This window comes from Bos indicus, chromosome 14 (assembly GCF_029378745.1).
Source record: "Bos indicus isolate NIAB-ARS_2022 breed Sahiwal x Tharparkar chromosome 14, NIAB-ARS_B.indTharparkar_mat_pri_1.0, whole genome shotgun sequence".
NCBI lineage: Eukaryota > Metazoa > Chordata > Mammalia > Artiodactyla > Bovidae > Bos > Bos indicus.
In genome coordinates, this window is record NC_091773.1 from 73,081,723 (window position 1) to 73,153,811 (window position 72,089).

General features: G+C 40.7%; 1 pseudogene; it reads right to left on the minus strand.

The window, feature by feature from the left end:
- Positions 1-21,120: 21,120 nt before the first annotated feature.
- Positions 21,121-40,228, minus strand: LOC109568264 (heterogeneous nuclear ribonucleoprotein U-like protein 1 pseudogene; annotated as a pseudogene).
- Positions 40,229-72,089: the final 31,861 nt, after the last annotated feature.

The following is a 72,089-nucleotide window of genomic DNA, read 5'->3' on the forward strand; positions in this document are numbered from 1 at the left end:
AGCATGCATGCACAGAGAAATTATTAATGAAAAAGACCTGAAACCATCAGAAAACATCTTCTACAACTAAAGATATAAAGAAAGAACCACAATGAGATGTGTAGCATTTGAAGAGACACAGTGTAATTCAAGACCATACACCAGGGAGGGCAACATGCAAAACAGGAAGATAATTACAATTGCAGAAGTTCTCCTTAAGAATCAGGGATCTAAGCCCCACACTGGGTTCCCCAAACTGAGAGTCTTGCACTGGAAAGATGAACACCCAGAACCTGGTTTTAAAGACCATTGGGACTTAAGTTTGGGAGAGCAAGAAGACTATAGGAAATAAAGGTTCCACTCCTAAAAGGTGCACACAAAAATCTTTGGGTACCAACCCTGCCCATTAGTGAGCTGGCACTAACATTGGGGCCAGTCTCACCACCAGTGGACAGGAGCTGGACCCAGGACACCCCGGATCCCACTGTGTCCACAGTGGCTAATACCAGTTCTAAGACCACCAGGACCCTGGAACTAGAGACCTTGGACCAGGATCTTCCCAACAGTGAGCCAGCACTAGACACTGGATGCCATGGACACTGGTCCCACACACCAACAGGCCAAAACCAACTCTGAATCCCTGAGGTCACGAAGGCAGGAACTCTAGGCTCTGGCTCCATCCCATAGTAACTTGCATTAACCCCGGGAAACCCTGGACCAAGAACCTGCCCTCTGATGGATGGATGGCAGCTCTGGAACCCTAGGCTCTACATTCAGAGACCTCAGTATCCAGCTCGGCACACCACTGGGCAGGCTCCAGCCCTAGTCCTGGCCCCAAAACCAGTAGGGGCACACCAGCCCCAGGACCACCCCAGCCCTGTAGCCAGCCATGGCAGGCTTCAGCTGTCCCACCACCAGGCTGACACCAGCTTCAAGACACCTCAGCAAGCCACCCCAGGGTCTGGCCACACTCACTGTTAGAACGATACCAGCTTTGGGACACATTGGACCAATGGGTAGTAACTAGAACAGGAATCACCCCCACCCCAGGGCTCCATAGCCAATCACCTCATAGCCCAGCCCTACCCACCAGAACTTGGTGACCTCTTCACAAGAAGAGGCCTTGCAACCAATCAGAACAGGGATGAGCCATACCTCTAAGACAGTCCATCACAGTAAAAACCCACCACAACAGAGGGTTCATGCAGTACACATCGAGGGCACCCCTAGAGCATCTAGGTCTGATGATTGGAGGGGAGTACACTGCTCAGATGCATAGGACATCTCCTACAAATGGTCATTTTTCCAGGGTCAGGAAACATAACCAACCAACACAATACATAGAAATGAAAACACCAAAATTGGGTGACAGGAAAATGCTCTAAATGAAGGAACAAGATAAAATCTTGGAAGATTTAAGTGAAACGGAGATAAGCAATGTGCAAAGAATTCAAGATAATGATTACAAAGATGCTCAAAGACTCAGAAGAAAATGGAATGAACAGAAGTTAGAAGTTTTTAACAGAGATTTAGAAAATATAAAGAAGAGCCAAGCAGAGATGAAGAATACAATAAATTAAATTTTTAAATGCACTAGAAGAAACCCACAGTAGATTAAATAATACAGAGAAAAAGATCAGCAATCTGGATGACAGAGTAGTAGAAATCACTGAAACTGAATAGAAAAATGAATACAGTTAAAAAGAAGTGAACAGTTTTAAGAAACGTCTTGGGCAACATCAAGTGTACTAACATTTCCATTATAGGGGTCCAGAAGGAGGAAAGAGAGGTAAAGGGGAAGAGAACAGCCTCAGAGATTGAAAACAAAGAAGAAATTTTAAAATATCTTGAGACAAATGGAAACAAAAATACAACAATCCAAAATCTATGGGACATAGCTAAAGCAGTTCTAAGAGGAAAGTATATAGTGATACAAGCTTACATCAGGAAACAAACAAAAAAAATTCTCAGATAACCTAACCTCTTCCCTAAAGGAAATAGAAAAAGAAAAAAATCAACAGTTAGTGGAAGGAAGAAGCAAAAAGGACCAGAGCAGAAATAAATGAAATAGACACTAAGAAAAGATCAATGAAACTAAGCTGGTTGTTAGAAAAGATAAAATTGACAAACCTTTTGCCAGATTCATCAAGAAAGAAGAGAGGAATCAAATCAATAAAATCAGAAATGAAAAAGCATTTGCAACTCACAACATATAAATACAAAATACTGAAACCATATACAAGCTCCTGTTGTCCTTGTCTTTTGAAGTAAAATGCTGACTCAAGAGTTAATGATTGGGAAATGTGAAGACGGAGAAACAAAGAAGAGCTGTTGGGCTAGGGAACTGGTAACAATTTAGACTATAATTCTGCCACACAACAGAATCACCAAACTCCCAGTTTCCTGAAAGGTACAGATAAAAGCCCGACACACATTCCAAAGCAGATTTTACAGGAAGCCGACCACACTCCAGATGAAAACTGCTGCCCACAAGATCATAGACCCTAAACTAGTTGAAACCAGAAGGTTGATGATGCTTGAAACTTCACCTTGATGCCAACCAATCCAAGAACTCTCAGTGAGCTGATCACACCCTGCTCCTTGAACACTAAAACTCCTCTCTCTTCCCTCCAGGGTGGGTCACCCAGTCTTCAGGGCCTTAGCCCACTGTGCTCCCCTTTGCCTGTCAAAGCAATTAAAGCTTCTCTTTACTACTTCACCCAAAACTCTGTTTGCCACCAGTGAACAGAAGCTGAGTTTCTGCAACAGTATCATAAAAGTTTACTCTGAACAACTATTTGCCAGTAAAATGAACAACCTAGAAGTAATGGACAGATTCCTAGGAATCAACAATCTTCACAAAAAAGAAAATACAGACCAAAATCCATGGGTGAAAATAGATTCAAAAATTCCCAACAAAATGTTATTAAACTAAACATACAGTAAAGGGCTCACACATTATGATCAAGTGGGATTTGTTTTAGGGATTCAAAGGTGGTTCAACATCCACAAACCAGTACAGGTTATGCACATTAACAAATCAAAGAATAAAAATCATATGGTTAGCTCAACAGATGCAGAAAAAGCTCTTAAGAAAATTCAGTATACTTTTGTGACAAAACTCTCAACAAACTGGATACAGAGGGAACATACCTCAATATAATAAAGGCCATATATGATAAGCCTTTCCATGATAAGGTCCATGGAAAAATTGTCTTCTGCAAAATAGTCCTCGGCATCACAAAGGTTGGGGACCAGTGCTCTACAGCATAATGCGTACGGTCAACAATATCATAACTCTGCATGGGGACAGGCGTTTATTAGATATATCATGTTGTTCATTTCATAAAGAACTGTATGTAAATGTCAAATCATCATGTGGTGCATCTAAAACTAACAATATTATACATCAACTCCATCTCAATAAAAATTACACACAGCAGAGGACTCCCAACAGTATTATCAGATCAATTCTCCTTTATATTTGAGGGTAAGGTAAAAATGAGAAGCCTATTATTTCTCAATACCACCCGCCTCTACTGGGACTATACCTCTTTGGAGGAAAAAAACACACGGCCTTGCCCTTCACAGCTTTGTGAGCACAGAAAAGCCGCCTGAATCCAAGGGCAGGATGAGGTCTGGGAAGGTATATGGATTCTATTTGTTCAGCCCAGCCCCAATCTCTCTGTATCCAAGTGTCGAAACAGTTACCTCTTAAGTGCAAAGATTAGGATCATGGAAGTGTTTTTTTTTTTTTAGGCATGCAGAGTTCCTGGCCCAATTTCTACATATTAAAAATAGATGCATGGTCTTGAGCAGTTACCGAATTTTTCTATAATTCAGTATCCCCATCTGAAAAATTAAGGTAATGATAGTTTCTGTTATTGGGTTGTTTGAGGATTATAAAGAGTTTTTTTCTTTCACTTCTTCAAATTATTGTTTTCATATAAAGCTACTTATGAGCTATTAATGTTTAATAATGGATTTAAATTTTTTATGATCATTTATTTCATTTAAATTTTGAAAAGACTTTCCTATTTCATCATTTGCTCACATATATCATTGAGACTGTTGGTTTTCCTCTTCGGTCTCGGACTCTAAATTTTAAATACAAATCACGGGGCCATCTTTGAAAGCTGTTTTAAGATAATTCATGGTCAAGTGGAGGTTCCCTCAGGACTGGCTGTCTTTCTCACTGCTGGACCTCAGATCTGTGCTATTTTTCCAGCAAAACCTGCTTCTGGGTGATCACGAGTCGGGCAGTGCAATTTGACCTGGTCACGGCTGAAATGCACTGCTAAGAAGTAATAGGTAATTCGACTTAATTTGGCCTGAGCCTCTCATCAGCTGAGATGAGATTACCAATTGAGGACAATTATGGAGGGTGATTCGGTGCTTCTGACCTACAGTCAGCTGGAGGCTGGAGTTGGATCATCTCACCTATGAAATTTCCCGAAGGACTTCCAGATAATGATTTTAAATGCTAATTACTACATGTAGTCAATGCTCTGATAAAATTGAAAGCATTTTGATTTATGATGGATATTAAGTAAGAGCAAGAATTAAACCCAGTAGATTTAAAGGATTGAAACATACTCAGAAGGCTTGGGCACAAAAACTGCAAAGCCCCTCCTTTTCAATAGTCGTATTTATTTCAGCTCAAAAACATTTTCTACATATTACTGTCAGTAATATCACTGTAGAAATGGACCTGATTCTATCCAAATCTGCAGTTTTTTCTTTTTTGTTAAATATACATAAATATCTTCTCCAACTTGGCAGCAATTCTGGCACAGTCAGAAATAGGATGAGCTCCTCTGTAGGAAATTTGAGTGTTTAGGGAGGCCCAGTTCTGAGCTAAATAGAATTTGAAAGGCAAGGCCAGTCTTTGGAAAGTTCTTCCTGAATCTACCTAGCTGAAAGCACACCAAAGGATCCACAGATGGAGACCAAGACTTTCTAGCCTCAGATTCACCCTACCCTAAGCTGGCCCTTTATATCACATATTCACATATCAGAGCTGTGAGATGAGCCTGGGCATGGTGTCAAGACAAATGGAATTCAATGAAATTCTGACCACTTTTGCCCTGTTAAAGTGCTCGATTTCTTAACATCTATAAATTCCAGCTTCTGTAAAAATGAGGATTATAGTACTAATTCTTTTTTTTTTATTTTATTTTTAAGCTTTACATAATTGTATTAGTTTTGCCAAATATCAAAATGAATCCGCCACAGGTATACATGTGTTACCCATCCTGAACCCTCCTCCCTCCTCCCTCCCCATACCATCCCTCTGGGTCGTCCCAGTGCACTAGCCCCAAGCATCCAGTATAGTGCATCGAACCTGGACTGGCAACTCGTTTCATACATGAGGAAACCAGAAGGGAAAGAGACACGTGTACCCCAATGTTCATCGCAGCACTGTTTATAATAGCCAGGACATGGAAGCAACCTAGATGTCCATCAGCAGATGAATGGATAAGAAAGCTGTGGTACATATACACAATGGAGTATTACTAAGCCATTAAAAAGAATACATTTGAATCAGTTCTAATGAGGTGGATGAAACTGGGGCCTATTATACAGAGTGAAGTAAGCCAGAAGGAAAAACATAAATACATATACTAATGCATATATATGGAATTTAGAAAGATGGTAACAATAACCCTGTGTACGAGACAGCAAAAGAGACACTGATGTATAGAACAGTACTAATTCTTCATACAGTTGTTACAAACACTACATGAGTTAAGTACCTAACACAGAATGAATATTCAATGTATACAAACAAAACCATTCTTCCTTCAGGAAGAGCCAGGATACCTGAGTTTGAGTTTTGGTTTTGCCGTTATATATTCTCACATAGTAATATTTCAACCTCTAGGTTTCACTTTCTTCATCTTTAAAATGATATGGTAAAGCTACATGAGAGCTTTTCAAACTGTTTGAAGGAACTGTTATATTTCACACACACACAAATGCCTCAGAGTGTATGACTCAGGTTTTTCTTTCAAAAAAAATTTTTAAAACTATAATAGAGAAATATGTATGTGGAATATGTACACATATTTTACCATATTGATGGAACCTAATATTGTGTAAACATTCTGCTTTGAACTCGTAAAATTTATTTACCTGATGTCCATTTCAAACAGTGGTGGCCCCCATCAGGCTGCATTTGAAATAAAGGATTCATGACACTACTAAAACATTTTGAATGCCACAGAGCTAATGATCTCAGAGGATCCATTTAGCCTATGATTCCAAGTAACTGGTTTTCTTAAGTTCAACCAAATAAAAATAAATACAAATGTTCCTTACCACTCCCTTGGTACACTAGATGTTTCAGTATACTGAATATTTGAAAGTCAGAATCTTCCGCATCTCTCCCAGATGTAAAAGAAATGCTCCCTTAGATCACATTGGATGTTTGTTTAGCTGTTTAGTCACAAAGAATATATTTAACATGGCAATTAATGCAGCAGTACTACCCCAGTTAGAAATCGGAGACAACTAAAAGGTGCAGATGTTTCTTCCTGCATTATTTAAAAATAACAATAACCAGGTAATGACAGTCATCACTGCTCTATGGAAACTGCAGTCTGAGTTTCAGTGTAGGATTTGTTTTAAAGGACACTCTGGCCCAGGGTTTCTGCATGATATGAATTATTCTTATTTCCATATACACATGAAAAACAAAGACTATAGAACAATAACTATAAACTCTGAGAAGAATTTACATGTATCCAGCCTGTTGCTTAACTAGTACAAAAGAGAATTGTCATTGTCTTTTAGTGGACATTCTTTAAAAATGAAGTTAGTCTGTCTTTTAGGGACTATTTTCATAAACCAGTCTCTGGTTAAGTCCCTATGGAAAACATATTTCTTTCTATGCCTCTCTGTTTGAATACAAAGGTAATTGATTTTATAAGACCAATTATTTAACAGATTAGTTTATTGAATTAATCTTTAAGATTACCATGTTTTATTTGTTTTCCATGAAGTCTTTCCTTATAAAGTATGAGTATGGAAAAACTGCATATTGCTTTTAAATTAGGGAACTCATTACCCACTTTACACATTTCACTTTCTTGAACACACACCAGTACATAATACAATTCATCTTGTTTCTATCTGTCTCTGACTTTAAAAAATTGTATTATTAGATATGCATTGTCAGCAGGGTTTTGACAATGGAAAAAGAGAATTCTATCTGTTTGAAAATGAAAGGAAAAGGTTTCTATTGATATGTCCAGGAGAGTGAGACCAGTTCAGTTTTGAAGTTTCATGACACAAAATGTACTAGAAAATCAGAAAACTTAAAATATCATGGAAACATCGCTACTTGGAAAGCCTTCTGGGAATGGTGAAGACTATCATCTATGAAGTATTGTGTTGCTGCTTATCCTAAAATTTTGGAAGACTGAAGAAAGCATGTTAGCATACAAGTCAACATTTAATTATGACTTTGGGTAAAGCCATATAAATTATATGAGAAAGACACAATTTTTTGTTATTGTTCAGTCATGAAGTTGTGTCCAACTCTTTGTGACTCCGTGGACTGAAACACACCAGGGTTTCCTGTCCTTCACCAATTCCTGGACTTTGTTCAAACTCATATCCATTGAGCTGGTAATGCCATCCAGCCATCTTATCCTCTGTTCCTCCCTGCCGTCAAACTTTCCCAGCATTAGGGTCCTTTCCAATGAGTTGGCTCTTTACATGAGGTGGCCAAAGTATTGGAGCTTCAGCTTCAGCATCATCCTTCCAATGAATATTCAGGGTTGACTCTCTTTTGGACTGACTGGTTTGATTTCCTTGCTGATCAAAGGACTCTCAATAGTCTTCTCCAGCACCACAGTTTGAAAGCATCAATTCTTTGGTGCTCAGCCTTGTTTATTATGGTACAACTCTCACATCCATATATGATTACTGAAAAAAAACATAGCTTTGACTATATGCACCTTTGTCAGCAAAATGATGTCTCTGTTTTTTAATATTCTCTCTAGGATTTTCATAGCTTTTCTTCCAAGGAGCAAGCGTTTTTTAATTTCATGGCTGCAGTGACTGTCCACAGTGATTTTGGAGCCCAAGAAAATAAAATCTCTCACTGTTCCCATTGTTTCCCCATCTATTTGCCATGAAGTGATGGGACCTGATGCCATAGTCTTAGTTTTTTTAATGTTTAGTTTTAACCCAACTTTTTCATTCTCCTCTTTCCCTTCATCAAGAGACTCTTTAGTTCCTCTTTGTTTTCTGCCTTAAGGGTGGCATCATCTGCATATGTGAGGTTATTGATATTTCTCCTGGCAATCTGAATTCCAGCTTTTGAGTCACCCAGCCCAGTGTTTCTCATGGTGTACTTTGCAGAGGGGCTTCCCAGGTGGCACAGTGGTAAAGAATCCAATTGTCAATGCAGGAGACGCAAGAGACCCAGATTCTATTTGCATAGAAGTTAAATAAGCAGGATGACAATATATAGCCTTAAGATATTCCTTTCCCAATTTTGAACTAGTCCATTGTTCCATGTCTGGTTCTAACTGTTGTTTCTTGACATGCATACAAGTTTTTCAGGAGGCAGGTGAGGTGGTATGATATTCCCCTCTCTTTAAGAATTTTCCACATTTTTTGTGATCTACACAGTTAATTACCTTAGTTAAATACTGCTGCTAAGTCACTTCAGTCGTGTCCGACTCTTAGCGACCCCATGGACTGCAGCCTACCGGGCTCCTCCGTCCATGGGATTTTCCAGGCAAGAGTACTGGAGTGGGGTGCCATTGCCTTCTCGGAGTTAAATACTAGATACTTCTAATCCACAAACTTTCAAGTTTTCCTATGATATGAGGATCATTTGCAACAGTTGTACAAGCCAATAAAGGTTTCCAAAGATATATTGAACACACTATGTATCAAAATATGTAAACAAACTCACAAATCTTGAAAGCACTTATGGTGAAAGTGAAGGAAAGTGAAAGTGAAGTTCGCTCAGTTGTGTCTGACTCTTTGTGACCCCATGGACTATACAGTGCATGGAATTCTCCGGCCAGAATACTGGCGTGGGTAACCATACCCTTCTCCAGGGGGTCTTCCCAACCCAGGGATCAAACCCAGGTCTCCCACATTGCAGGAGGATTCTTTATCAGCTGAGCCACCAGGGGAGTCCATCATGAAGGCTCAATTAATAGTCATGTGACTTAAGTCTGCTCAACTGTAGATCCAATACTAGCTGTTCTCTGCCTCTGAGAATATGGTAAATTTTGGAATGGAACAGGGGAAGAATTGGAGGACAGGCATATTCTGGGGGAAAATGAGGTAGAAGAATTCATTCCACAAAAGATACTGAAGATACTGCCATTCTATCCCTAGTTTCTCCTACCCTGCTCCTTGCCAGGAATTTCCTCTCTGAGACACATGAGATCACAGTAGCCCCAGCTTTTTGATTGTTTGTTGGTTCATTTGTTTATTCTGTGGGGCTTACAGGATCGTGGTTCTCTGACCAGGGGTTGAACCTGGGCTAACACAGTGAAAGCACTGAGTCTTAACCTCTGGACCTTCAGGGAATTCCCTGCGACAGCCCCAGGTATTGAGAAGACTTCCAAGGGTGATGACCAAAACAAGTATCAGAGTCTCCAACTGTGGCCCCATGAAGAAAGCAACATTATTTTAAAGACACCAGTCCATCTTAAAGGTAATCAGTCCTGAATATTCTTTGGAAGGACTGATGCTGAAGCTGAAGCTCCAATACTTTGGTTATCTGATGCAAAGAACTGACTCATTTGAAAAGACCCTGATGCTGGGAAAGATTGAAGGCGGGAGGAGAATGGGGTGACAGGATGAGATGGTTGGTTGGCATCACCAACTCAATGGACATGAGTTTGAGCAAGCTCCAGGAGTTGGTGATGGACAAGGAAGCCTGGCGTGCTGCGGTCCATGGGGTTGCAAAGAGTCGGACATGACTGAGCAACCAAACTGAACTGAACTGAACCTACTTGGGGTGACCATCCATCTCAGTTTACCCAAAACCATCATGGCAGTAGCACTCAAAGTTCCACATCCATGGAACCCCTCATTCCTGAAGCAGACCAGAACTGTCACTGCCCGCCATGTTTCTGACCAGGCCTGCCTTTCAATATGACCACAAAGTATGGCCAACCTCTTTTTAACCATGTCTGCTCTTGGGCTGATACTTTCACAAGCAAAAGATATATACTCACAAGAGTGTGTATTTGTGATTGTGATAGCATGATGAATAAAAGGAATGCATTTGGTATTTTAGAAAAGCAGACTCTTGCAGACTCAAAATACAGGTAGTGAAATGATCTGAACTGAGCCACATTTTCTACTTACAGGAAGTATACTCAGGATACACTGAAGCACCACAGATGCACACATGTGTGTGTGTGTAGGCCCATGTGACCCTTTACCTGAAATGTTCTTTTTTTTTTTTTTTTACATTATAGGTACATAATAACTATATCATAGCACAAATGTGATATTGAAAGTACATTACTGTACTAACCTTGAGCTCAGGGTCAAATTTCCTGACTAAACATGTTACTTATTGCCACTTAAATAACTAAGTGGCAAAGCCTTTGTTTTCTTGGATTAAATCTGTGTACAGTTTCCTGACAAAGAGGATAGAATTAGCTTGAAGGTGAATCTTTGATCAGAAAACATCTGGAGAAAATACACAGACTAGTGAGTAAACAAGTAAGGCTACTCGTAGATGTGGAGTCAAGAAACTAACAAATTGCATTTCTCAGTTGCATAATGATCAGACCTCATCCTGTGAAGGAGGCTAGGTGGATGCTGGGCCTGCTGTTAACAAACTGGACCCGATTTTAGTTTCACACTGTCCTTTTCTGAAGATTATCTTCATTCTCATATGCTTGCAATTTTGTGGTATATAATACCACTGGAGAATGTTAATAGACCCTCATTACTAGAACCACATGTTGGAGATTTGATTTTAACATGTAACACTGGGCTGAATAAATCTGATTATAAGGTAGCCTATTTAAAATTTAAAATCCTAAAAGCTATTTAAAATCCTAAAAGAGGATGCTATTAAAGTGCTGCACTCAATATAGCAACAAATATGGAAAACACAGTAGTGGCCACAGGACTGGAAAAGGTCAGTTTTCATTCCAATCCTAAAGAAGGACAATGCCAAAAAATGTTCAAACTACCATACAATTGCACTCATTTCATATGATAGCAAGGATACGCTCAAAATCTTTCAAGCTAGGCTTCAGCAGTGTGTGAACTGAGAACTTCTAAACATACAAGCTAGATTTTGAAGAGGCAGAGGAACCAGAGATCAAATTGCCAGCATTCATTGGATCATGGAAAAAGCAAGGGAGTTCCAGACAAATATCTGCTTCATTGACTACACTAAAGCCTTTGACTCTATGGATCACAACAAACTGTGGAAAATTCTTAAAGAGTTTTGTCTCCTGAGAAACCTGTATGCCAGTCAAGAAGCAACAGTTAATAACTAGAGATAGAACAACTGACTGGTTCCCAACTGGAAAAGAAGCACAGCAAAGCTGTATATTATCACCCTGCTTATTTAACTTCAGTGTAGAGTACATCATGAGAAATGCCAGGCTGCCTGACTCGCAAGCTGGATCAAGATTGCTGGAAGAAATAGCAACAGTCTTAGATATGCAGATGATACGATTCTAATGACAGAAAATGAAGAGGAACTAAAGAGCCTCTTGATGAAAGTGAAAGAGGAGAGTGAAAAAGCAAGCTTAAAACTCAGCATTCAAAAAACTAAGATCATGGCATCTAGTCTCATCACTTCATGGCAAATAGATGGGGGAAAAGTGGAAACAGTAAGAGATTTTATTTTCTTGGGCTCCAAAACCACTGTGAATGGTAAGCACAGGAACAAAATTAAAAGACACTTGCTCCAGAATAAAAACTATGATAAACCTAGACAATATATTAAAAAGCAGAGACATCACTTTGCTGAGAAAGGTCCCTATAGTCAAAGCTGTGGTTTTTCCAATAGTCATGTATGGATGTGAGAGTTGGACCATGAAGAAGGCTGAGCACCAAAGAATTGATGCTTTTGAACTGTGGTGCTGGAAAAGACTCTTGAGAGTCCCTTGAACAGCAAGGAAATCAAACCAGTCAATCCTAAAGGAAATCAGCCTTGAATATTCATTGGAAAGATTGATACTGATGCTAAAGCTACAATACACTTTGGCCACCTGATGCAAAGAGCCGACTTATTGGAAAGAACTCTGATGCTGGAAAGATTGAAAGCAAAAGGGAAAGGGGGCAACTTAGGATGAGATGGCTAAATAGCATCACCAACTCAATGGACAAGAATTTGAACAAACTATGGGAGATAGTGGAGGACACAGTAGCCTGGCTTGCTATAGTCCATGGGGTTGCAGATAGTCAGATAGGACTTAGGGACTGAACAACAGAAATATTCAGTCAATCAGTTATGCCTAAATTGTGTGCAGTAAAAATCTCCACGTTTACACACAGTTCACACCAATCATTTCCAGTAAGCTTATTAATATTAATGATTTGGTGGAAAAGTTACTCACTTTCATATGGTTGGGACCCCCTTGAAGGATACACAAATTTGTATATGCCATGGTTTTTAGTGGTGCTGTCTTTCTGAATGAGGAGAATTTATACAAAATAGAAGGGCTCTTGGACATTTCTGACTCAAATGGCAGTGGTATAAAGCTCCCTTTGGATAAGAAAATGTTAGCTACCATGCAAAATTCATTGTGCACTTTCCAAAATTCTGGAAAATCTGTGTAACATACTAGAAGACAGGAGGTAACAGGTGGCAAATTTCACAAAGCAAAAAAGACCATACATGAAATGCACTAGGAGATAAGCTTCACTTGTTTATTTTAAAGGTGTATATAAAACATCTACTAAATCCTTGGCATAGTACAAAACACTAAAAATTACCAGGAAATATTTTTGCCTAAATACCTTGTGTTCTAGTAGAGAAGATGGAATATTCTTGATGATAAACAAATTAAAAAAGCATAGATTAGTTGCTATGAGAGTTGAGATGTTAGACTTTCCTTCCTTCCTTTTTTCTTTATTTCTTCCTCTCTCTCTCTCCCTCTCTCTTTCTTTCTTTTATTCTTCCCTTTCTTCTTCCATTTTTCCTGTTCAGGGTTTCAGGGAAAATTTACTAAAAACTATTTCTGTTTTGTGATGATAAGATAATGTTATATATATGTTTAAAAATCCAGAATAGAAAACCTATTTAATGAAAAAATAAGTCTCAAATTTCTCTCCCTAGAAGCACCTCATTTTTGCCAGTTATTCTGTGTATCTTCAGATAATCAATTTATGGGCAAACATTTGTACATATTTCATCTTTTTCTTTTTATATAAATAGAAGCATCATTTATACACAGTTTTGCCCCTGGTTTTTTTTTAATTAATATATTTAAAAACTGTAAGTATATTTAATTAGTATAATTTTAGTATAGAGAAATATCTTTTTGCCATATGTGCTGCAAATATTTTTTCCCAGTTTATCATCTGTCTATTGACTTTGTTTAAGTATTTTTGCCACAAAGAATTTAAAATATTTTATTGGATCAAATTTATCAGTTTTTAAATAACTTCTATTTTAGGGTTTTTTTTATATAAAGCTTTCTCAAAAAAAAATAGTAACACCAATTTTGAAATATCTGATCTCTCTTTCCCCACTGATACAAGGTGTCAACAATGTTAGTTTTGGAATTTTCAGGGAAAGAAACGATAAAAGTTTAGGCAAGTGGAATAATATGAAGCAAGGAAGTCTATACCAGCCTTCTGACCCTTCAACCTGCTTCCAATGTTGTATTCCAACTGTTCAGAGAAATTTCCTCTGAAAACAGCCACCAGTCCTGCCACTATAGCACTGAATCAGTCCTATCGGCCAGATGGGGTGGAAACGTCTCCCAGACGTTGTCACAGTCCGTTCTCACAGCAGCTCCAGAGGGCAACTGACTCCAGTGTGGAGGGGAGGAACCTGAGGGAGTGAAGGGCTAAGTAACTTTACTAAGACAGCGTGGTCAGCAGACAGTACAACACAGGCCTGAGCTACTAAGGCAGATTCTGGTTGTGTATCTGCAACATAATGAATAAAATTGATAACTTGGTTCATGTTATATAAGGGAAAAGATGAGCAACAGGGCTAATACCCTGAAAGGAAATAAAAATATCGAGGAATTTGATATCTTTTAATGTAACAGTTACATCCTAAAGGAGATCAGTCCTGGGTGGTTTATTGGAAGGACTGACGCTGAAGCTAAAACTCCAGTCTTTGGGCCACCTCATGTGAAGAGTTGACTCATTGGAAAAGACCCTGATGCTGGGAGGGATTGGAGGCAGGAGGAGAAGGGGGTGACAGAGGATGAGATGGCTGGATGGCATCACCAACTCGATGGACTGGCATGCTGCAGTCCATGGGGTGACAAAGAGTCAGACGCAACTGAGCGACTGAACTGAACTGAACTGAATGTAACGGTGATACAGTAAAAGTTGAAGATGAGAGTTACAGTCAGAATGTGAGGCGGAGTAATCCCAGTGCTGACAGGACTCGGGGTTTGGTAACAGGCATAGGTGAACCTCAATAAAGGTGAAAGTGAAACTTGCTCAGTCCTGTCTGAGCGACTCTGTGACTTCTTTGTGACCCCACAGACTGTACAGTCCATGAAATTCTCCAGGTCAGAATACTGGAGTGGGTAGCCTTTCTCTTCTCTGGGGCATCTTTCCAACCCAGGGATTGAACCCAGATCTCCTGCATTGCAGATGGATTCTTTACCAACTGAGCTATCAGGGAATAATGTCATTTGGATAAGATAAATTCAGGAGGCTTCTTTGAATGATGGAACATTAAAAGAAACTGTGAAGCTTCATAGATTGCCACTGTAAAGGGGGGAGGCTCTGAGTCAGAGAACTTCTGACTGCGGCAGTGAGGTGAAAATGAGGGTATAGCCTGATGATATAAGCCTTGAAAGTGAATACATAGATACACCTTGGGATAAAGGGAGAATGTTCAAGATGAATTCTTTAACGAAATAAGTACTTCATTGGAGAAAATTATGTATAAAAAGATATAGATACATACCACAAGGACTACTGCAATTTTAATAAACATATCTAAACATTTTTCAGTGTCAACAATGATCATTTATTCATCCTAATAACTTTTCCTCTCAAGAGCAGAGTTTGAGTATGTTTTTGCTTCTTTTCTGTTGCTCATCACTAGATTATTATTAATCCTTTCTTGTATTGTGACAGTCCTTAAACTACCCTTCCTCACTGTGATGGTTTTAAAACACGTACAGGTCTAATACCTCTTCGTGTGAATTTGACCTGGTGTTAACGACTCACTGCTAAAGAAGATAAGGTTTTGTATGACTTCTGAGGCCAGGTTGTAGGAGACACGGCTTCTAGCTGGTTTGCTTTCTTGGGATAATTGCTCTTGGAACCTAACTTCTGTGCTTTGAGCTCAGGCCACGCAGAGAGCTTATATCAAGGTGTTTCAGCTGACAGTCTCAGCTGAGGCCCCAGCTGTTACCCAGCGCCAAGTCCTTAAGATGAGTGAAGAAACCATTTAGATGCCTCTACCTCCATTAATCACATGACTGCTTCCCTGGTGGCCCAGAGGTTAAAGCGTCTGTCTGCAATGTGGGAGACCTGGGTTTGATCCCTGGGTCGGGAAGATCCCCTGGAGAAGGAAATGGCAACCCACTCCAGTATTCTTGCCTGGAGAATCCCATGGATGGAGGAGCCTTGTGGGCTACAGTCCACGGGGTCGCAAAGAGTTGGACACGACTGAGTGACTTCACTTTCACCTCCATTAATCACCTGACTGCAACCATATTAGAGACCGTAAATGAGAAGCTGAGCTGAGTCAATCTGATAACTGTTATATAAATTAATAATAAATGATTATTGCTGTTTTATACCACTAAAGTTTGGGGTGTTTTTTTTTCTGTAGCTATAGTCAGAACAATCAAACATTGAACTAAACTTCAAAGCTACACTATCAATAATTATTTAGACATAGCAAGCTTTGTTGATTTATTTGACTGATTCTATACCCCATGTCATACTTTTCTCATTTTGTTGGAATACATACTCAAGTTTGTTTGTTTTTTTTACTCCCAGAATGAGATCTATGTCCTTGCATGTCTGAAAAATACTTGAATGACAGTTTGACCTTTTATAAAATCCTAGATGCAAATTTTTTTTTTTTTCTTTTACTAGCCTAATTCTTGCCTGGCAAATCCCAGGGATGGGGGAGCCTGGTGGGCTACTGTCTACAGGGTCACACAGAGTCGGACATGACTGAAGCGATGCAGCAGCAGCAGCATAGTTTTATAGACAAGAGTTCTGATTCCAGTGTTATTCCCACTCCAAGGTTGCTGATAGGTTCCTTTTTTTTCTTAAGCCTTGGCATTTGGAAAATTCTCCGGGACATTTAAAGATCTTCCTTCTGCTGGGCACGCTCTTCTCTCAGAATGTTCATGGCTGGCACTTTCTTGCCATTCAGATCTTATAGCAAATATTGCTTCCTCAGAGACACCTTTGCTGACATCCTGTGTAAAGTGGCTTTGTACAGTTATCACCTCATTTTCCATATGACTTTCTTCAGAGAGTTTATTGGTTTTTAATTTTGGCTATATTTGTTAATTCACTAATTCTATCTCTTTTCTTTAGGGTAGATGACCCTTAAAAGCTGAATTTGGCCTTTTTGCTTTATGGCTATATCTCTAACATATCCAACATATAATAAAATATTGAATAAAATATTTGATAAAGAATGAGTGAGTGGATTTCCTTTGTTTCATTTTACTACTAGATACTCAGTTATCTTTTCAATATGAAGACTCCTAATTTCAACCTCATCCTTTTAAAAAAACTATTTCTCAATTGTTTATATTTCTCATTCCTCTTCTCTCCTAGATCAGAAATATTAGACACCCTGGAACTGCCCTCAATATCTCCTAAAAGTTTTTCTTCATAGTTTTAATTTATTTTACCCTGACATATGTGCTGAAATATTTTCCTGTTTTTATTTTTTTAATTTTTTTTCTTTGTGGGAAGTTTTATTTTATTTTTTATTTATTTATTTTTTATTATTTATTTTATTTTTAAACTTTACAATATTGTATTGGTTTTACCAAATATTGAAATGAATCTGCCACAGGTATACATGTGTTCCCCATCCTGAACCCTCCTCCCTCCTCCCTCTCCATACCCTCCCTCTGGGTCGTCCCAATGCACCAGCCCCAAGCATCCACTATCGTGCATCGAACCTGGACTGGAGACTCGTTTCATACATGATAGTATACATGTTTCAATGCCATTCTCCCAAATCATCCCACCCTCTCCCTCTCCCACAGAGTCCAAAAGACTGTTCTATACATCAGTGTCTCTTTTGCTGTCTCATATACAGGGTTATTGTTACCATCTTTCTAAATTCCATATAGATGCATTAGTATACTCTATTGGTATTTTTCTTTCTGGCTTACTTCACTCTGTATAATAGGCTCCAGTTTCATCCACCTCATTAGAACTGATTCAAATGTATCCTAGAGGAGAACATAGGCAAAACACTCTCCGACATACATCACAGCAGGATCCTCTATGACCCACCTCCCAGAATATTGGAAATAAAAGCAAAAATAAACAAATGGGACCTAATTAAACTTAAAAGTTTCTGCACAACAAAGGAAACTATTAGCAGGGTGAAAAGACAGCCTTCAGAATGGGAGAAAATAATAGCAAATGAAGCAACTGACAAACAACTAATCTCAAAAATAAACAAGCAACTCCTACAGCTCAACTCCAGAAAAATAAATGACCCAATCAAAAAATGGGCCAAAGAACTAAAGAGACATTTCTCCAAAGAAGACATACAGATGGCTAACAAACACATGAAAAGATGCTCAACATCACTCATTATCAGAGAAATGCAAATCAAAACCACTATGAGGTACCATTTCACACCAGTCAGAATGGCTGCGATCCAAAAGTCTACAAGCAATAAATGCTGGAGAGGGTGTGGAGAAAAGGGAACCCTCTTACACTGTTGGTGGGAATGCAAACTAATACAGCCACTATGGAGAACAGTGTGGAGATTCCTTAAAAAACTGGAAATAGAACTGCCTTATGATCCAGCAATCCCACTGCTGGGCATACACACTGAGGAAACCAGAAGGGAAAGAGACACGTGTACCCCAATGTTCATCGCAGCACTGTTTATAATAGCCAGGACATGGAAGCAACCTAGATGTCCATCAGCAGATGAATGGATAAGAAAGCAGTGGTACATATACACAAGGGAGTATTACTCAGCCATTAAAAAGAATATATTTTCCTGTTTTTATTTCACTCAAGAGGAGTTCCTTTTTTATTGAAATATAGTGATGCACATTATCTTCATTTCAAATATCAAATCATAGTAGTGACTTGACATTTGCATATATTCTGAAATGTTCACTGTAAGACTAGTAACCATCTGTCCCCATGCAAAGTTATTACACTATGGTTGACCACATTCCTTTTACTGTATATTTCATTCCATGTCTTATTTATTTTATAACTAAAATACTTTAGTTTACATTCTTTAGCAATGTCCATTCACTTACTCAGTTCTTTTATTAATTTTTTAAAATTTTAGCAAATATGTTTAATTTTCAGGAATCCTTCTGATTGCTATTTTTACTTGAATTTTGTTTCACTTTATGAATTCAATGTCTTTTTGACTCTCTCTGAAATAACTAAAATTTTAAAGATATCTTTCTTTTCTGTACATCTGTTTCCTAGAAATATTTGTCTTTAGTTCCCTCTTTCATATGGTCTTCCTTAGCTCTCTGGTGGTCTCTGTTTTCTGGGACTTGGTAAGCAAAGGAATACATTGATTAGTTTAAGGAACTAGGTTATGTTTCCTCCAAAGTTGTGTCAGCCCAATTCACCTATTTTCCCACATATACTTTAAATTCTATTTGTCTGAGAATGATACTCAGTGATCTATATTAACAGATATGGATGCAGGTATAGACACCTAATAAGATGACCATTAAAATTTCAATAAACACTTTAACTTGTTTTTTTTCTGTGAACATCAATCAATTTATTAACCCCTATAACTTTTCTTCTAAATAAGAATTGGAGTCATGTTTTAATATTTTGCAGCACTGCTATAAATGTACTCTTTTAAGCACCTTTCAAGTAACTTAAATGGAACGTTGGAAGGGAAAGGAAATAAAAAAATAAAGTGTGCCAAGTGATTTACTTCATCTAGAAAATACAGCTTCCAGAATTGCACTATTATCATTAGTTTAGTCAGGCTTCATCCATCCTAAATTTATTTCAATCCAGTTTCTATCACCAACAGTCTATGGAGATTACTCTTCTTACCATCTCCACTGACCAACTAATCATCAAAATTTTGATTTTCTCTTCTCCAATTGGTGCTTAATTGGAAAAATCTTTCCTACTTCTAAATAACTCTTCTCACTCAAAGATTATGTGGAAGTATTTTCTTTTAATTTTTCTGTTTTTATTTTATTGACTCCTTCTGCCCATTGGTGGCTCAGGGGTAAAGAATAAACCTGCCAATGTAGGGGGCGAGGGCTTGATCCCTGGGTGAGGAAAATCCCCTGAAGAAAGAAATGGCAACTCATTCCAGTTTTCTTATCTGGGAAATCCCATGGACAGAGGAGTCTGGTGGGCTACAGGCCATGGGGTCCCGAAAGAGTCAGACACGACTTGGCAACTAAGAAGCAACAACCTGCCCATCACTTAGTTCTAAGATGCGGCCATGCAATGGGTCCAAATCCGTGTGCTGATGAGTCACTGGACCTCTTCAGCTCTCTTTGCTACTGCTGCTACTAAGTCGCTTCAGTCGTGTCCGACTCTGTGCGACCCCATAGACGACAGCCCACCAGGCTTCCCCGTCCCTGGGTTTCTGCAGGTAAAAACACCAGAGTGAGTTGCCATTTCCTTCTCCAATGCATGAAAGTGAAACTGAAGTCGATCAGTCGTGTCCGACTCTTAGCAACCCCATGGGCTGCAGCCCACCAGGCTCCTCCGTCCATGGGATTTTCCAGGCAAGAGTACTGGAGTGGGGTGCCATTGCCCGATTTTCAAATAAACCCTGCCCTGTCCATGTTGGTTTCTTCATAAGTCTCCCAAGCCTGTCCTGTGTATTCCAGACTCAGCATGACTTCCATTATGCATCCCACATGACATATCTGCCCCCTTGACTAGCTCTCTTAATCCCATCTGTCTTTCAAACTTTTTGAGGCCAACTTTCTACCTTCTATGAGGAGTTTCCAGGAAATTCCACAACCATTTTCCTTGAATATTTTAAGCTTCTCTAACTGAATATTCTGGAGAATCCCAGGGATGGGGGAGCCTGGTGGGCTGCCGTCTATGGGGTCACACAGAGTCGGACATGACTGAAGTGACTTAGCAGCAACTGAATATTCATTTATTATTTACCATAAATTCTCATTTATTATTAATTCTTAATTTATACTCCACTTCCTTCATTAATTTCTTTAAGAGCAGAGTTTGTCGTACATGTAAAGACTTTTTGTCCCCTCCCCTCATGTAGTTTTGTAATATGTACCCAGAAAGTACCAACTTTGCCATTGAAATAGTAAGTAGTAGTAGTGTTAGTCACTCAGTCGTGTCTGACTCTGCAATCCCTTGGACTGTAGCCTGCCAGGCTCCTCCGTCCATGGGATTCTCCAGGCAAGAACACTGGAGTGGGTTGCCATTCCCTTCTCCAGAGGATCTTTCCAACTCAGGGATAGAACACAGGTCTCCTGCATTGCAGGCAGATTCTTTACTGTCTGAGCTACAGGGAAGATGCATGTAAGCAAAAAAAAAAAAATCAATTGATCTATACTTTTTAGCCAGGACAAAAAAAGTGAAAAGTTTGGAGTTAAGGATTAGGTCTGCCTTTGAATGTGTGTGTGTGTGTGTGTGTGTGAAGTCGCTCAGTGGTGTCCGACTCTTTGTGACCCCGTGGACTGTAGCCCGTCAGGCTCCTCTGTCCATGGGATTCTCTAGGCAAAAATACTGGAGTGGGTTGCCATTTCCTTCTCCAGGGTATCTTCCCAACTCAGGGATCAAACCCGGGTCTTGCAGGCAGACGCTTTATCCTCTGAGCCACGCAAAGCAGCCAATTACGTCATTCTCTGCAAACTTGTCTCCATAGTTTTCAAAGCGGCTATTGGTGGACTTCTTCCCAGTGCCTCAGTAGCCATGGGAGAAAGGCTCTTTGCTTAGCTGAGTGCTGCAAGAGTCCAGGGACCAACCAATGCGGACCACGTGTGGGTCGGGCTCTGTAGACGGAACCCAGCTTCACAGAGATTTCCTCATTGATCTTCATCTCAAAGTACACACGGCCCCTTCTGACCGCATAGCTGGCTCGGGCTCCTGACCACAGGTATGCAAAGCCTTCAATCGTGAGCGGGTAGCCACTACTCCGGTCTCAGGCCACCTTGAAGTGGAGGTCGCAGTTGTATGTGTCAATGGCCACAAGGGTGCCATCAAAGTCATCTTCATCCTCTTCAGCCGGAGGCTGAGGAGATCGCCCCCTCCTATCCTCTAGGTGCTCAAAGTACCCTCGTCCCCGGTTTTCTTCATAAGGCCTCTTGCGACTCTGGAATTGCTGTCTGGTTTGTGTTGAGATGCTTCGGGTGGGAGGAAGCTGGTGGGTGCTTCTTGCTTCATCTCTGTCTTCACTTCTGGGCGATAGGCCTGCTGCTGCTACTGTGAAAAGCATAAATAATATTTTTGTAATGACTTAGTAGGAAAAGGCTTCCCTGGAGGCTCACGGACAGAGGAGCCTGGTGGGCGACAGTCTAGGGTCACAAAGAGTTGGATATGACTGAGCAAGCAACACACACACACAGTAGGAAAAGCACATTAGCCTAGTTCACATGGTTTTAAATAGTTAGCACGTGCATGGATTTTTCTTTGTTTGTTTCTTGTTGTTTTAAATTCTGGCTTTACCACGTAGCACTGGAGTATCAGAAAACCTTTTCTGCTTATCTGCTTAGCTGGTTCCAAAAGAGATGCCTATGACCCACAATTTAATGCAAATTTCATAATCTCAGAAAATCATACAAAGAGGAAAACACCTGTTAGGTCAGCTCCCTTAGATTATAATCTATAAAACTATAGAATCGCCCAAAACTAACATTATACTGTAAGTCAAACATACCTCAATTTAAAAAAAATAATGTTTCCATGCCTGCTCTCTAGGAGATAATTTGCTAAGACAATGCATTGATTCTGAGTATAGTGCTTAAATGAATGAAAAATTTTAAAACATCTGTTATAAAATAGATAACTAATAAGACCCTACTGTATAACACAGAGAACTCTGTTCAATACTCTGTAATGACCTATATGAGAAAAGAATCTAAAAAAGAGCAGGTATATGTCAGAGGATGAGATGGCTGAATGGCATCACCAATGCAATGAACATGAACTTGGGCAAACTCCAGGAGATGGTGAGGGACAGGGAGGCCTGGCGTGCTGCAGTCCATGGGGTTGCAAAGAGTCGGACATAACTGGGTGACTGAACAACAACAAATATATGCATGTATAACTGAGTCACTCTGCTGTACTGCAGAAACTAACACAGCATTGTACATCAACTGTGCTCCAATAAAAATTAATTAAATAGAGATTCTTTAAAATTCTGCTTTCTCCGCTCATAAAACTAAAGAACTCTTTGCAAAATAGCTTTCTAATTGATCTGACGTCAATTTACCTAACATATCTTTCCATACATAAAGGTACAGAAAGTTCTGTACATAACTTGTGTTTATGTATTATTAGTGCTAATGAAGTGCTAGTGAAAGTCGTTCAGTTGTGTCCGACTCTTTGCCACCCCATCGACTGTACAGTCTGTGGAATTCTCCAGGCCAGAATACTGGAGTGGGTAGCCTTTCCCTTCTCCAGGGGATCTTCCCAACCCAGGGATCAAACCCAGGTCTCCTACATTGCAGGTGGATTCTTTACCAACTGAGCTATCAGGGAAGCCCTTATGTATTATTAGGTTAGGTATTAAATGAAGGAATATTCATATAATTTCTAGAAACTATCTTTGTAAAGATAAAATTATGTTGTCATTGAACTGAACTCCATGATTTTCAGGCTTCCTAAGATTTCATGGTCCAAGTAGCAGAAGAATTTGGTTGTATATCTGGTTTGAAATCTGGACACAGACTCTAAAGCTGCTTAACACTGCTTGTAATACAAATATGCAATTTCAAGACAACTTTTTCTACTGAATAAATTTTCCATTTTCATTCTGTAGAACTGCTAAGAAAATTCTTCTGAATAAAAGGATATTTCTGTCAAAGTCTTCTTGGAGTTTGCATAATTGTACTTGGTCTTACCTGTCTTCATCTACCCAAACACTTGTTGCCAAGAATACAAGCTTTAGAGAGGTTATCACAAATTCTGGGATGAGATACCCTTTTCTTTCTATAGTTATTACAACTCAGAGAAATGTCGTTCACTAGCAAGATGATATAATAGTGATATATAGAGAGATATCATAATGCAAATACCTGTTGCTGCCTCAGTTCTTTGTAATGAGATGAATGTAACTCAAAAAGAGAAAGCAAAAGTGAAGTCTCTCAGCCATGTCTGACTCTTTGCAACCCCATGGGCTGTAGCCTGCCAGACTCCTTTGTCCATGAGATTCTCCAGGCAAGAACACTGGAGTGAGTTGCCTTTCCCTTCTCCAGGGGATCTTCCCGACCAGAGATGTGACTCAAGTCTTCTTAAATCTGACCATTTTGAAGCTAACAATATTAATGTTGAAACTTCTATTTCATCCTGTGTTATCAGGATGAAATGTATTCCATATCTGGTTTGATGGGAAGTGGAAGTAGTTCAGTCATGTCTGATTCTTTGCGACCCCATGGACTATACAGTCCATGGAATTCTCCAGGCCAGAATACTGGAGTGGGTAGACTTTCCTTTCTCCAGGGGATCTTCCCATCTCAGGGATTGAGCTTGGGTCTCCCACATTACAGGTGGATTCTTTACCAGCTAAGTCAGGAAAGAAACCCAAGAATACTGGAGTGGGTAGCCTATCCCTTCTCCAGCAGGTCTTCCCCACCCAGGAATCCAACCAGGGTCTCCTGCATTGCAGGTGGACTCTTTACCAATTGCACTATCAAGGAAGCCCAAGGAAGCCTTTAAGCATCAAAATTGCCTTCAGTAATTTTCTCTAGATTCTCTCAAAGTATTTCGAATATTCATGACTTTCATTCACTGGAAAACACTTAACACAATTTAAATTTCTTTTTTATTATCCAAGGACATTAATGTAAACAGTTTGTGTAAGCAGACTGTTCATCATCTAAAATGGGTAGATAAATTATGCCCCAGGGCCAAATATGGTCCCCTATCTGTTTTTGTAAATAAAGTTTTATTGGAACACAGCCAAACCCATTCATTTACACATTGTCTATGACTGAGCTCTTTTCCAGCAAAGGCAAATAATTGTGACAGAACTTACATGTCCCCTAAATCCCAAAACATTTACTATCTGTACCCTTATTTTTTTAAAAAGTCTGCAAGCCCTGACTGAAAACAGTTCTTTTTTATTGTTTCCTGTGATACTGGAAGTCATTTGCAGTAGTTTCCTTTCCCACACCCCCAATTTATAGTCCAAATAAAGTATTTCTAAGTATCTCTTGTTTACTTTTAAAATATTTACCTTCTAAATGCCTTTAAAATTTTCCACTTCTCTCTGTTTTCATGTTAACACTCTCGTCAATTCACCGTCTTCAACTATACTACTGCAATAGCCTTCTCACTGATTTCCTGCTGGAATCTTGATCCAAGTAAATCCATTCTTTATACTGTAGCCATAGTGATGGTTTTCAAATACAGTTTTCATTATTTCACTCTCACACTGAAAACCCTTCAATAGCTTCCCTATGTTCATTGTTGTTCAGTTGCTCAGTCAACTCCGACTCTTTGCAACCTCATGGAGTACAGCAAGCCAGACTACCCTGTCCTTCACCATCACCTGCAGCTTGTTCAAATTCATGTATATCGAGTCAGTGATGCCATCCAACCATCTCATCCTCTGTCGTCCCCTTTTCCTCCTGCCTTCAATCTCTCCCAGCATCAGGATCTTTTCTAATGAGTCAGCTCTTCCCATCTGGTGGCCAAAAAATTGGAGCTTCAGTTTCAGCGTCAGTCCTTCCAATGAATATTCAGGGTTGATTTCCTTTAGGATTGACTGATTTGATCTCCTTGCAGTCCAAGGGACTCTCAAAAATCATCTCCAACACCACAGTTCAAAACCATCAATTCTTTGGTGCTCAGCCTTCTTTATGGTCCAACCATCACATCCATACATGACTACTGGAAAAATTATAACTTTGACTAGATGGACCTTGTTGGAAAAGCAATGTATCTGTTTTTAATATGCTGTCTAGGTTTGTCATAGCTTTTCTACCAAGGAACAAGTATCTTTTCATTTCATGGTTGCAGTCACCATCTGCAGTGATTTTGGAGCCCAAGAAAATAAAATCTCTCACTGTTTCCCCATCTGTTTGCCATGAAGTGATGGGACCTGATGCCATGATCTTAGTTTTCTGAATGTAGAGTTTTAACCTAGCTTTTTCACTCTCCTCTTTCAGCTTCATAAAGAGGCTCTTTAGTTCCTCTTCACTTTCTGCCATTAGGGTGGTATCATCTGCATATTTGAGGTTATTAATATGTCTCCCAGCAATCTTGATCCCAGCTTGTGCTTCATCCAGCCCAGAATTTCCCATGATGTACTCTGCATATAAGTTACATAAACAGGGTAACAATATACAGGCTTAACATACTCTTTTCCCAATTTTGAACCAGTCCATTGTTCCATGTACAGTTCTAACTGTTGCTTATTGACCTGCATTATAGGTTTCTCAGGAGGCAGATAAGATGGTGTGGTATTCCTAGCTCTTCAAGAATTTTCCATAGTTTGTTGTGATCTACACAGATAGTGACTACAGCCAGGATATGAAAAGATGCTTACTCCTTGGAAGGAAAGTTATGACCAACCTAGACACTATATTAAAAAGCAGAGACATTACTTTGTCGATAAAGGTCCATCTTGTCAAGGCTATGGTTTTTCCAGTAGTCATGTGTGGATGTGAGAGTTAGACTGTAAAGAAAGCTGAGTGCCGAAGAATTGATGCTTTTGAACTGTGGTGTTGGAGAAGACTCTTGAGAGCCCTGTGGACTGCAAGGAGATCCAACCAGTCCATCCTAAAGATCAGTCCCAGGTATTCATTGGAAGGACTGATCCTGAAGCTGAAACTCCAATACTTTGGCCACCTGATTCGAGGAGCTGACTCATTTGAAAAGACCCTGATGCTGGGAAAGATTGAGAGTAGGCGGAAAAGGGGACGACAGAGGATGAGATGGTTGGATGGCATCACCAACTTAATGTACATGAATTTGGGTAGACTCTGGGAGTTGGTGATGGACAGGAAGGCCTGGAGTGCTGTAGTCCACGGGGTTGCAAAGAGTCAGACACACTGAGCAACTAAACTGAACTGCTGCTGCTGCTGCTAAGTTGCTTCAGTCATGTCTGACTCTGTGCGAACCCATAGATGGCAGCCCACCAGGCTCCCCCATCCCTGGGATTCTCCAGGCAAGAACACTGGAGTGGGTTGCCATTTCCTTCTCCAACACACGCAAGTGAAAAGTGAAAGTGAAGTCGCTCAGTCGTGTCTGACTCTCAGTGACCCCATGGACTGCAGCCTACCCTCCTCCATCCATGGACTTTTCCAGGCAAGAGTACTGGAGTGGGTTGCCATTGCCTTCTCCGAAACCAAACTGAACACAGTCAAAGGCTTTAGTGTAGTCAGTGAAGCAGAAGTAGATGTTTTTCTGGAACTCTCTTGCTTTTTTGATGATCCAGCAGATGTTGGCAATTTGATCTCTGGTTCCTCTGCCTTTTCTAAATCCAGCTTGAACACCTGAAAGTTCTCGGTTAGTGTGCTATTGAAGCCTAGCTTGGAGAATTCTGAGCAGTACTTTGCTAGCATGGGAAAATGAGTTTAATTGTGCAGTAGTCTGAACATATTTTGGCATTGCCTTTCTTTGGGATTGGAATGAAAATTGACTTTTTCCATTCCTGTGGCCATTGCTGAGTTTTCCAAATTTCTTAGCATTTTGAATGTCTAAGTTCATTAGTATTAAAATAGTATCAATAACATTCTGCATCTATTAGTCACTATTTTTCTGCACAATTTAATCCCAGCCTTTTTATCTCATTTCATCTTATTATTCTCCTTACAGTAGTCTTTTATTTCATAAATCCCTCCTACCTCAGGGCCTTTGCACAAGCTGTATACTCCATTTGAAACTTTTTTGTGTTCTTCTGCAGTAGTGATTTAGTCACTAAGTTGTGTCCAATTCTTGTGACCCCATGGACTCTAGTCCACCAGGTTTCTCTGTCCATGAGGTCTTCTAGGGAAGAATAATGGGTTGCCATTTCCTTCTCTAGGGAATCTTCCTGACCCAGGGGTCTTGTTTCCATAACATGGCTCTAGGACCACTTAGTTGTCTTTAATGTCATTCCAAACAATGTTACTGTGACGGTTGTCATATCTGTGTGCATTTAAAAAAAGAAAACATCAAAATTGGTGCATTTTTGTGTAGCCATTTTAATATTGAGCACGGAAGAAAAGAAATAATATTTTCAGCCTGTCATGCTCTATTATTTCAAGAAAGGTAAAAACACAACTGAAATGCAAAAAAAAAAAAAAAAAAAGTTCTACAGTGTATGGAGAAGGTGCAGTGACTGATCTAATGTGTCAAAAGTGGTTTGCAAAGTTTTGTGCTGGAGGTGTCTTATTGGACCATGCTCCATAATCTGGTAGACCAGTTGAAGTTGATAGATCAAATGGAGACATTAATTGAAAATAATCAACACTATACCATATGGGAGATAACCGACATACTGAAAATAGCCAAATCAAGTGTTGAAAATTATTTGAACTAGGTTGGTTATGTTAATCACTTTAATGTTTAGGTCCACCTAAGTTAAGGTTCCACCTTCCTGACCACATTTCCGCATGTGATTCTTTACTTAAGCATAATGAAAACATTCTGATTTTAAAACAAATTGTGATGGGTGATGAAAAGTTAATACTGTACAATAACTTGGAAAGGAAGAGGTTGTGGGGTAGGTGAAATGAACCACCACCAACCACACTAAAGTCCAGTCTTCATCCAAAGAGGGTGATGTCGTGCATACGGTGAGATAGAAAGGGAGTCCTCTATTATGAGCTCCTTCTGGAAAACCAAATGGTTAATTCCAGGAAGTACTGCTCCCAATTACACCAAAGGAAGGCATCACTTGACAAAAAGCATCCAGAATTCATTGTAAATTATTAATATATATTTATTAATACATATAATATTCCATTAGGATAACATAAGACCACATTTCTTTGACAACCAGCAAAAACTGTTATCGTTTGGCTGGGGAGTCTGACTCATCCACCGTATTCACCAGGAATCAACCCTGAATACTCATTGTAAGGACAGATGCTGAAGCTGAAGCTTCAATACTTTGGCCACCTGATGCAAAGAACTGACTCACTGGAAAAGACCCTGATGCTGGGAAAGACTGAAGGTAAAAGAAGAGGGCAGCAGAGGGTGAGATGGTTGGATAGAATCACCAACTCCATAGACGTGAATTTGGGAAAACTCAGAGATAATAAATGACACAGAGGCCTGGCATATTGCCATCCACGGGGTTGCAGAGTCGGAGAACACTTAGTGACTGCACAACAGCAGCAACAGCAATCCACCAGATACCGCACCTTAAAATTTCCATTTGTTTTAGTCTTTATAACATTCTCTTAACGAAAAAAGATTCCACTCCCTGGAAGGCTGTAAAAGACACTTGGAGCAGTTCTTTGCTCAAAAAGATTAAAAGTTTTGGGAAGATGGAGTTATAAAGTTGCCTGAAAAGTGGCAGAAAATAGTGAAATAAAACAGTGAATATGTTGTTCAATAAATTTCTTGGTGAAAATGTAAAGTGAGTCTTTTAATTTATTTAAAAACTGAAGGGACTTTTTGCTCAACCCAATACTATCTCTGAAAGAGAGAAGCACACGCATAAGCTTACTTTCTAAGGCATGCATTTTTGTACCAATATATTAACCTTCATGGTGTTATGAGTGTTTCTGTAGGAGATGATGGACCAAAGCATGTATCTTCATAGACCCCTGATAATTAGAAAGACAAAGAACATGGGTTTTCTGTTATGTTCTCATCACACTGTGAAAACTGAAAAAATTAGAATAATAAAGCTTATAAGGGATCAGAAAATGTCAATCAATCAATCTATCTTTCTACCTTGAGGCATTTGTATTTAAATTAACAGCTAAAAAACCAAAAGGGATTGAGGTAAGAAAAGGTAAAAAAAAAAAAAAAAAACCAACTATGCTCTAGGCAAAGAGAATATTTATCAGAAACTAAAATGCAATCTTTTCATCTTATCCACATTGCTATATATTCAGCTATACTTCACAAGCAGAGAATAATCTAGTAACAATTCTTTAGCAGATATTTATGTTTACAGAAAATTTACCTAGACTAACTGAGACAGAGAATAGTGGGTCATTTTCAAACTTTTTACAATTTTATAGTGAGGATTTTACACCATTCCTTGATAATCCATCCCTTCATCAGGGGATCTTCCCAATCCAGGAATTGAACCCAGGTCTCCCGCACTGCAGGAGGATTCTTGACCAGCTGAGCCAGCAGGAAAGCCCAAGGATACTGGAGTGGGTAGCCTATCCCTTCTCCAGCAGATCTTCCTGACCCAGGAATTGAACCGGGGTCTCCTGCATTGCAGGCAGATTCTTTACCAACTGAGCCATCAGGGAAGCCCAGAGAATATCACCCTCTTCCAAAACTACAATGTTTTTCTCTTAAGTCTAGCATACTCTCTCTGGCTGTAATTTAATCTCATCCTTTTACCCTCAGCAGAGCAGAGAGCAGCTGGCAACATCCTCCTTCCAATTAATAATCTTTCACATAATTACAGGTGGTTAGTCACCGACTCTTAGCTTTTCTTGTCTACACAAAATCAGTTCAGTAATTTTTTAAAGCCTTTCCCTCCAGGGCATATATTTTTATTTTTTGATATTTTTATAGGCCACACTTCTCTCATTTATATTCTTAGTACACTTATACTTTCCTTAGTGTTTCTTTTTGGTCAATAGGCAATGTTATGGGAAACAAACCTCATACAATGGCATATAAAAAGTCTATTTTAGGATTACCTGTTCAAAGAATCAACATAATTGCATTGTTAACTAAAGCAGAACCAAAGAGAATTTAGCCTTGTTCACACAAGTAATGCTGATTTATTAAAAACTAATTCTCTGCAATTTTTACTTAGCACTGATAGTAAAAGTGAGAATCTTAGAGTTGATTATCATCCATCCTTTCAAGAGATCTGGGGCTTCCGTGATAGCTCAGTTGGTAAAGAATCTGCCTGCAATGCAGGAGACCCCAGTTTGATTCCTGGGTTGGGAAGATCCACTGGAGAAGGGATAGGCTACCCATTCCAGTATTCTTGGACTTCCCTGGTGGCTCAGGTGGGAAAGAATCCACCTCCAATGTGGGAGACCTGGGTTCAATCCCTGGGTTGGGAAGATCCCCTGGAAAAGGAAACGGCTACCCACTCCAGTATTCTGGCCTGGAGAATTCAACGGACTGTATAGTCCATGGGTTCCCAAAGAGTCAGGCATGACTGAGCAACTTTCACTCTTCAAGAGATCGAGCAAGAAGAGAAAGAAGTGGATTTTGAGAAAGAAAGAGAAGTCAGGGTAAGAGGAAATCATTTTAAACTGAAGAACCTTGAGCAGAGTGTGTGTGGAAAGAACAGATATAAAATAAGAAGTGGAAAGTGAGAAAGTGGGTAACTGCTGAAATGAGAGCATAAAGACCCAAGAGGGAGTGGAGTGAGGTGCAGAGGTGGAACTTAACTGACTTGACTTATTTTTAAATAAGCAAAATCCTACTTTGTTACTTTGATTGTATACTAATCTTATACTTTGATTTTATAAACAGTTCATTTAGATTGTTAATTTCTTGGCACTCTTTCATGAATTTCTTGGCAATCTTTAAGGATACTTTTTTTTCTCCTGAAAGTAATTATTTACTACACTACTCATGGACTGCAGCCCTCCAGGCTCCTCTGTCCATGGGATTCTCCAGGCAAAAGCACTGGAGTGGGCTGCCCTGTCCTTCTCAAGGGGATCATCTTGACCCAAGGATCGAACATCAGGTCTCCTGTGTTTCCTGCATTCCAGCAAATTCTTTACCTACTGAGTCACCTGGGAAGCACCAATTATGACAATACCTCATAGATAATATTTGAAATAGATTCAGGCTCTTTTTACTCTTCACATATTAATACCTTGATTGACTTAGGCTTTAAACTACTTTTTTATTGATGAGCTTTTGATTGATTCATATTTAAATAATTGCATTATGGTGGCTCAGAGGGTAAAGCATCTGTCTGCAATGCAGGAGACCTGGGTTCGATCCCTGGGTCAGGAAGGTCCCCTGGAGAAGGAAATGACAACCCACTCCAGTACTCTTGCCTGGAAAATCCCATAGACAGAGGAGCCTGGTAGGCTACAGTCCATGGGGTCGCAAAGAGTCGGACACGACTGAGTGACTTCACTTTCTTCACTTTAAAATTTAAGTAGTTCTAATTAGCTTACAAATACAATTTTCCCTTTCTCAGCATTTAATTTTTGCTATGATATGTCTTTTAGTATCTTCCATATCTTTGCAATCCATGACCTTCTTCTTTAAAACAACCAGATGTCGTATGGAGCAGTATCAGATCCCCCTATATTTAATGCCCCCCAAATGCATAGAAGTGAAACAGGAGAGTGAAAAAGTTGGCTTAAAGCTCAACATTCAGGAAACTAAGGTCATCACATCTGGTCCCATCACTTCATGGCAAATACATGGGGAAACAGTGAAAACAATGACAGACTTTATTTTGGGGGGCTCCAAAATCACCGCAGATGGTGATTGCAGCCATGAAATTAAAAGACGTTTGCTCCTTGGAAGAAAGGAGCATAGAAAGGTTATCTATGACCAACCTAAACAGCATATTAAAGAGCAGAGACATTACTTTGCCAACAAAGATTCATCTAGTCAAAGCTATGGTTTTTCCGGTAGTCATGTATGGATGTGAGAGTTGGACTATAAAGAAAGCTGAGCGCCAAAGAATTGATGCTTTTGAACTGTGGTGTTGGAGAAGACTCTTGAGAGTCCCTTGGACTGCAAAGAGATCCAACCAGTCCATCCTAAAGGCTATCAGTTCTGAATATTCATTGGAAGGACTGATGCTGAAGCTGAAACTCCAATACTTTGGCCACCTGATGAGAAGAACTGACTCATTAGAAAAGACCTTGATGCTGGGAAAGATTGAAGGCAGGAGGAAAAGGGGACGACAGAGGATGAGATGGTTGGATGGCATCACCGACTCAATGGACATAAGTTTGAGTAAACTCCGGGAGTTGATAGGGAGGCCTGGCGTGCTGCAGTCCATTCAGTAGCATAGAGTCAGACACAACTGAGCAACTGAACTGAACTGAACTGAATCGAACTGAAATGCAACCTGCTATGTAAATAACAGCTTTTGATAACCATTTCCCTCAGGGCTTCTCTATTATGGGTGATATCAAAGCAGAGAATGTGTTTTGGAGTAAACTGAAAAGCTAAACCATTTTCTTAAGAAGGATTTTAATTAGTCAAATGGAACATGTTAATGTTTTTCATTTGAGGTTTGAAGAGAAAGGAACTAAAACACAGAGGAACATAGCAAGTGTAGATTCTCTGGCTTCCCTAGAAATGTGGGGTGACACACCTCTGAATTTTTTCCAACAGAAGTATTATAAGAGGAAGAAAAAAGTTGTGAGAGGGTAAATGTTAGCCAAGAATATAGTAGCATTAAGGGCTCGGCGCCAGGCTTATAGAGTTTCTCTGCAGCACAGTTTTTATTGATGAGTGTGTGCAGTCTAACTCACATAATTGGAGCTACTATAATCATGCTATCCATTTTCCTTACTGTAGCACATACTGTTGAGGTGTATGGGTAGCAGTAGTTGCTATTGCAATATTGCCCCCTTGCTACATGTGGGTATTTAATCATCTGCTTATTTTACCTTCCTTGTGGTGACACCCTGCTACTGAACGGTGAGGTTAAGTCCTCATAGCCAGGACAGTAGGAGAGAAAAACAATGATGGCAATCCAGAACCCACAGCCACAGAGCTCTAAGAGTGAGCGGTTTTGCAAAAATACAACGGGAAAATAATATCCTCTAGCTCAGAGCATTTAATTTAATAAAACAATGAAAGAAATTGATTTCAAACAGAATGCGTTCATTGTATGTCATTTGCCCCTCTGTTTTAAAAGCTATTAAAACAAGTTATATCTCATTTTGGAAAACTGAGAATAAAGTCATAAAGGCACAGTGGGGTTTGCTTGAAATACACATTACTAAAATGGTACCGAAACATTTTATTTGCTTTGGCCTTTTGAAGTGAGGCCATGGTGAGGCTGAAAGAATGATACTTTTTGACATTCAACAGTTCTGTTGTTTGCTCTTGTTTTTAGAGTCACTAAGGGATTTTTTCCCCTGATAACTCAGGATAGCCAGGCAGGAGATAAGAACTTCACAGGCCCTCAGGATCCTGGGTGATCACTCCATTGCAGCATCTTCAAAGGAAAGCAAAAACAGAGGGCTTCATTTTCAAAATCAGTTTATGTGGATGTTTCATGGCACAGAAGAGGTTACACAGGTGTTTCAGGCCTTTGATGTTTTCTTTTTGTTCATACTGTTTCCAAAGGGAAGGTGTAGGCTAAAGCATTCCCAATAGTTCCTACAAGAGGCGTCAAGCCAAGGCAAGCAGATGTTGGTGTCACATTCACAGTCAACGAATGTAATATCTGGTTTTTCATAACTACCCATCCAAAGCGTATAAACAGAACACAGTATAAAGATCAGTAAAACAGGAGGAGACATACTCTGTGCCCTCTCATCCCACTGAGCTCCGAATGACTCCACATCCTCTTGCCTACATTTCCTGAGCTCCCAGTTGGACCAAAATCACTGAAAAAGCTGCCAGAGTATATACTCCTCCTTAGAGGTGCATCCCACAATCTTTGCTGAGCTTCAGGATGTGGCTCTTAATCATCTACCAGATGTTTTTATTTACTAGTTGCTATTTAAAATAGCTTGTAGGGTATTCTTATTTCATTCTGATCTCATTCCATTTAGAAACCGTTAAATGCATGCAACGCATGTATTCCTAAAGCAGAGACTCAGCAGCAATAATCAAGGCTGTGAAAGTGTTTTGTGAAATCCACACAAAACTAGTCAACTGCATGAACATGCTGAACAGCGTTTCATACTACCCTTAAGTAATAAATAAATAAAAGAAAGAAAGAAACTGAAGTCGCTCAGTCATGTCCGACTCTTTGCGACCCCACGGACTGTATGTTGCCCACCAGGCTCCTCTATCCATGGGATTTCCCAGGAAAGACTACTGGAGTGGGTTGCCATTTCCTTCTCCAGGGTATCTTCCCGACCCAGGGACTGACCCTGGGTCTCCTGCATTGCAGGCAGACGCTTTACTGTCTGAGCCACCAGGGAAGCGAAGTCTTAAGCCCTGGACCACCAGGGAAGTCCCAATAAATAAACAGGAACATTTTAATGGTGGTGGAGTGAGAGCAGTGGATGCTCCCAGTGCCCCTAGGAAACATCACCTTTTTCTGGTCAGTATAACTAGCCCCCAGCTTTTGATGGCTAATGGCTTAGTTGTCTTTTCCAGAGAACTTATCTAAGCTGATCTAAGCAAGAGTGTTCTCTCTGAACGTAACTGTGATGCATACACATGCTTACACACACACATACATACACAGATGCATAGGGTCGGCCTGCTGCCAATAACTGACTCACATTAGTGCACACAGGACCTGTCCCCTTGATCATGCTGCAATTCATGCCCTAGAGAAACCCAACGGATCAGCTTGAAGCTGGACATCATCTGGGATAACTTTCTAATAGAGATTTGCCCCATCCTGCCCTATCCTGCCTCCCTCAGAATATCACTCTTTCAAGCATCACTTGATGTGCTAAAATTACTGCTCTGTTTCTTGGGAATCCAACCCTATATGAGAACATGTGAATAATGTAAATCATTAGGACTGAGGTTGTAAATCAATCAAAATATGGTCTGTATTCTGAATAGAGAGCAAAGGCAGCAGAGAGCAAAAAAACACAGGCCTGAAGATACTACCTAGCACTGTGCAACAATTGTATTATTTTAAGTGGATGAATAAACAAACAAATATAAGTTGAAGACTGCTATGAATATCTTCTTCTTGTTGTTCAGGCACTAAACAGTGACTGACTCTTTGTGACCCCATGGACTGCCACGTGCCAGAATTCCCTGTTCTTCACTATTTCCATGAGTTCACTCAAACTCATGTGCACTGAGTTGGTGATACCCTCCAAGCATCTCATCCTCTGTCCCTCCCTTCTATCACCCACAGGGTCTTTTTCAGTGAGTCAACCCTTCCAAGCAGGTGGCGAAGGTATCAGAGCTTCAGCTTCAGAATCAGCCCTAACAATGAATATTCAGAATTGATTTCATTTAGGATTGACTGGTTTGATCTCCTTGCAGTCCAAGGAACTCCCAAGAGTTTTCTCCAGCACCACAGTTCAAAAGCATCACTTCTTCAGTGCTCAGCCTTCTATATGGCCCAACTATCACATCCATACATGACTACTTGAAAAACTATAGCTTTGACCATACAGAACTGTATCAGCAAAGTGACGTCTCTGCTTTTTAATATGCTCTTTAGGTTTTTCATGGTCTTCCCTGGTGTCTCAGATGGTAAAGAATCTACGTGCAATGTGGGAGACCTGGGTTCGAACCCTGGGTTGGGAAGATCCCCTGAAGAGGGCATGGCCACTCCAATGTTCTTGCTTGGAGAAACCCCATGGGCAGAGGAGCCCGGCGGGCTATAGTCCATGGGTTACAAAGAGTTGGACATAACTGAACAACTGAGCACACATAGGTTTGTCATAGCTTTCCTTTCAAGAAGAAAGCTTCTTTCAATTTCATGGTGGCAGTCGCCTTCCACAGTGATTTTGGAATGCAAGAAAAGAAGATCTGTCACTGCTCGCATCATGTGGTGCTGGTGTTAAAAACTCGCCTAAGAACGCAGGAGACAAAAGAGACGTGGGTTCAAACCCTGGGTCGGAAGATCCCCTGGAGGAGGAAATGGCAACCCACTCCAGTATTCTTGCCTGGAGAATCCCATGGACAGAGGAATCTAGCACGCTAGAGTCCATAGGGTCACACAGAGTTGGAGACGGCTGAAGTGACTTAGCCCATTTGCTATGAAACGATGCGGCTGGATGACATTATCTTAGTTTTTTGAATGTTGAGTTTCAAGCCAGCTTTTTCGCTTTCCTCTTTCATCCTCAACAAGAGTCTCTGTAGTTCCTCTTTACTTACTGCCATTAGGGTGGTAACATCTGCATCTCTGAGGTTGTTGATATTTCTCCTGGCTATCTGGATTCCAGCTTGTGATTCATTCAGCCTGGCATTTGTGTGATGTACTCTACATACAAGTTAAATAATTAGGTGACAGTATACAGCTTAACCCACTCCTTTCTTGATTTTGAACCAGTCTATTGCTCCACCGTTATTGTTGTTCAGTCATTCAGTCATCTCTGACTCTTTGCGACCCCACAGACTGCAGCACGTCAGACTTTCCAGTCCTTCACCATCTCCCAGAGCCTGTTCAAACTCATGTTCATTGAGTAGGTGATGCCATCCAACAGTCTCATCCTCTGTCATCCCATTTTCCTCCTGACCTCAATTTTTCCCAGCATCACAGTCTTTTCCAATGAGTCTGCACCTTGCATCAGGTGGCCAAAGTATTGGAGCTTCAGCGTCAGCATCAGTCCCTCTAATGAATATTCAGGATTGATTTCGTTTAGGATTGACTGGTTTGATCTCCTTGCAGTCCAAGGGACTCTCAAGAGTCTTCTCCAACACCACAGATGAAGCATCAGTTCTTCGGTGCTCAGGTGCTCAGCCTTATTTATGGTCCAACTCTCACATCCATACATGTACTGGAAAAACTATAGCTTTGACTAGACAGAGCTTGGTCTGAAAATAATGTCTCTGCTTCTTAATAAGCTGTTTAGGTTTATCGTAGCTTTACTTCCAAGTGAGTGTGTTAATAGCCTTAGTAGGGAAGCCAGAGGTCCCCAAGAGGCAGGAGGAAATAAAATTGCAAGTGGCAGACATATTTTTTTCTTTTCTCTGCTAATCCTGTGTTGTCATGGTGACACCTGGTTCCCCCTGAACTTAATTTTATCTCAAACCTTCCTTGAGCTAACCAAAGCATTTTTTCTCATGGAAATGTCTTCCTTAAGCTATGTTAATGAACGATGTATTTGCTCTAAAATCTGCCTTTCTTCAAGATTCATGTCAATTGTTTTATTGCCCGGGATGACTCTCCTTGTGCCAATGCTATCTCAAATGCCTGTTGTGGGTGAGGGGCCTGGGGCAACTCTCTCAGTTTTGAGATGTTTCCCTTCTCTAATTAGCAGCTTGCTAACAGATATACAACTCCTTGCTAAAAACTAGCAAAGGGCCACTCTTTCTGTCCCCTTCTGAATCTATGTCAGTAGCTTTCTCTTATCTCTTTTATACTTTAATAAAACTTTTTTACACAAAAAGCTGAGTGATCAAGCCTCGTCTCTGGCCCTGGATCAAATTCCTCTCCTCTGGAGGCCAAGAATCTCAGCTTCATTCATGGATCATTTCAGCAACTTTTCACAAGGAGCAAGTCTCTTTTAATTTCATGGCTGCAGCCACCATATGCAGTGATTTTGGAACCCAAGAAAATAAAGTCTGTTACTGTTTCCATTGTTTCCCCATCTATTTCCCATGAACTGATGGGACTGGATGCCATGATCTTTGTTTTTTGAATATTGACTTTTAAGCCAGCTTTTTGACTCTCCTCTTTCACATTCATCAAGAGGCTCTTTAATTTCTCTTTGCTTTCTGCCATAAGGTGGGTGTCATCTGCATATCTGAAGTTATTGATATTTCTCCCAGAAATCTTGATCCCAGCTTGTGCTTCGCACAACCTGGCATTTTGCATGATGTACTCTGCACATAGATTAAATAAGCAGGTGACAATATACAGTCTTGACATACTTCTTTCCCAATTTGGAACCAGTCCATTGTACCATGTCCTGTTCTAACTATTGCTTCTTGACCTGCATACAGATTTCTTAGGAGGAAGGTAAGGTGGCCTGGTATTCCCATCGCTTCAAGAATTTTCCACATTTTTTTTTTTTTTTGGTGATCCACATAGTCAAAGGATTCTTTTAGACCCTTACCATTTCTGTCATTTATGTGCTCAAGTCTGCATGAAATGTTCGCTTGATATCTCTAATTTTCTTGAAGAGATCTCTAGTCTTTCCCATTCGATTGTTTTCCTCTGTTTCTTTGCAGTGTTCCCTTAAGTAGGCTTTCTTACCTCTCCTTGCTATTCTTTGGCACTCTGCATTCAGTTGGATATTTCTTTCCCTTTCTCCTTTGCCTTTTCCTTCTCTTCTTTTCTATTTATAAGGCCTCCTCAGACAACCATTTTGCCTGGTTGCATTTCTTTTTATTGGGATGGTTTTGGTCACTGCATCCTATGCAGTGTTACAAACCTCTGTCCACAGTTCTTCAGGCATTCTATATACCAGGTCTATTCCTTTGATTCTATAGATCATCTCCACTGTATAATCATAAGAGATTTGATTTGGGTCATACCTGAATGGCCTAGTGGTTTTCCCTACTTTTTAAAAAAATTTGAGTCTGAATTCTGCAATAGGATGCTGATGATCTGAGCCACAGACAGCTCCAGGTCTTGTTTTTGCTGACTTATAGAGCTTCTCCATTTTTGGCTGCAAAGAATATAATTATTCTGATTTTCATATTGACCATCTGGTGATATCCATGTGTAGAGTCGTTTCTTGTGTTGTTGGAAGTGGGTGTTTGCTATGACCAGTGAATTATCTTGGCAAAACAGTTAGCCTTTACCCTGCTTCATTGTGTACTCTAAGGCCATACTTGCCTGCTACTCCAGGTATCTCTTGACTTCCTACTTTTGCATTCCAATCCCCTATGATGAAAAGGATATCTTTTTTGGTGTTAATTCTAGTAGGTCTTGTAGGTTTCATAGAACCAGTCAAATCAGCTTCTTCAGCATTAGGGGTCAGGGCATAGACTTGGATTACTGTGATGTTGAATGCCTTGCCTTGGAAACGAACCAAGATCATTCTGTCATTTTTGAGAATTGCACCCAAGTACTGCGTTTTGAACTCTTTTGTTGACTATGAGGGCTAGTCCATTTCTTCTATGGGATTCTTGCCCACAGTAGTAGATATAACTGTCATCTCAATTAAAGTTGCCCATTCCCGTCCATTTTAGTTCTCTGATTCTTAAAATATTGATGTTCACTTTTGTCTTCTCCTGCTTATCCGTGTCCAATTTACCTTGATTCATGGACCTAACATTCTTGGTTCCTATGCGATATTATTCTTTTTCAGCACTGGACTTTACTTTTACCACCTGACATATCCACAACTGAGCGACATTTCTGCTTTAGCCCAGTCTCTTCCTTCTTTATGGAGCTGTTTCTCCGCTCTTCCTCAGTCGCATACTGGATACCTACTGAACTGGGGGGCTCATATCATGAGTCATTGTGCTCATGTGGTTCTCAGAGCAAGAATCCTGAAGTGGTTTGCAACTTCCTTCTCCAGGGGATCTCATTTGGTCAGGCCTTGACTAGCAGGGACATGTCCTTCAGTTGCTCCACGATGTGCCTGGAGCCCCGGTTGTACCACTGCTGGTCGTCCTTGAGCATGCAAACTTTCACCTGCCAAAGTCAATCACCGTGACACCTGGGGGTCATGACAAAGGCCCTGCAGGCGTCCCTTGGAAGAGGGTCTGGGGAAGGCTGGAGCCAAGGTTGGGGGACCCCCAGGAGGATCGAGCTCCCCAGGCTCACTGTGGCCATGGGCCCGACCTGCTGCCTGCATGGCCCACTCTCTGCAGGGCTCTGGCTCCTCTGCATTATCGTCCAGGCCCTGCCAGCCCTGCCACCCCAAGTGGGCCACATCGTTTCATCATGGCCTCGCCAAGCTAGGAACTCTGGGCACAGGTCACTACCCTGACTACCCTGCTCCTGCCTCCTCTATGATCTCTGGTAAGCCACTCCTGGGCCCCCTTTTCAGCCACTGTCTCTTCAGGCTACCGCTACCATGTTATTCCACTATTACGATTCTTTGCACCCTTATCAAGTGTCAGATGAGCAGCAAGAGCCGGTGGAGGGCAGGAGTCAGTGTGGAAGCCCCGCCCCATCCCTCCTCTTCTCTCTAGTTTCCACCACCTTCATGAACCCCAAAGTCTGGGTAGACTCAAGCCCAGGGAACTTGAACTTAGAGGGTTCAAGATTAAGGGCTCAATTTCAGCTACTAGATGTAAGTCCACCTTTTATTAGATCAGAACACTGTCTTGAGTTTACTTAGCTGGTGAGCCCTCCAGGACCTGACCTAGATCTGTGTTCCCTAAACCAATACTTTCATGTGCGTGTCTGACTTCCCACTACATGGTGCATTTAAAGGCCAGAATCATGTTGTATTAATTTTTGTTTCCCCAAAACCTGGCACAAGATTGCCTGTATTCAATTCAGTCACTCAGTCATGTCTGACTCTTTGCAACCCCATGAATCGCAGCACGCCAGGCCTCCCTGTCCATCACCAACTCCCGGAGTTCACCCAGACTCACGTCCATCGAGTCAGTGATGCCATCCAGCCATCTCATCCTCTGTCGTCCCTTTCTCCTCCTGCCTCCAATCCCTCCCAGCATCAGAGTCTTTTCCAATGAGTCAACTCTTCGCATCAGGTGGCCAAAGTACTGGAGTTTCAGCTTTAGCATCATTCCTTCCAAAGAAATCCCAGGGCTGATCTCCTTCAGAATGGACTTGTTGGATCTCCTTGCAGTCCAAGGGACTCTCAAGAGTCTTCTCCAACACCACAGTTCAAAAGCATCAATTCTTCAGTGTTCAGCCTTCTTCACAGTCCAACTCTCACATCCATACATGACCACAGGAAAAACCATAGCCTTGACTAGACGCACTTTTGTTGACAAAGTAATGCCTCTGCTTTTCAATATGCTATCTAGGTTGGTCATAACTTTCCATCCAAGGAGTAAGCGTCTTTTAATTTCATGGCTGCAGTCACCATCTGTAGTGATTTTGGAGCCCAGAAAAATAAAGTCTGACACTGTTTCCCCATCTATTTCCATGAAGTGATGGGACCGGGGACCAGATGCCATGATCTTCATTTTCTGAATGTTGAGCTTTAAGCCAACTTTTGCACTCTCCACTTTCACTTTCATCAAGAGGCTTTTGAGTTCCTCTTCACTTTCTGCCATAAGGGTGGTGTCATCTGCATATCTGAGGTTATTGATATTTCTCCCGGCAATCTTGATTCCAGCTTGTGTTTCTTCCAGTCCAGTATTTCTCATGATGTACTCTGCATATAAGCTAAATAAGCAGGGTGACAATGTACAGCCTTGACAAACTCCTTTTCCTATTTGGAACCAGTCTGTTGTTCCATGTCCAGTTCTAACCGCTGCATCCTACCTGCATACTGATTTCTCAAGAGGCAGGTCAGGTGGTCTGGTATTCCCATCTCTTTCAGAATTTTCCAGAGTTTGTTGTGGTCCACAGAGTCAAAGGCTTTGGCATAGTCAATAAAGCAGAAATAGATGTTTTTCTGGAACTCTCTTGCTTTTTCCATGATCCAGCAGATGTTGGCAATTTGATCTCTGGTTGCTCTGCCTTTTCTAAAGCCAACTTGAACATCAGGAAGTTCACGGTTCACATATTGCTGAAGCCTGGTTTGGAGAATTTTGAGCATTACTTTACTAACGTGTGAGATGAGTGCAATTGTGTGGTAGTTTGAGCATTCTTTGGCATTACCTTTCTTTGGGATTGGAATGAAAACTGACTTGCAGTCCTTTGGACACTGCTGAGTTTTCCGAATTTGCTGGCATATTGAGTGCAGCACTTTCACAGCATCATCTTTCAGGATTTGAAAGAGCTCAACTGGAATTCCATCACCTCCACTAGCTTTGTTCGTAGTGATGCTTTCTAAGACCCACTTGACTTCACATTCCAGGATATCTGGCTCTAAATGAGTGATCACACCATCGTGATTATCTGGGTTGTGAAGATATTTTTTTTAAAGTTCTTCTGTGTATTCTTGCCACCTCTTCTTAATATCTTCTGCTTCTGTTAGGTCCATACCATTTCTGTCCTTTATCAAGCCCATCTTTGCATGAAATGTTCCCTTGGTATCTCTGATTTTCTTGAAGAGACCCCTAGTCTTTCCCATTCTGTTGTTTTCCTCTATTTCTTTGCATTGATCGCTGAGGAAGGCTTTCTTATCTCTTCTTGCTATTCTTAGGAACTCTGCATTCAGATGCTTATATCTTTCCTTTTCTCCTTTGCTTTTCACTTCTCTTCTTTTCACAGCTATTTTTAAGGCTTCCCCCAGACAGCCATTTGGCTTTTTTGCATTTCTTTTCCATGGGGATGGTCTTGATCCCTGTTTCCCGTACAATGTCACGAACCTCATTCCATAGTTCATCAGGCACTCTATCTATCAGATCTAGGCCCTTACATCTATTTCTCACTTCCACTGTATAATCATAAGGGATTTGATTTAGGTCATATCTGAATGATCTAGTGGTTTTCCCTATTTTTTCAATTTAAGTCTGAATTTGGTAATAAGAAGTTCATGATCTGAGCCACCGTCAGCTCCTGGTCTTGTTTTTGTTGACTGTATAGAGCTTCTCCATCTTTGGCTGCAAAGAATATAATTAATCTCATTCCGGTGTTGACCATCTGGTGATGTCCATGTGTAGAGTCTTCTCTTGTGTTGTTGGAAGAGGGTGTTTGCTATGACCAGTGCATTTTCTTGGCAACACTCTATTAGTCTTTGCCCTGCTTCATTCCGTATTCCAAGGCCAAATTTGCCTGTTACTCCAGGTGTTTCTTGACTTCCTACTTTTGCATTCCAGTCCCCTATAATGAAAAGAACATCTTTTTTGGGTGTTAGTTCTAAAAGGTCTTGTAGGTCTTCATAGAACCATTCAACTTCAGCTTCTTCAGTGTTACTAGTTGGAGCATAGACTTGGATTACTGTGATTTTGAATGGTTTTCCTTGGAAATGAACAGAGATCATTCTGTCGTTTTTGAGGTTGCATCCAAGTACTGCATTTTGGACTCTTTTGTTGATCATGATGGCCACTCCATTTCTTCTGAGGGATTCCTGCCTGCAGTAATACATATAATGGTCATCTGAATTAAATTCTCCCATTCCAGTCTATTTTAGTTTGCTGATGCCTAGAATGCGATGTTCAGTTTTGCCATCTCCTGTTTGACCATTTCCAATTTGCATTGATTCATGGACCTAACATTCCAGGCTCCTATGCAATATTGCTCTTTATAGCATCGGGCTTTACTTCCATCACCAGTCACATCCACAGCTGGGTATTGTTTTTGCTTTGTCTCCATCCCTTCATTCTTTCTGGAGTTATTTCTCCACTGATCTCCAGTAGCATATTGGGCACCTACTGACCTGGGGAGTTCCTCCCTCAGTATCCTATCATTTTGCCTTTTCATACTGTTCATGGGGTTCTCAAGGCAAGAATATGGCGGCTGCAATCGGCGCACTAAGCGTGGGCAGCTGCAACTGACCGGGGCACTAAGCGCATCCAAGAGGAGCTTCCCACGTCCAAGGTCAGGGGCAGCGGCTCAGAGTGCCAGGCTGCAACAGCCCAGGAATGCCCGAGAAGAGCTACCCAAGTCCGAGGTCAGGGGCCGTGGCCAGGAGGAGCTACCCCACGTCTGAGGCCAGGGGAAGCAGCCAGGAGGAGCTACCCCACGCCTGAGGCCAGGGGCAGCGGCCGGGAGGACCAACCCCACGTCCAAGGAGCAGTGGCTGCATGGGCGCAGGAGGGCCTAGAGGAGCTATCCCACGCTGAAGGCCAGGAAGGGTGGTGGTGAGGAGATAACCCTCATCCAAGGTAAGGAGCAGTGGCTGTGCTTTGCTGGAGCAGCCATGAAGAGATACCCCACGCCCAAGGTAAGAGAAACCCAAGTAAGATGGTAGGTGTTGCAAGAGGGCATCAGAGGGCAGACACACTGAACCCATACTCACAAAAAACTAGTCAATCTAATCACACTGGGACCACAGTCTTGTCTAACTCAATGAAACTGAGCCATGCCCGTGGGGCAACCCAAGATGGGCGCATCATGGTGGAGAGATCTGACAGAATGTGGTCCACTGGAGAAGGGAATGGAAAACCACTTCAGTACTCTCGCCTTGAGAACCCCATGAACAGTATTGCCTGTATTAAGTATTGATAAATACTTGCAGAACTGCTGGGAGCCAGCGTGAGGAACTCCGCCCATGGCAAAGGTCATGAGGAAGGAGACTCGACATACGCAAAGGTGGGATCGAGCCTCAGGAGTCCCCCTGGAAATTCTCGAGCATCTACCCCCATAACCAGAGCCTGCCTACTTTACTACTTTGTGCTCTCACCTACACCTCTGACTTTACGGGGGGCTGTCCCCCACCACCTCTTTCAGAGAAGGAGTTAACTTAGCGCTCCAGTTAATAAAAATTTCTGGGCGTGACAAGAGTGTTTCAACCTACACACTCCTCTGAAGGTTCTCTAGCCTGCCTGACAGGCTTGTCCAGCCACATGTGATTGTTCATAGCCTCCCAACCGTGAGAGGCACGAGATGCTTTAAACCTTCTAAAAACAGGTTCTTCAGAGAAGTTAGAAAACTATTAGTATAAGTATAATGGGCTGATTAGAAATTGTATTGGTGAAGGGTTTTTCATTTGTTGAGCCAATGTTTGCTGCTAAGTCTCCACATCCCCTGCCCTTACACACATTAATGAATACATAGAAGAAATAAGTATTAACCTTTGATATTAATCACGTTAGACCTTAGGCTAAGCAAATTCTTTCCTTAATTAAAACCCACTACACCCTCACCCTATAGGAATGTAAATTTATCTGGTACCTTCAGAAGGTGGTGTCTGTTTTAAGAATAATCATCCCTGGGGAAATAAGTGTTCTGGTTGACTGACCGTTGTCACAAGGAGAGGGTCATAAATTGTCAGCAGGCCCCTGGCCAGAAGATGATGTAACACCCCTAAGACCTCTGTATACATTTGTATGAAGCACCTGACTTTAATAAAAGTCAGGACTGCTGACCCCATGTGACTTTTGTATAACATCTCATTGTATAAAAACAGACCCTGGAAAAATAAAAAATGGGATCAGTTCCTCGAAAGACTGATCTCCTTGTGTCATTCTTTCTTTCACCTTCTAGCTGAATCCCCTCTGGAACGTGGAGGTTCTTCAAGCCTACTAATATTGCCTGGGCTTCTAAGATCCGACGGGGGAGGCTTCAGTGTCTCTTCTCCTTCGGGAGAACTGAAGGACGCCTGCGGCCTACATAGGTGACGCAAATTTCTTGTCTGAAATTTTATTGGTTTTCTGCGTAAACCAAGTTATTCAGACTCTTTTCTCCACTGAATTTCCCTGCTGAGCTATCCTCACTTAACCACTCTATAAGCCTAGCTATCCTCACTTAACCACTCTATAAGCCTCTGCTGCTACGTCACTTCAGTCGTGTCCAACTCTGTGCAACCCCATAGATGACAGCCCACCAGGCTCCCCCATCCCTGGGATTCTCCAGGAAAGAACACTGGAGTGAGTTTCCATTTCCTTCTCCAGTGCATGAAAGTGAAAAGTGAAAGTGAAGTCGCTCAGTCTTGTCCGACCCTCAGCGACCCCAGGGACTGCAGCCTACCAGGCTCCTCCGTCCATAGGATTTTCCAGGCAAGAGTACTGGAGTGGCGTGCCATTGCTATAAGCCTCTAGTTAATATTTAATCTAGCAGTTGTTTCCTGATTGAAGCCGACACCATCTCCCCTTCGCGTTTCCCTGGATCCACCGGGGCTGGACGCCGGCACAGAACTGAACTGAATTGATAGCAATTTGGAAAGTATAACATGTGATGTACAGAGTTATGTCCTCTTAAAATTCTATGTTGAAGTCCTAGCCCCCAGTAGTTCAGAATGTGACTGTATTTAGAGACAGGGCTTGAAGTCATGTGGGTTGGCCTTAATGCAACATGACAAGGCATCTTAATAAGAGGAAAAGATAAGACGCTCACAGAGAAAGACCATGAGAAGACACTGGAAGATTATGGCCATCCTCCAGCAAAGGAGAGAAACCTCAGAAGAAACCAACCCTGCTGATGCCTCGATCTCAGACTTCTAACCTCCAGAATTGTGAGGAAGTGAATTTCTGTTGCTAAAGCCACCTAGTCTGTGGTACTTTGCTATGGCAGCCTAAACTAATATAATCACTCTGGTGATGAGGCCTCTGTATGTGCTTTATCAAAGTTCTGCTGAATTACTTTGTCTCTCTTGTTCAGCTTTGGCTTCTTTCTGCAGGATCTTTCAGCTCCTGATTTTTCTTTACCATCCATCCTCAGGCCCCCTGCAACTTTGTTCTTCCCTTAGGAGATTGCTGTTTCCTGTTTCTACCCATTTACATGATTTCTCTCTCTAGCTTTGTCTTTTACATCCGTCTTGTTTTAGGTCAGCTTGCCTGATTTGGTCTTATTGTGGTGTTCTGTCAATTTACGTTCCTGTCTAACCAGAGTTAGCAGATGTAGCAAATTAAAAAAAAAAAAAATTGTTATTCAAAATTCAAATTTACCTTTGTGTCTTGTCCTCTACCTGCCCCCGCAGTCTTAAATTTCCTTGTTTGTGGGATGGTTAATTATGAAGTGGGGAAAAACTTCTGTATGCAGTTTAAAAATGAACGTCGGAATTTAGAGAAAGGCGTTGAGTTCAAATTCTAATATTCCCACTAAGTTTCCAGTAACTTGTAGCTATTCATTCTGTCACTTAGTCTTTCTTCATCTGTGAACCATTAGCATATTCCAAAGGCGATGGCACCCCCACTCCAGTACTCTTGCCTGGACAATCCCATGGACAGAGGAGCCTGGTAGGCTGCAGTCCATGGGGTCACAAAGAGTCGGACATGACTGAGTGACTTCACTTTCACTTTTCACTTTCATGCACCGGAGAACCCACTCCAGTGTTCTTGCCTGGAGACTCCTAGGGACGGCAGAGCCTGGTGGGCTGCCATCTATGGGGTCGCATAGAGTCAGACACGACTGAAGCGACTTAGCAGCAGCAGCAGTCAAACCTAGCTGAGAAAGGGAAGACCTAATCCCATTCTATTTAGAGCTGCCCAGCCAGTTACTCTAAGTTGTTGGACTCTTTATTATTTTTTTTCAAATCCTTCATCATGCTTCCTCCAACCAGAACTGAGGCAATGTCAAAGTGCTATTTTGCTTCATTCTCCATCCCATCCCTTCTCCACCCCCACAACCCAATTCTAAGGGGCTTTTTTCCATTCATTCCTTTTGTGTGACTCATTGGAAACATCCGCAAGCCATTTACAAACCCCACCCCATAACCCTATCACCACCCCAGCATTGGAGTTTTCTACAAATAATTCTTTTGGAAAAAGAGTCTAAGTTGTTTACCAACTAAGTTCTTCTGTAAATAAACCAGTTTGAGTTTTGCTTATGATCTGCTTTTTTATTCAAAGAGATGAGTTCCGTGGCTCTGCTCAAAGGGATACACAGTTAAGAAGTTTAACAGAGATAGCATGGGACATAAAGCAGTTTCCCTGGCTTGGTAGAGGTGGATTAACTCCCCCATGTTCCCTTTTAGACAGATGTTCCCTAGGAAACTTGCCAAAACACACGCACGTTCTGTTAGCAGCAAAGAAGTAGAAAGCCACTTCCTCCTTTCCCTGAATGCGTATTTGAAAATCAGAAACTAAAATTAAATGCATATGTGAAACTTTTTCGCAATATGCTAGGTTGGTGGTTCTAATTATTATCATACATACCATATTTGATCTGGTAGAACATGTGAAAATGTTTATATATTTTTACATTATGGTTTAACAACACATATAAACATTTAGGTACAAAAGGATTATAAATTTTGTTAAAAGCATTGAATTACTGTCAAAAGAGAGAAACTTTAACAATTATCCTGTATTTTTACAAAACTTTTGTCACAGAACAAAGTGTTTCCAAAAGTAAAACTGTATGGAGACCCCAAATTGAGGAAGTGAGGCTGAAATGCATCAAATAAATAGAATATATTTCGCTGGCACCCTGGGACTCTGCAAAAACCCAAGAAATGGGGACCAGGGCAGGTTATGAGCTCATCCAGCCCTTGGTCCACCCGTTAAATGTGAAGAAACAAGAATGGAGGGAGAGTGAATCACCCAATGTCACAGCGCAGATGCTTGCCTGTGGATTATCCAGGACCTGCTGCGTTCCCAGGCACTTTTCATACATGAATTCTATCTACAAAAAACCGACTCTCACGTTATAAACATGGAAACTGGTTCAAGGGTTTTAAGCAGACTTCCCTTTGTTATTTAGCTGAAAAAAGACAAACCCTTTATAAGGTAAAGAAAAAAAAAAGACAGAACGTGGAGCAATCGCTACGGGAAAACCCAGGTCTCAGTCTCAGAGCTTCCTCTGCCTCAGGAGGATAAGAGCAGCTTAGTCTGAGCTTTTCCTCCGACGAAAAAGTGAGTGATGTTAACGTTGATTAAACAAGGACACCATTAGACTGAGTGGGGCTCTAATGCTAGGCAACTTGCACAAGTAAAACCAAAATCCAAGCCTGTAAATGCTTCAGGGTTAGGAAACTGAAACCTGGGAATAACCAATCACAAAGAGCCAACCAGGCTTTAAGCTATAGCCAATCAATAATTTCCTTACTTTGTTTCAGCCTCTTCTCTATAAAGGGCTTCCCTGGTGGCTCAGAGGGTAAAGCATCTGTCCGCAATGTGGGATACCTGGGTTCGATCGCTTCTTGCCTGGAAAAACCCATGGACGGAGAAGCCTGGTAGACTACAGTCCACGGGGTTGCAAAGAGTTGGATACAACTGAGAGACTTCACTTTTCTTTCTTCTCTATAAAGTTTCTGCCCAGCTCCAGTTGGTACAGCATCGCTACCACTTATGGTCTGGTGCTGCCTGATTCCAATGGATAACATTTTTAATATGCCTCAATCTATCTTTTAACAGGGTGAAGGGATTTTGTCATTTTATATCTGTGGGTTGTATTAATGGCTAGAAAGATAGCAAGCAATATACAAAGTAATGTTTGAGCAACTTTGTGCATCATCAACTCATAAAATGTCAAAGCCTGACAACCTTAGAAAGGCATCTAGTCCATTACTTTCATTTTGAAGATGAGGAATCTGAGGTCATCTAGCTGTGTAAGTTGGCATCAGAGCAAGAGTGTTCCAGAAATACTACCCTTCAGCATCCTTACATCTTGAATTCTAGGGCAGAGGAGATGGCCACTATGGCTGGGGTTCTTCCTGCAGTCTCGAAGTGTTAGTGTGTCTTCTTGGGCCATGAAGTGAAGTGAAAGTCATTCAGTCATGTCTGACTCTTTGCGACCCCATGGACTATACAGTTCATGGAATTCTCCAGGCCAGAATACTGGAGTGGGTAGCCTTTCCCTTTTCCAGGGGATCTTCCCAACCCAGGGATTGAACCCAGGTCTCCAGCATTGCGGGCAGATTCTTTACCAGCAGTCAATGCTATTGATCTACCGCAAAGATGGAGAAATCTCTCCCAGGATGTTTACACACGTAGATAACCCAGCCTATTAGGGCAGTTTCTCCTAATCGTTTTTGCTTAATGGAGAGGATCAGTTAATCCAACTCAAACTTCTCCAGCTCAGTGTCAGCTATGTCTTACCTGATTGATGGGGCTGGAGAGCCAACCATAAGGAGACGCTGAAGGCCTCTGTTGTAATGAGCCTTGTGGCTGGAGGGAAGCTAATATGGCCTAGTCTAAGTCTAGACACACAGATTCAACTTGGTGGAATAAGGAGCCATGGAGAGGGGCAGTTCTAAAAGCTTCACTCAGGCATCTGATGGCCTCATGATGACTACTGCCCCAGTGCTCCCTTCTGACTTAAACTATTGGAGGTACTCACTGTGGTTTATAGAAAGATGGGAGGAGAGATCCGCTTCCTTTCTTCCTCTCTCCTGGTTCTCTAATGCATGTTGAAGTTTGGTGATATCATAGGAGCCACTGTCATGCATTTCTAGCTGTGAAGCAGATCACCATTACTCATTACAACTGCAAAGTAGTTTTTTATAAAATCACATTTTAGAGTGTGTTTTTTTAACACCATATGGCTGGGTAATGACACGATACAGCACAAAGGCAACTGAAACATGTTTGGTGACAGAAACAACTTCATTAAATCCACCTTTTCCTTCTATTTCCCACGTCCAAGGCCGTGTAGGACAGGAATTAGTGTCAGAGTTCAGGAAAGGACAAGATTTCTACTGATCTCACAGGGGATGGGTCACGTGCAAAAAAGAGGTAGGGGTTACATCCAGGACTTCCTGTTCTTTATATCATGCTCATAACAAATAACGTTCCCTCATTCCTCTCTTTAGTTTAGTTGCTCCTCAGGCTCTCACTCCCAGTGGCCTTATACTTTAATTCTCTCCCTATTAAAATGCATCCGGGTGAAAAAGCTAAGTAAAAACAAGACATGAGAAACTGGCTCAGAAGATGACTCACTGAATCCCCAAATGCACCCCAAATTATTAATAGGTTCATTTACACTATTTTTTAAAGCATTTATTGAGTACCTACTGAGTGCAAGTGGTAACTAAGTGTTCACTAAGAGCTGTGCAAAATACAAAAGCATCACAGAGACTAGTAACTAAAGAAGGGACTGAATGTTGATCAGAAGTGGTGGGTCTGTGGCATGCTTTGATTCTAGTAGGAGTCTCCTGGAGAAGGAAAGGGCGACTTATTCCACTATTCTTGCCTGAGGAATCCCATGGAAGAGAAACCTGGCAGGCTACAGTCTACAGGGTCACAAAAGACTCGGACAAGACTTAGCAACTAAACAACAGGAAGTCTGGCTCAGCCAGAAATCACAGCACTGTTGATTGGAGGTTTTTGCCATGGACTGGTGGTGCCTTGGTAGGTATCTCACAGAAGCCTTCCAGCAGCTTGCAGAAGAGAAAATAGTCTCTCCCAATTTACAAATTGGGAGACTGAGCCTCAGAAGAGTTAGATCATTTTTGAAAAGGCACATAGCTAAAAGAGGTATAACCAGGTTATCTGACTCCCAAGTCCTATCTCACAACTTAAATTTTAATGTACATGCCACAGTTCTGGACTTCTGGGCAAGATAGTGAGTTGAGTACAGTCGTTTAATTATTAATGTCTTATAATAAAAGAGTATTTGAAAGCAGATGGAGGAGACCCAGGAGGATATCACTGACAGCCCTTAACTCAGAGAGGCAGTGGCTAGAGGTGAGGAGAGATCAAGCACCGTAGAATGGGAAATGCTTTGGACCAGAGGCAAGTTTACCTGCAATGACTGCCCAGTGTTCTGACTTAAACTCCCTTTTCACCCCAGTCTACAGAATACCAAAGTTAGTCAAATAAAACTATGGTAGTTTTTTTTTTAATCTTTTTTATTTGAAAATAAAATAATTAGACAGAGGCCCACATCAGTCTCAATTCCAAACTTACTTTAAGTCAATCCTTAGTTAACATGGACTTCCCCATGCAAGGATAAACGGAAAGAAATCACCATACTTTTGAAAATTATTCAATGATTAAAAAAAAAAAAAAGTCCTGAGATAACCATAAGTGCCTTCCCTTGAAACAGATTTACTATAGGGAAAGATATATTTAAAAAATTTTTAATTTGGACTTTCTTGTACAAACTATATAGTAAATCAAATAAAATACAGTATTATGCCATAAATATAAAATATCTCAGATAAAATTTATAATGTGAAAGATGATTTTCAATTAAAATTATAATGTAGTCTTTCTATGATATACTGGATACAACAGAAAGTGGATTTAGTGGAGGACAGATTAAATATTTCCATATAGAGTTCTGAGGAACAAGGTAAAGAGATCAATATCTTGATGAGAAGCAAGATCAGATCCAGTGGATATAGGACATGTATTTAAGATGTTCATCACTGTGTCCAGACCTAATATTTCAGACATCCAAGGGAGTCAGAAAATATAGGCTTTAAGTATTTTCTGAACAATATTTGAACATGGCCTCTAAGAAGTTGACACTAATCAAAATAAGAAATTCAAATTGTGCCCACAATTAGCAATACTATACAGTATACTTAAAATTTACTAAGAAGGTAGATTTTATGGTTAGCATTCATAAAATAAAAGTAAAGTAAAATAAGTGAAGAAGGCAATTCAAGCCTGTTAGGATATCTATTATCAAAAAGAGAAAAGATAATGAATGCTGTTGAAAATGTGAAGAGAAAACAAAGCAAAACCTTGTATATTGTTGGTAAGAATGTAAAGTGGTGCAGCCACTATGGAAATCAGTATGGAGTTTCCTCAAGAAACTAAAAAAAATAACTATCATATCATCCAGCAGTCCCACTTCTGAGTATACATCCAAAGAAAAGGAAATCATTATCCTGAAGGAACATTTGTACTAGTATCTCATATTTAGTGGTTTTATGGTTTTAGTTGCTGAGTCGAGTCCCACTCTTGTCACCTCTTAGACTATAGCCTGTCAGGCTCCTCTGCCCATGGGATTCTCCAGACAAGAATACTGGAGTGGGTTGCCATTTCCTTCTCCAGGGGGTCTTCCCCACCCAGGAATCAAACTCAGGTCTCCTGCATTGCATGCAGTTTCTTTACTGACTGAACTTCAAGGGAAGCCCTGATGTCATATTTATATATACATTATAGATATATATGTATATTTTCATTTATATTTATAATTATATACAAAGGAAATTATGTCATTTCTTATAACATGGATGAACCTGGAGGTCATTATGTTAAGTAAAATAAGCCAGATAGAAAGACAAAAATCACATGGTATCACTTATGTGAAATCTTTAAAAATAGAAAGTTGAAAAGAAGCAAAGAATAGAAAAGTGGTTACTAGAGTTTGCTTGTGGGTGTCTGCTCACTTGTGTCCCACTCTTTGTGACATCATAGACTCTAGCCTGCCAGGCTCCTCTGTCCATGGAATTTTTGAGGCAAGAATACTGGAGTGGGTTGCCATTTCCTCCTCCAGGGGTCTTCCCGGCCCAGGGACCAGACCCGCATCTCCTGCGTTGGCAGGCAGGTTTTTTACTGCTGTGCCACCTGGGAAGGCACTTGAGTTGGGGAGTAGGACAAACAGGGAGAGGTTGATAAAGGGTACAACTTTTAGTTATAAAATAAGATCTGAGGTGCTAACTTTATTATGGTTGATAACAATATTCTATAATCAAAATTCGCCGAGAGTAGAATGTGCTCATTCCCACACACACACAAAAGGTAAAATTATGAAATGATAAACATGTTAACTAATTTGATGGAGAGAATTCTTTCACAATGTGTATATATATCAAATCATCATATTGTACACTTTAAATATCTTACAGTTTTGTCAATGATACCCCAGTAAAGCTGGAAAAAAAAAGAGAGAACAGGACGAAACTTTTGGAGGTGATGAGGTACTGAGTATGTTTATGACGTAGATTGTGGTGATGGTTCATGGATATTATATATACTTATCTCCAAACTCATCAAGCTGTATATACTTAAAATATGCTTTTTGTCAATTATATCTCAACAAAGTGGTTAAAAAAAACCTCAAGAATGGATAACTATAGGTCTAGAGAAGGGAAGTGAACAATGAGATAGGTTAAAATGTATCTACATAATTTCTAGAATGGATATAAAACTTAAGATAAATGCAAAAGTCATCTTTGAAGACTACATGCATACTGTAATGAATAGCAATAATATTTAAGTAAAATTTTACATGTTATACAAAGAAATATGTGTTTGGGGATATGTACATATTTATAGGAATGAGGTTCGTGACATTGTACAGGAAACAGGATCAAGACCATTCCCATAGAAAAGAAATGCAAAAAGCAAAATGGCTATCTGGGGAGGCCTTACAAATAGCTGTGAAAAGAAGAGAAGCGAAAAGCAAAGGAGAAAAGGAAAGATATAAACATCTGAATACAGAGTTCCAAAGAATAGCAAGAAGAGATAAGAAAGCCTTCCTCAGCGATCATTGAAAAGAAATAGAGGAAAACAACAGAATGGGAAAGACTAGGGATCTCTTCAAGAAAATCAGAGATACCAAAGGAACATTTCATGCAAAGATGAGCTCGATAAAGGACAGAAATGGTATGGGCCTAACAGAAACAGAAGATATTAAGAAGAGATGGCAAGAATACACAGAAGAACTATACAAAAATCTTCACGACCCAGATAATCATGATGGTGTGATCACTGACCTAGAGCCAGACATCCTGGAATGTGAAGTCAAGTGGGCCTTGGACAGCATCACTATGAACAAAGCTAGTGGAGGTGATGGAATTCCAGTTGAGCTATTCCAAATCCTGAAAGATGATGCTGTGAAAGTGCTGCACTCAATATGCCAGCAAATTTGGAAAACTCAGCAGTGGCCACAGGACTGGAAAAGGTCAGTTTTCATTCCAATCCCAAAGAAAGGCAATGCCAAAGAATGCTCAAACTACCGCACAATTGCACTCATCTCACATGCTAGTAAAGTAATGCTCAAAATTCTCCAAGCCAGGCTTCAGCAATATGTGAACTGTGAACTTCCTGATGTTCAAGCTGGTTTTAGAAAAGGCAGAGGAACCAGACATCAAATTGCCAACATCTGCTGGATCATGGAAAAAGCAAGAGAGTTCCAGAAAAACATCTATTTCTGCTTTATTGACTATGCCAAAGCCTTTGACTGTGTGGATCACAATAAACTGTGGAAAATTCTGAAAGAGATGGGAATACCAGACCACCTGACCTGCCTCTTGAGAAATTTGTATGCAGGTCAGGAAGCAATAGTTAGAACTGGACATGGAACAACAGACTGGTTCCAAATAGGAAAAGGAGTTCGTCAAAGCTGTATATTGTCACCCTGTTTATTTAACTTCTATGCAGAGTACATCTTGAGAAACGCTGGACTGGAAGAAACGCAAGCTGGAATCAAGATTGCCGGGAGAAATATAAATAACCTCAGATACACAGGTGACACCACCCTTATGGCAGAAAGTGAAGAGGAACTCAAAAGCCTCTTGATGAAAGTGAAAGTGGAGAGTGCAAAAGTTGGCTTAAAGCTCAACATTCAGAAAACGAAGATCATGGCATCCGGTCCCACCACTTCAAGGGAAATAGATGGGGAAACAGTGTCAGATTTATTTTTCTGGGCTCCAAAATCACTACAGATGGTGACTGCAGCCATGAAATTAAAAGACGCTTACTCCTTGGAAGGAAATTTATGACCAACCTAGATAGCATATTCAAAAGCAGAGACATTACTTTGCCAACAAAGGTCCATCTAGTCAAGGCTATGGTTTTTCCTGTGGTCATGTATGGATGTGAGAGTTGGACTGTGAAGAAGGCTAAGCGCCGAAGAATTGATGCTTTTGAACTGTGGTGTTGGAGAAGACTCTTGAGAGTCCCTTGGACTGCAAGGAGATCCAACCAGTCCATTCTGAAGGAGATCAGCCCTGGGATTTCTTTGGAAGGAATGATGCTAAAGCTGAAATTCCAGTACTTTCGCCACCTCATGCGAAGAGTTGACTCATTGGAAAAGACTCTGATGCTGGGAGGGATTGGAGGCAGGAGGAGAAGGGGACGACAGAGGATGAGATGGCTGGATGGCATCACTGACTCGATGGACGTGAGTCTGAGTGAACTCCAGGAGTTGGTGATGGACAGGGAGGCCTGGCATGCTGCGATTCATGGGGTCTCAAAGAGTTGGACACGACTGAGTGACTGATCTGGTCTGATCTGATATATCGAAAAATCTATTTCAGGCAGACCTGAGTTAAAATCTTAGTTTTACCTTTCAGTTTTGTGTGTTCTTGGACAAGTATCTTTCTAGCATCTACACACATACATTGACACCCTAAGTGTAGGTACAACATACATGCAATAGGACAATCCAAAAAATATTTAAAATAATTTCATCTAGTTGCCAGAACTATGTGATTTTTTTCTTATTTCCACTATCTATTTTCTTGCCTTACTCAAATTTGTAAAGTAAGTATTGGGTTGGCCAAAAAGTTTTCTTGGATTTTCTGTAACATCTGACAGAAAAAATACCATTCTGTTTTGGGTTCTGTTCAAAACCCATTTGAACTTTTTGGCCAACCCAGTATTTATTATTTTAATGATGACAAAATAATTAAATACAAGAAAAGAGATACTAACATGTAAAACGATAGTTTTAGTTAAGGATCTTTCCTTCTGAAAATCAAATTTTGGGCACAATTAGAAACTAGCTTGTTTCAGTCGAAACTGTATTGGAAAGCTTATTAATCACTCATGCCATTCTACACATCCTGGAAACTCAAAGTAACACCTTTAGCGTTATTGACACTTTTGAGTGTGCTGTTAATTATTGACATCATTGAAAGGCGGTAGAGAATGTCTGCTGAGAACATGTGCAGGGGTCAGACTGTCATGGGGTCAGACTGTCATGGGTCCATCTCCAGCTCAGTCCTCACTCATTCCCAGCCTTTAACCAGGTTAAGATATTTAAAGTGTGCAATGTGATGATTTGATATATGTACACATTGTGAAAGAATTCTGTGGGCCTCACTTTTCTAACCTGTGGACTAAGAATAATAGGATTGTTAATATTAATATCATAGCTCGACTCTGAGACAGAAGTCAGACGTGACTGATGAGGATTCTGAAGTCTGGGGAAGCTGCAGGTCAGTCTTCAAATGCAGAACTGACCCACTCCTGAGTGCTGCCTCATTGCCCTTGATTCCTCCCTGGTCCTGAAAAGCCAGTTCTGAGTCTGGCTACTGCTGAGTTTTGTTATTCCCATTCTTCTGCCTGGGCTGAAACTGTATTTGGTGCTTCAGTCTTCACAGCAAAATTCTTTCACTATTTAAAAATCACTTATTTTGGAATATTTGAAGTTCTATCCTCAAAATTTGCAGCCACCATATTCTGCCCACTTTGTTTCTGTTCAATTTAACTCTTATGTGAAAGCGAAAGTCAAAGTGACGTCGCTCAGCCATGTCCGACTCTTTGCGACCCCACAGACTGACTGTAGCCCACCAGGCTCCTACGTCCATGGGATTTTCCAGGCAAGAGTACTGGAGTGGGTTGCCATTTCCTTCTCCAGAGGATCTTCCCGAACAAGGGATTGAACCGAGGTCTCCAGCATTGTAGGCAGATGCTTTACCGTCTGAGCTACCAGGGAAGTCAACTCTTGTGTATTAGCGATCAAATGGGAAAAGATAAGCATGTGATTTCCATTCTAACTCTGACAATATATATTATGCAGACATTATAGCCAAGACGGCTCAAGCTTCTTTCAAACAGTATACTCTCTGTGGAGATAAATTATCTGCGGAGATAAATATAGAGCAATGGTAGGTACATCACTGTTTTGTGCTGAGACACCTTTGGCTTTGTTTTGCACTCATCATCATGAGAATTTTCATTCGATTGTTTTTCCACTTGGCTCTCCTGTTCTTTTGTTCTCTGTCCTTCTTGCCTGAATTGAAGCGAGTCATCCAAGCTATCATTTGGAGGTAATTAATTTGGACAGCAAGGATAAACCTAGCATTTGGGGGCTAACTTGAAGCTCAGTTAACTTATCAGATGAATTATTTCACTTTTAAGTAGCTACTCTTCCAAAGATCCATTAATAAGAGGTGTTTAACCTCTGGTCCCACATCTGACTCAGTCCCAGGAGATCACCAACTTTCCTGAATGCATCAATAGAATATTTTGGTGTGAATTTTCATTTATCTGTCACTAAGGCAATTGCTTTATCAATTTACCTTCTTTTTTTTTTTTGAGGTCAATGAACTGCCAAGAGCTCCCAAACCAGAACAAAACAGAGAAAGACATTTAATTATTCTCATATCAGAAACTAGAGAATGCTATGAGCTTGTTCATTGAGTAATTATAAGATATATACATACTGTATTTCAAAAGAACGCATTTTATATCCAGGGTCTACCTGACCAGTTCCCAAAATACGCTCCCTCTGAGAAACATGCAGCCTTCAGAATACTGCTCACAAAATGCAATTACAGCATTATACCAATACTCCTGAAAAACGATGAAATTTGAAATCAGCAACTAAACAGTCATCAAGGACATGCTCACGTGAACACCACATTTCCACATCTGAAACAGATGTGCTGTTGTTTGAGGCTCACTTCCTGGGGCCCTTTTTGTCCTGGGAAGTGTCACCCAGATGCTGCTGCCTGGAAGGCCGCCACCAACTTGCGTATCTGCTTAAGGTGATAGGACATGACCTCGCTCCTCAGTTCAGAGAGGTGGCACAAATGTAGCAGAAAATGCAATTTCACAGCATGGCGGCCACTGGTCCCTGCTTTCACCTTGGTTATAAACTGAATCATGTTGTTTGACTGAAGACTGTCCTCGTGTGCCCCATTTATTTCAGTCATGCTCCACTGACATATGGTTAGTCAAATGGACAGAAGCTAACCTCAACCTCTCCATCCTCCAGAAACACTTAAGTCTGCTTCACCTGACTTCACATCAGCACATATGTGCCCTACACACCTCTGTTAATGACCACTAATCATAATTTTCAGAAAAGAAAATTGCTGAATCTGATGGGTTTAAAGCAGGTAAGGATGAAAACCAAGAATTTCACAAGATTTTTTTTTAATGTTTTATTAGTCAAGACTGCCAAATGGGGAATGTATCAAAGGTAATGCTACTACAAAGAAGAAAAGCACTTTTTTCTCCAAACATATGTTTCACAGATGAGTCCTGTTCTCAGTTTTGAGTGGTGTTTCATGTGGCAGTCTGATTCTCTTCTTTGGCCTACAGCCCAAACATCTCTGATGATACTTTCCCTGTCTTCCCAGACTTAGATTCAGACACTGAGACATTAAACTGAACACAAAGTATTTACATGGGACTGAGTCTTCATGCAGTTAACTCAAATGACATATTTGTCCAAAGGAAAAGTAAAGCAAACATCATTTTTTGCTAGTGGGAAAACATTTGAAGAAAGTTGTATGCTTTTTTCCCCGCAAATATTCTTTCCTTTTCATTTTGAAAAGTGAATAAGGTGAGAAAGGAAATGCAAAGAATGGAAGGAGATTAAGAATTTTTGAAAGTTGGCAGAACAAATATGAAAATTCAAAAGTGGCGTTGATATATAGAGAAAGAAATGTCACAGTAAGAGTGGTTAATGTTAACAGATATTTTAAAGGTGCATATGCATTAATGCTAATTCCATTGAAAAAGATGTAACCATTTCTGGGAGATGGAAAGGTTAAAGTTAGCTTCTATGTGTTCTGTTCACCATATGTCAGTGGTTTGAGACTAAAATAATCGCTGCAGTGCTTCCTCCATTCAGAATGAGAGAAACAGCAGAGGGAAAAAAAGGAGCAAATTTTGCTCTTTCATGAGTTTTGGATTCCTTAGCAAGCTTGACCTATTCTTGATGACTTTAAATCCTATTTTTTGAGTTTCTTCTCAATATTCATCAACTCCACTCAGTTATTGATGAAACTGACCTTATAATTCCAAACCCATTTTTTTTCTTTAGGCCTTATAATCCTTTGAGTAACAAATGAGACCTCACAAACATTTGTACCAAAATTTCATTAATTCACAATCTCTATCTACTTCAAGACAGCTACAGTTCTTCCAGCTTCTCCCCTGTTCTACCACACCTCCTGTTGGCCGTGGCAGGTCTTACTGGTTCATGAACAAGCCCACGTGCATGGCAGCCGTGTGCTCTGTGACAGTCACCAACATTACAAGTTGTTCTAATTACAAACATTAGGTGCTTCATGGAATTGAAAGGTCAAGTATACATACATATATATATATATATATATATATATATATATATATATAAGATATAAATATACAAAGGAAAACATCTGAAAATTGGTTTCATGAATATTAGCTCTTCACCTGCTTTACAATTTGGGCCAGGCTACATGGAGATCTGGAAGGAATTTTAGAAATAAACTCCTAGAAGGAAATACAGTGTGCTGTGAATTCCACCATTCTGAGGCCTAATAAGAAGGGCTTCCCAAGACCTCTTAAAGTACTTAATTTGTGCCTCCTGCAGTTGGAACATTTACAGTGGGCTCATGTCACATTTTGCCTGTTCAATATAAAGGTAGACAGGATGGCTGGCTGGCTGCTCCCAGGTTGAGATGTGTTGCAGAGCCAGAAGTGGCCTATATCCCTATGATATGTTGAGGCAAAGTTTTCAAGACCACATAAGATAGGGACTCTGTGTCCAAGAGGAATATTTAAAGGCCCAAACAGGCCTCAGCACAGAGTAACTGAAATTTGGCCAAACTGGGAGCAAGATGGTACGAGGGAAAGGAAAGCTTTATTATACTTCTCTGTCCTCTTCCCATATCACCTCTGACCTCCTCACCCCAACCTTCCCTCATGAAAAATCAACGGCTATCAAGCAGGGGACAAGTTGATCCAAAAAGAGGGAAGAAGCTGACCACACTGTCCTCTTCCAGGGATGACTGCTCACTGTAAGAGCCCCTCCTAGTTGTGGGATGAGAAGGAAGACATGCACTTGAGTGAAGGACCTGAACATCCTAATTTCTGAGTTGAGACTTTTCTGATTTAAATATACTAGAAAGTGCCTGACCAGAGGGTCATGGTAATGCCAGATTTTCATCCAGTCATGGAAAACTAACACCAGTAATTAAAGACAAAAGGAGAATGAGAGTATAAAATAATGTTGCTTTATGAAAACAATTCATGAATACTGTATGTTCAATATCCAGATAAGGTTGCCACAAATCCAAGATGACAAGAGGGGAAAGTCTCATACCTACAGTTATATCTGATTGGACCCTTTTTTTCCTTCTTGACCTTTCAATTCCATGAAACACCTAACGTTTGTAATTAGAACAACTTCTTTAATATTTCCGATCTGATTGAGGCCTAAAAATCTGTGTTTCTAATAAGCTCCCAGGTGATGTCAATGATGCTGGCATATAGCTTATATATTTTTTTGCATATTTCTAATAGCAAGGCTCTGGACAACATCTGTCTCATCCTTATAGTATAATCAGAACCCCTCAAAATAAAGAATGGGATGGCCTCATGTGAAGCAACAAAATCAAGAACACATCACTGTAGAATAAGGATCTCTGCCATCTACTTCCTTATGCCATGCTCCTTCACCGCTGTTACTCCAGTCACGTGTCATAACCGATTCAGGTGTCAAGTGACCATCCGTATCAAAACCTGGCACTGGGCTCACTAGTCACACTTCCCAACTTATTCTGTGATCCATTATTAGTGTAATAACAAAGCCAGACAAAACACCATAAGAAAAGATAACTAGAGTTCAACATATATGTAAAAATCCTTAATAATATATTAGTAGATACAATCCATTGATATATAATCAAGGTTATATAGCCTAACCAGTTAGGATTTAATTTCTACTATTCTAGGAGAGGGATCAAAAGAGATCTTGCTGTGATTTATGTCAAAGAGCATTCTGCCTAGGTTTTCCACTAAGAATTTTTTACAGTCTGGTTAGTTCTTTAATCCATTTTGAGGGGGTGTGTGTGTGTGTGTGTGTGTGGTATTAGGGAGTGTCCTAATTTCATTTTTTCCAAGTACCTGTCCAGTTTTCCCAGCAACACTTATTGAAGAGACGGTCTTTTCTCTATTGTATATTCTTGCCTCCTGTGTCATAGATTAGGTGACCATAGGTGCCCAAGCTTATCTCTGGACTTTATATCTTGTTCTGTTGATTTATATTTGTGTTTTTGTGCCAGTAGCATGCTGTATTACAGTAGCTTTGTAATATTGTCTCAAGTCAGGGAGCCTGATTCCTCCAGCTCTGTTTTTCATTCTTAAGATTGTTTAGACTATGGAAGGTCTTTTGTGTCTTCACAAAAACTGTAATAATTTTTGGTTTTACTTCTGGGATAATGCTATTGGTAACTTGATATGCATTGCATCAAATCTGTAGGTTACTTTGGGTAGCATAATCATGTTCACAATATTGATTCTTCTGATCCAAGAATATGGTAAATCTCTCCATCTGTAAGTGTCATCTTTGATATCTTTCATCAATATCTTATAGTTTTCTGAGTACAAAATTTTGCCTTCTTAGGTAGATTTATTTCTAGGTATTTTATTCTTTTGTTGCAATGGTAAATGATAATGTTTCCTTAATTTCTCTTTCTGATCCTTCATTGTTAACATATAGGAATGGAAAAGATTTCTGTGTATTAACTTTGCATCCTGAAAATTTACCAATTCCTTTGATGAGCTCTAGTAATTTTCTGGTAGCATCTTCAGGATTCTCTACGTACAGTATCATAATTCAGTTCAGTCACTCAGTCATGTCCAACTCATTGTGACCTCATGGACTGCAGCACACCAGGCTTCCCTGCCCATCATCAACTCCTGGAGCCTACTCAAACTCATGTCCATTGTGTCAGTGATGCCATCCAACCATGTCATCCTCTGTCATCCCCTTCTCCTCCCGCCTTCAATCTTTCCCAGCATCAGGGTCTTTTCCAATGAGTCAGTTCTTTCCATCAGGTGGCCAAAGTGTTGGAGTTTCAGCTTCAGCATCAGTCCTTCCAATGAATATTCAAGACTGATTTCCTTTAGGATGGACTGGTTGGATCTCCTTGCAGTCCCAGGGAGTCTCAAGAGTCTTCTCCAACACCACAGTTCAAAAGCATCAATTCTTCAGCACTCAAATTTCTTTATAGTCCAACTCTCACATCCATACATACATACAATATCATGTCATCTGCAAATAGTGACAATTTTACTTCTTTTCTGATTTGGATTCCTTGTATTTCTTTTTCTTCTCTGATTGCTGTGGTTAAGAATTCCAAAACTATGTTGAATAACAGTGGAAAGAATGAACATCCTGGTCTTATTTCTGAGCTTAGAAGAAATTTTTTTCAGCTTTTCAGCATTGAGAATGATGTTTGCTGTGGGTTTGTTGTATATGATCTTTATATGTTGAGGTAAGCTGGAATCAAGATTGATGGGAGAAATATCAATAACCTCAGATATGCAGATGACACCACCATTATGGCAGAAAGTGAAGAGGAGCTCAAAAGCCTCTTGATGAAAGTGAAAGTGGAGAGCGAAAAAGTTGGCTTAAAGCTCAACGTTCAGAAAACTAAGATCATGGCATCTGGTCCCATCACTTCATGGGAAATAGACAGGGAAACAGTGGAAACAGTGTCAGACTTTATTTTTGGGGGCTCGAAAATCACTGCAGATGGTGACTGCAGCCATGAAATTAAAAGACGCTTACTCCTTGGAAGGAAAGTTATGACCAACCTAGATAGCATATTCAAAAGCAGAGACATTACCTTGCCAACAAAGGTCCGTCTAGTCAAGGCTATGGTTTTTCCTGTGGTCATGTATGGATGTGAGAATTGGACTGTGAAGAAGGCTGAGTGCTGAAGAATTGATGCTTTTGAACTGTGGTGTTGGAGAAGACTCTTGAGAGTCCCTTGGACTGCAAGGAGATCAAACTAGTCCCTTGTGAAGAAGATCAGCCCTGGGATTTCTTTGGAAGGAATGATGCTAAAGCTGAAATTCCAGTACTTTGGCCACCTCATGCGAAGAGTTGACTCATTGGAAAAGACTCTGATGCTGGGAAGGATTGGGGGCAGGAGGAGAAGGGGACGACAGAGGATGAGATGGCTGGATGGCATCACTGATTCTATGGACGTGAATCTGGGTGAACTCCGGGAGCTGGTGATGGACAGGGAGGCCTGGCGTGCTGCTGTTCATGGAGTCGCAAAGAGTCGAACACGACTGAGCGACTGAACTGAACTGAACTAAACTGAAGTTCCTTCTAAGCCTGTTTTCTGGAAACTGTTTTAATCATAAAATGGTGTTAAATTTTCAAAAGATTTTTCTGCATCTATTGAGATGGTCATATAGATTTGATTCTTTAATTTGTTGATATGGTATATGAGATTGATTGACTTGAATATATTGAAGAATCCTTGCATCCCTGGGATAAATCTCATTTGATCATGGTGTATGATCCTTTTGATGTGTTGTTGTTCTCTGTTTCCTAGTATTTCATTGAGGATTTTTGTGTGTATGTTCACTAGTGATATTGGCCTATAATTTTCTGTTTCTGTGTTGTCTTTGTCTGATTTTGCTATCAGGGTGATGGTAGCCTCATAGCAAGAAGTTGAGAGGATTCCTTCATCTGAAAATTTTTGGAAGAGTTTGTAAAGAGTAAAAGATTGAAGGCAAAAGGAGAAGGGAACGGCAGAGGATGAGATGGTTCGATTAAATCACTGACTCAATGGACGTGAATCTGAGCAAGCATAGGTAAAAAGTGATGGACAGCGGAGTCTGGTATGCTGCAGTCCATGGGATCTCAAAGAGTTGAACATGGCTTGGAGACTGAACAATTACAACAAAAGATTTATCAATTTTGTTTATCTTCTCAAAGAACTAGCTTTTAGATTCATTCATCTTTACTACTGTTTTCTTTGTCTCTATTTCATTTATTTCTGCTCTGATTTTTATGATTAGATCCCTTCTACTAACTTTGGGTTTGCTTATTCTTTTTTCTCTACTTGCTTTACATATAAAGTTAGTTTGTTTATTTGAGTTTTTTTTTTTGTTGTTGTTCTTTGAGATAAGATTATATTGCTATAAACTTCCCTCTTAGAACTAATTTTGCTGCATCCCATAGATTTGGGGTCATCATGTTTTCACTTAATTTTTATAGGTATTTTAAAATATTTTCTCTTTCATTTATTCAGTGATCCATGTGTTTATGCTTTTTAGGTTTTCCCCTGTAATTGATTTCTGATTTCTTATGAGATTTCTGAAGAACACTCTTGAGAGTCCTGTGGACTGCAAGGAGATCAAATGAGTCAAACCTAAAGGAAATCAAATCCTGAATATTCACTAGAAGGACTGTTGCTGAAGCTGAAGCTCCAACACTTTGGCCACCTGATGCGAAGGGCCAACTCATGGGAAAAGATCCTGATGCTGGGAAAGATTGAAGACAAAAGGGGTGGCAGGGGATGAGATGGCTAGATAGCATCACTGACTCAGTGGATATAAATTTGAGCAAGTTCTGGGAGATAATAGAGGAAGGGGATCTGGGCTTGTTAGAGTCCATGAGATCACAAAGAGTTGAACATTGAAAAGAAAGTGTACTCTGCTGCTTTCAGATGAAATGTCCTATAAATATCAATTAAAGTCTTCTTGTAAAATGTGTTATTTAAAGCTTGTGCTTCCATCTTAATTTTCTTTCTGGATGGGCTATCCATTGCTGTAAGTAGGGTGTTTAATTTCCCCCACTGTATTTCCCCTTTTATGGCTATTAGCATTTGCCTTACACTTTGAGATGTTCGTATGTTGGATGCATAAATATATACAATTGTTTTATCCTCTTTGATTGATCCTTTGATCATTATGTAGTGTCCTTCCTTGTCCCTTGTAACAGTCTTTATTTTAAGGTCTATTTTTTTCTGATGTGGGTATTGTTACTCCATCTTTCTTTTGATTCCCTTTTTTATGAAGTATCTTTTTCCATCTCCTGACTTTCAGTCTGTATGTGTCCCTAGGTTTGAAGCAACAGCATATATATAGGTCTTGTTTTCATATCCACCTAGCCTGTACATGTGTTTTGGTTGGTGCCCTTAATCCATCTACATTTAAGGTGATTATTAATATGTATGTTCCTATTGCCATTTTCTTCATTGCTTTAGGCTTATTTTTGTAGGCCTTTTTTCTTCCCTTAGTCTTTTGTACTCTTCTCTTGTGTTTCTCATGTAGGGAAGTTCCTTTAGCATTTGTTGTAAAGTTGGTTTGTAGTGCTGAATTCTCTTATTTTTTGTTTGTCTATGAAGCTTTAGATTTTTCCATCAAATCTAAGTGACAGTCTTACTGGGTTGAGTATTCTTGGTTGTAGGCTTTTCCCTTTCATCATTTTAAATATATCCTGCCAGTCCCTTCTGGCCTGCAGAGTTTCTACTGAAAAAATCAGCTGATAACCTTATACATATTCCCTTGTGTGTTTCTTGTTGTTTTTATCTTACTGTTTTTAATATTTTTATTTGTATTTAATTTTTGTTAGTTTGATTATTATGTGACTTGATGTGTTTCTCCTTGGGTTTATACTGTATGGGACTCTCTGTTCTTCCTGGAATTGAGTGACTATTTCCTTCCCCAATGTTAAGGAATTTGTTGACTATAGTCTCTCCAAATGTTTTTTTCAGGCCATCTCTTTTTCTCCTTCTGGGAGTAGAATAATTTGAATATTGATGCATGTAATATTGTCCCAGAGGTCTCTGAGACTGTCCTCATTCCTTTTTATTCTTCTTTTCTTTATTCTGTTCATGACATTGATTTCCACCATTTTGTCTTCCAAGTAATTTATCTATTCTTCTGCCTCAGTTATTCTGCTATTGATTTCCTCTAGTGAATTTTTTCACTTCAGTTATTGTCTTGTTCATCTCCATTTGTTTGTTCTTTAGTACTTCTGGGTTTTAAAAAAACTTTTCTTGTGTCTTCTTGATCCATGCCTCTATTCTTTTTCTGAGGCCTTGGATCATGTTTACTATCATTACTCTGAATTATTTTTCAGGTAGATTGCCTATCTCCCCTTCATTCAGTTGTTCTTATAGCTTTCTATCTGGCTTCTTCATCTGCAAATTTGTTGTCATCTCATTTTGTCAAGCTTATTGTGTTTGTGGTCTCCTTTTCACAGGCTGCAGGATCATATTTCCTCTTGTTTCTAGTGTCTGACCCCAAAGGTAAGGTCGCTCCAGAGGCTTGGGTCATTATCCCATTGATAGGGGGTTTGATTGGTGTTGTCGTGAGCAGAGCCAGTCATGGATGTTGAATAGGGCCCTCTCCTTTGCTCTGTGTCACTGCCCTGTTAGGGGAAGTATCTGCTCCACAGTTGTTGGAGTAGAGGCTCCAGATCTTTTTCTTAGCTAAGATTCTCATCCACAGCGCAAGGTATGGGGGAAAGGAGCACTCCCACCTGGACAGAAGCCACTGAGTATTTCTCCTCTAGAGAGGGTCATCTGTAAATGTGCTCTGCTGTGTCCCCTTTCGTTTGCTTATTGGGCTCACAAAGTGCACTGCTGTTGGCACTGCTCTCAGTCCACCTTAGCTTGGCATATGCCTGCAATTGGACCTGGTGACTTTCAGGCATTGTTGTCTCTCGGACACCAGCACAGCTTCACTGAGGTCAGGCCCTAGAGCTGAAGTAGTCGTGCCCCTGGACACACTGTGGGAGCTATGGAGGCAGTTCAGACTCTGGTCTGGCTCAGCTCCCAGGTGTGCGTGCCCACAGAGCCCACAGCTGCCAAGGTCAGACCGCTCCCGGCTCAAGAGCGCTTGTCTTTGCAGGTGTTTCGCAAGTGCCAGGTTTAGGAAACCATTGGTGGAGGTTTAACTCCACAGTCACGCAACTGTGAGGAGAGATTTTAACTCTTCTTCATTCATTACATAGTCCTTGGGTCTCAGGTGAGGCTTCAACCCCTCGTCTGGGCAAATTTTCTGGTGGGTGGGGGGTAGCCATCTATACCACCCCAGGACAGCATGGCAGGTCCAGACACCCAGTGGTGAATTTCCTAGTAGCAAGAGTTATTTGCATCTCCTGGGATAACAGGGCAGGCTCTAACACCCACTGATGGATTTCCTGGTAGCAAGAGATTTCAGTGCACTCCTGGGACAGCAGGACTGGTCTTATAGTCCTCTGGCAGAATCTGCTGGTGGGCAAAGCTGTCTGTACCCTCCTAGGACAGTGGAACAGGTCTTGACATTCACTGGCAGATTTCCTAGTATCAGTGCATTCAATGTGAAGAGGTAGCTTTGCCTTCCTGGGACAGTGGGGTCAGGACGTGGCACCCGCTGAGAAATTTCCTAGTGAACGGAGTTATCTGAGCACTCCCAGGACAGCAGGACAAGTTTCAGCACCCCCTGGAGGATTTTCTAGTTGCAGAAGCTGTCTGTGCCCTCCTGGAAAAGTGTGCAGGTCCTGGGGACTGCTGGTGGAATTCCTAGAGACTGGATCTGTCTGTGCCTTCCTGATCAGTAGGGATGGAGTCTTCCCTGCTGGGGAAGATCCTGGTGTCTTCCCAAGGGTCTGGAAGGGGCAGTCAGTGCCTGCCATTGGAGCCCAAGGTGGTGGTGGCAACCCTCAGCCTTCCCCAGAGCTCCTGTAGGCAGTGTCCTATTGCACTGAGTGCTCACAGGGAAAGAAGTTCTTACGTGTTCCCCGACCCTCCCCTGTATACACCTCCCAATAATGATGTCTTGCATCTCTCAGGCTTCTTCCTGAAGACCTGGTCTCTCCACGCTGATCTCTCAAGATCTGATCTCTCCACACTGCTTCTGCACCCAACCCTGGCCCTCTTCCTGGGACTAAGCTTTGGGAGTCAGATTCAGCACTCAACTCTTGCCCTCACCAACAGAGATGTATCTCAGGTTGAAAAGTGCATGGAAGAGGTGCCAGCCCTCTGGGCAGGTTATTCTCCATCTTGCTTTCCACAGACTCATTGCTGCTCTCCCTTCTTAAGCTCCCAAACTGCGCCCCCCTCCATCCAGTATGATCTCTCTGCTAGTGAGGAGACTTCCCAAGGTGTGGGAAACTCCTCCTTCACAATTCTTTCCCCAGGGTGCTGATCCCACCCTGATCCCTTCTTTTTCTCTTATGAAAAGATAGCTGAGGTCTTCTGTCAGGGCTCAGCAGCTGTTTTTCTATAAATCTTTCCAATTGTTGATGTATTTTCAATATTTCTATGGAGAGAGGTAAACTCTGCTTCCTACTCCTCTGCCATCTTGATCCTGACTCCCTCATTAAACATCATTTTTTATATCATAGATCCCATAATAAACATAAAGAAGAGGTGAGTACTGTATACAGCTCCTGCATGTCCCCATTGAGCATCTTGTGCTACTCTGTCACAGTATCATACTATGTTGTTTAAGGTCATTAAGGATGGAGCTGTGCCATATTTGTCATACTGCCTCCAGCATTGAGTGTAAATTCTACAAAGGGCAAGTAGTGATACCCAGCAGTTAATGAGAATGTACCATGTGCCAGACAAGTCCTAAGCAATATGTATGCATTATCCCACTTAATCATCACAATCATCTTATGAGGTAGACACTATCACATCAGTTTCTTAAATCAGAGATTGATAAATTACTTCTGTGAAGAACAAGACAACAAATATTTTAAGATTTGTGGGCATCAAGTGTCCTGTTTAGATACCCACTCTGCTCTTGTTGTGTAGAAGCAGCAGAGATATGTATATGAATAAGCATGCCCCATTCCAGTAAAACTATTTACAAAAACAGGAAGTGGGCTGAATTTGGTCCATGAAACTTAGTGTGTCAACCAGTGTTTAGATGATACACTAATAGTTAGTGTGATTAAATAATTTGCTCAAGGTCACACAGCTCTCAAAAGGCAAATCTCTGAGACTTGTCAGATTCCCAAATTCCTTTTCCTAACTGCTATTCTAATTATTGCACAAGTCAATGGGACTCCTTGCCTTGTTGTTGTTCGATCTGTAAGACGGCTCTTTGTGAGCCTGTGGACTGCATCACACCAGATTCTACTATCCTCCACTGTCTCCCAGAGTTTGCTCAGATTCATGTCCATTGGATTTATAATGCTATCTAACCATCTTTCTTTATGGTCCAAATCTCACATACACACATGACTGCTGAAAAAGTCAGCTTTGATTATATGGACCTTTGTTGGCCAAGTAATGTCTCTTCTTTTTAATACACTGTCTAGGTTTGTCATAGCTTTTCTTCCAAGGATCAAGAATCTTTTATTTTCATGGCTGCAGTCACCATCTGCAGTGATTTTGGAGCCCAAGAGAATAAAGTCTCTCCCTGTTTCCATTGCTTCTCCATTTTTTGAATCTTGAGTTTCAAGCTAGTTTTTTTTTAACTCTCCTCTTCCACCCTCATCAAGAGGCTCTTTATTTCCTCTTCACTTTTTTCCATTAGACTGATATCATAGGCATATCTGAGGTTGTTTATATTTCTCCCAGCAATATTGATTTCAGCTTGTGATTCATCCATCCTAGCATTCTATATGATGTACTCCACATATAAGCTAAATAAGTAGGATGACAATAAACAGCCTTGTCATACTCCTTTTCCAATTTTGAACCAGTTGGGTGTTCCATGTCTTGACCTGTATATGTGTTTCTCAGGAGACGGGTAAGGTGATGTGGTATTCTCATCTCTTTAAGAATTTTCCACAGTTTGTTGTGATCCTCACAGTCAAAGCCTTTAGTGTAGTCGATGAAGCATAAGTTAATGTTTTTCTGGAATTCTTTTGCTCTTCATGATCCAGTGAATGTTGGCAATTTAATCTCTGTTCCTCTGCCTTTCCTAAGTGCCACTTGTATATGTGGAAGTTCTCAGTTTACGTACTGCTGAAGACTTGCTTGAAGGATTTTGAGCAAAACCTTGCTAGCATGTGAAATGAGTGAAATTTTATGGTAGCTTGAACATCCTTTGGCATTATCCTTCTTGGGATTGGAATGAAAACTGCCATTTTCCAGTCCTGTGGCCACTGCTGAGTTTTCTAAATTTGCTGGAATATTGAGTGCAGCACTTTAACAGCATCATCTATTAGGATTTTAAATAGCTCTGCTGGGATTCAATTACCTCCACTAGCTTTGTTCATAGTAATGCTTCCTTGGGCCTACCCAGGTAGCACAGTGGTAAAGAATCCTCCTGCCAATGCAGGAGACACAAGAGACATGGGTTTGATTCTTGGGTCAGGAAGATCCCCTGGAGCATGAAATGAACACCTTGGCAACCTACTCTAGTACTCTTGCCTGGAAAATTTCATGGACAGAAGAGACTGGTGGGCTACAATCCATGAGGTCACAAAGAGTTGAACACGACTGAGCAACTGAACACACTCACACACATTGTTTCCCAAGGCCCACTTGACTTCAAACTCCAGAATATCTGTCTCTCAGTGAGTGACCACACCATCATGGTTATCCAGGTCATTAAAATCCCTTTTGTTTAGTTTATCTGTGTCACCTCTTGTCACCTCTCCTTAATGTCTTCTGCTTCTGTTATGTCCTTGCCTTTTCTGTCCTTTATTGTGCCCATCCTTGCATGAAATGTGGGAGATCCCCTGGAGAAGGGAAAGGTTACCCACTCCAGGATTGTAGCCTGGAGAATTCCATGATCTGTATAGTCCACAGGGTTGTAAAGAGTCAGACATAACTGAGTGACTTTCACTTTCACTTTTGTGTGAAATATTCCCTTGATAGCTCCAATTTTCCTGAGGAAATCTCTAGTCATTCCCATTTTAGAGAGATCACTAGTTGTTCTTTATTTCTTTGCATTGTTCATTTAATAAGGCCTTCTTACCGCTCCTTGCTATTCTCTGAAACTCTGGAACTAAAGCAGATTGATTGTGTTCTCTCTAGCCTAAGCTGGAGAACCTCTATACAGCCAGCAAATAAAGTCTTGGAGCTGACTGTGGCTCAGGTCATCAGCTCCTTATTGCAAAATTAAGTCCTAATTTGAAGAAAGTAGGAAAAACCACAAGACCATTCTGGTATGACCTAAATCAAATTCCTTATGATTATACGGTGGAGGTGATGAATAGATTTGAGGGATTAGATTTGGTAGACAGAGTTCCTGAAGAACTCGGACAGAAGTTTATAACATTATATAGGAGGCAGTGATCAAAA